The 72089-nt window shown below is 31.2% G+C and overlaps 4 protein-coding genes across 10 annotated transcripts; 3 read left to right on the plus strand and 1 right to left on the minus strand.

Moving 5' to 3' along the window:
- Positions 1-6787: 6787 nt before the first annotated feature.
- LOC137808839 (uncharacterized) lies at positions 6788-8331 on the plus strand. The gene is made up of 3 exons (XM_068610117.2): positions 6788-7252; positions 7310-7678; positions 7813-8331. The coding sequence occupies exons 1-3, from the start codon at positions 6788-6790 to the stop codon at positions 8329-8331; spliced, it is 1353 nt and encodes a 450-aa protein (XP_068466218.1).
- A 3417-nt stretch (positions 8332-11748) lies between these two features.
- Positions 11749-17316, plus strand: LOC137806349 (Squamosa promoter-binding protein-like (SBP domain) transcription factor family protein). 4 transcript variants are annotated; one of them, XM_090300409.1, is made up of 5 exons: positions 11803-11972; positions 12722-13443; positions 14128-14264; positions 15713-15808; positions 16232-17316. In XM_090300409.1, the coding sequence occupies exons 2-5, from the start codon at positions 12770-12772 to the stop codon at positions 16861-16863; spliced, it is 1539 nt and encodes a 512-aa protein (XP_090156535.1). In that variant the 5' UTR covers positions 11803-11972; positions 12722-12769; the 3' UTR covers positions 16864-17316. The 4 variants fall into 4 exon arrangements, with proteins under 4 accessions (XP_068462500.1, XP_068462501.1, XP_068462499.1 ...); XM_068606399.2 differs by lacking the exon at positions 15713-15808 and having other exon boundaries at positions 11749-12111; XM_068606400.2 differs by lacking the exon at positions 15713-15808 and having other exon boundaries at positions 11752-11954.
- A 3968-nt stretch (positions 17317-21284) lies between these two features.
- Positions 21285-31423, plus strand: IYO (RPAP1-like, carboxy-terminal protein). 2 transcript variants are annotated; one of them, XM_068606401.1, is made up of 10 exons: positions 21285-21698; positions 22295-23324; positions 24898-24992; positions 25155-25330; positions 26177-26282; positions 26386-26649; positions 26790-26975; positions 27099-29369; positions 30411-30620; positions 31006-31423. In XM_068606401.1, exons 1-10 carry the CDS (start codon positions 21480-21482, stop codon positions 31195-31197), a joined length of 4749 nt encoding a protein of 1582 aa, XP_068462502.1. In that variant the 5' UTR covers positions 21285-21479; the 3' UTR covers positions 31198-31423. The 2 variants fall into 2 exon arrangements, with proteins under 2 accessions (XP_068462502.1, XP_090156470.1); XM_090300344.1 differs by having other exon boundaries at positions 21406-21698; positions 26417-26649.
- Positions 31424-37790: 6367 nt separating this feature from the next.
- CRC (Plant-specific transcription factor YABBY family protein) lies at positions 37791-40389 on the minus strand. 3 transcript variants are annotated; one of them, XM_068605693.2, is made up of 7 exons: positions 39968-40389; positions 39502-39633; positions 39185-39293; positions 38996-39044; positions 38578-38653; positions 38358-38414; positions 37791-38012 (listed from the first exon to the last, which is right to left on the minus strand). In XM_068605693.2, exons 1-7 carry the CDS (start codon positions 40058-40060, stop codon positions 37992-37994), a joined length of 537 nt encoding a protein of 178 aa, XP_068461794.1. In that variant the 5' UTR covers positions 40061-40389; the 3' UTR covers positions 37791-37991. The 3 variants fall into 3 exon arrangements, with proteins under 3 accessions (XP_068461794.1, XP_068461796.1, XP_068461795.1); XM_068605695.2 differs by having other exon boundaries at positions 37791-38016; positions 39968-40387; XM_068605694.2 differs by having other exon boundaries at positions 39185-39290; positions 39968-40270.
- Between the last annotated feature and the right edge of the window lie 31700 nt (positions 40390-72089).

Below are 72089 nucleotides of genomic sequence, written 5' to 3' on the forward strand. Positions count from 1 at the left end.
CATTCAAATGTCCATGTATGTATGTTAGTGGATTTCTGACATGAGTAGTATTGAATATGAGTTATTTGCAGACACATTTGATTGTTTAGCATAGTGTAATGGATGAAGTGCGATGATTCATATGTTTGTAATTGTATTTCCTGAAATATGAAATTATATTGAAAATATTTTAAAAATCTCTAGCTTACCCGACTTTGTTTAAAAATATGTAATGATTGTGTGTTACATGAAAACATATGATGTTGCAAGTGATAGAACTTCACATTGAGTAAGTGTACTTTATCTTTTTCTTTTGATATTTTATTTTGGTATATGTATATATTTTTAAATCCCTACTAAAAGAGATATCTATTTGTAATATTATTTAATAATAATGTGAATGATATATATATATATATATATATATTTATGTTATCTAAACCATCATATTTTTATCTTATTATATTCTTATCTATTCTATTTTACTTTCTTATCATATCATATTAACTTTAACAATTAAGTTAAATTTATGGTGCTGCAATTTATTTATTTTATAACAAATATTTTTTACTTTGAAGAAGGTGTTCTTTTGAGAATGAATATATTTATATCATATAAACATATAAAATCACAACATTTCTATAATAATATATATTGAAATTTTTCCTTTTTCAAGTATATGTATTTTTTTTTATTCTTAAATATATTTAAAAGTTATAATATTTTAAATGAATAGATAATCTTGTGTATTTAAAGCAACAACAAAACAACATAGGTAGTTATCCACTAAAAATAACTACACCTTTTAATTATTCCACCATATGTTATGTTTTTTCTTTTCTTTTAGGCAAATTTGTAATCTACATTGTTCCTTCAAGGTTACTTTCATTTAAATTATTTAAATTATGAATTACACACATTAAACATTTTGATTAAATATTTTTAATAAAATTTACCATATATAGTAAAAAACATTGATCTCTTTATATTGTCATTGATAAATAATTTTAAAATATTCATAAACTTATAAATACCTATATACTTTTTTCCTCTTTTGTGCATACTATGTTAGAAAAAAAACTAATACCTCTAGTCAAAAGTTTTGTCTACAGAACCTAATAAAACCCATAAATAATTCTAACTTTTATTATTCCAGCCTTTGAAAATCTAGTCCAAATTATAGACACGTGAGGGTGCGAAATTCAAAAAATTAAATACATTATTTCACAATAAGACATTAAAAATGTGCAAGTAGTTAATTTGTTTAATCATTTACACATTGCTAATTGAGATTTTTAAATTTGAAATCATTATTTTCTTTAATTCTTTATATACTTAGATAAAAAAAATGTTTCTCTGAAATCAACTAATCTAAACGCATGCTGAACTTTTATGTAATAAATTTATCAGTCAGAAATATAATCATACTCTTTTTTTTTCACATTGTTGAAATAGAAATATTAATATTTTATTTTTAAAATTAGGATCCCTGTTACACCTCCACTTCAGGGGGAAAAAACCATATTTTATATATTTTTTCATTTTTTTTCTGGAGGAAAAACATGCATTAAAAAACAAGTGATATATTATTTTTATTTAAAATTTACAATCTTTAGAATTCATATCAAAGTGACAGAAATTGAAGAATGTGGATATCATGTAAAATTTTTAATTTTTTAATCTATGTATATACATATAAATATTTAGTAATTTGATTTCCTTAAAAGTTATCCGATCAATTTAAAATTTAATATTTAAAATTACTATTTTTTTCTTTATATATAATATATATATATATATATATATATAAATTAAAGAAAAGGAAAATCAAGTTGCTTTTAAATAATTTTAAAAGATATTCTATTTCAAATCCTTTATTTTCTCTTAATATGATGTTTTTAATAATTAACTCCTTAACTGATAGTAAAAAAAAAAAAGATAAAAATAATGGTAATGTTTAGAGTTATTCTAAAAATAATTTGATTCTTTTATTTATTTATATATATACATATATTTATTTTTTACTTTAATAATGTAATTTTAGCATAATGAGATTGGAACATTTGTGAATAAAAAAAAAGGAGATTTAAAAAAAATAAACATTCCTATCTTTGTGTCCTCTACTAAAGGACTTGTATTATTGGGTATGTGTAAAAGTCTTACATGATTGAATTCAAGAATTTTTATATATACATTCTCTTTTAATTTACTCAAATCCTTTTCGAAAACAAAATTGTGATAGGAAAATAAAACTTCAAAAAAAAAAAAAAAACTTCAAATACAATAACTATCTTCAAAATATTATCTAAAAAATTTAAAATCAAAACACTCTTTAAATATATTGTATAAAATTTATAGTTGGAACTTTGAAGTACCTCACAAAATAGGTAAAAATTAATAAATTTCATATGTATATTATCATTATTATTTTGCTTATTATTTTGCTTGAAGTTAGGATTTAAATCCAAAATCATATATATAGATATAAAAATCTTTTATTTCTTTCATACAAAATAATCTCATCTTATTTCTTTTTTCAGAATAAACCATATCTTATGCATTTGTTATTTTGGTTTTATGAGGGGTTTCTTCTAATTTACCAAGTAAAACCCTAGACATTGAAAGCATATATGTTTATGAATTATTTTTGACATTGCTTTTTGAAAAAGGGGAAAGTGTGTTAATTGTTATGGTAGTGGTGATGGACATGAAATTGAAAATGGAAAAGCATGCTTTCTAACAGTGTAAAGGATGAACTCAGCCACCAAAATACCCACTCCCATGTGCCACCTTGCTCCAACTTTTCATTTATTCTTAATTATACTTATAATATCATTATTCATTATTACTTATTTCTATCTAATTCATTCTAACTACTACTTCAATCTCTCATACAATCCATGTAGGACAACAATTTACATTTAATTAACATTATTAGAGTATTCAAAATGCATTGTTACTTGAATGTTTTAATTTTGTATGATTACAATTAAGAATTTAAGTTTTAATTTTTCTAATTAAGACACAAATTGAAATAATTAAACAAAAAGTAATTTAACTCATTTTTTATTTATTTAGAAAGCATAGTGATGAGCATATATTTATTCACATTCACTAGTCTTATTTATAGATTATTGGACTATAATAATAAATAAATTTGTTGTTTTAATTAATATTCATATAATTGGATTTATTTGGGCATTAACTATTATTTTTTGTAATTTTGTGTTTTTAGGGTAAATGATATGAAGTTGTCTACCTTTGTGAATAAGCCAAATATGCAAAAATCAAAGTTCCTTCTTTGAATCACATAGCCAAACTCCTTTAAAAAAAAAAAACTCAACTCACACACTTCTCATTTAACAAGTAAATAGTATTAAATATTTTTTAATTGATATATATTAGATTCATTTTCTAGTTCTTTAGTCCATTATAAAAAAAATTTACTAAATAAAAATTATTTAAAAAATAATTATTATATTAACTAAATTAAATATTATTTTAGATATTAAAAAATTATTGATGTCTAAAGTAGTTTATACTATTCATAAAAAAATTTATAAACTAGTTTTAAATTAATTTTTAAAATTTAAATTAATTAGTAACTAAAATTTTGATAATTTTATATAATTTAAAAATAAATTTAAAATTTTTATTAATAATGAAAATTATTTTAGATATTACTAATTTTTTAGTCTTTAAATAACTAATTATTTAAAAAAAATAAAATTTATTTAATAATTTTTTTAGTGTTAAACTTTTCTTGGGATTAATTTTATGATTTCTTCGAAATAATTACTTGATTAGTTGGTCCAATTTTTAAATAAAAAATAATATATCACATTGTATTGATAAAATAATTTATATACTAAAAGTTTAAAAACTTATAACACGTGTATGAAAAAACACATGTATCATTAAATGATTCCATAAATTAAGTGGCTCCATATATACTATAAGTTGGTGAAGCATTGCTCATGCAATGACATCAATATTTTTGGCCATATGTGTTGTGTGAATGTTGTTAGGTGGATCGTGTCTATGTTTAAACCACAAACATGTGGTGCCCATTTTAATTAGATATTATGCTCATTTACCATTAAAATATTTTTTTTTCTAAGTTACTTGGAAGCACAAACTTATTCACCAAAACCATTTTTCTACAACATTTTTAATCAAATTTTACCTTCTAAAACTAAATGCCTATTTTCCAAATTCATTTTTCAAAGATATGAAAAATCCCTAAAAGGGTTTAATAGGTGATCTTTAAAAATGTTATTCAAATAAGGCACAATTTTTTAGGTTTTATGAAGGGCCATAAATTATTCTATAACTCATGTTAAATGTTATAATGTTAGAATATTGTCATTCTATAAAATAAGAAATATTTTGTTATAAATGTCAAAATTTAAGAAATAATTAGTATACATAAATTTTGGATGAAAAATGTTGGCAATAAACTTTATGTTGACTAAAATTTATTGAAATTACAATAAATTATATACTAGATCTCATATCTTATTTAATGATTTTTATTTTTTGATTTTGAAATTTTTAGAAAACTTTAACCCATAAAAGAAATGTGTCTAACATAGTATTAAATCATCTCACACTTTTTTCATTTTGAACAAGAACATAGTATTTATCAACTTTTTTTTTTCTTACCAAAGTACCTTTTTGATACAAGTTTATCTAAATTGGGTAAATAACTAGATACGAGAGATAGTTACATATTTTAACCAATTAGATAACCTTGTTATGATTTACTAACTTTTCCTTTGAATATTTAACTCATTTGCCTAAAATTACTTAAGATTTAAATTCAATATTACGGATTAAACTAAAAACAATTTCACTTCATTTGATTCATGTCTTCTTCATGTTAACTTTTATTTATTGTGTTTGATTTTTATTATTTTATATGTATTTTAATTTTTTTTTCTTAATTTATATAGTGTTTGATTTTTAGTATTTTATATGTATTTTAATTTTGTCTTAATTTATATAGAATTTGATTTTTACTAGTTTGTATGTTTGTTTAATTTATCTTATGATATTTTATTTTTATTGTTTTGTGTGTGTAACGACTCTATAAATTAAAAGTATTATCATATGTACAAAAATTAGTTTGTATTGAAAAATAATAACTCACATGTTATATATAACATATATACATTATAAAAGGAATTGTTACTAGTACGAGATTCTATTTCAAAGATATAAAAGCATACATATATGTATAGAGCTACTAATCATCTTCTAGTATCATCCCTATTACCTATTAAAACATTTGCTCACTTAAGAGAAAATGTTCAAACAAGAAATCCTCCAATGGAGGAAACCTCCATTTTTTTATCTCAAAAGCAAGTTTCTCATCCCTAATACATTACCAAATAATCAAACACACTTAGGAATCCAAAGCAATACAAAAATAGTAAGATCTTACTAAAAATAATAATTTACAATCATTACAACAAAGATATATTATACATCTTAGTTATTATCTTTTGAATAACAACTCTCCGAACTTGGATTCTATTGCTTCCTTGTCACAAGCAGAGAACCCAAATCTTAGCTCTTTTTTTTTATATCTTAGAATCTTGAACAATATTACCCCATGAACAAAATCCAATTAGAAAAAACCTCAACAAACATAAACCCTCAAGAAATTCTTAAAAATAAATAGACTTAGACTTTCCCATTGAAAAAGTTGACCGGGTAAAACTCTATTTTTCTTTGTTACATTCCTATTGCTTCTTTAAGATCTACAAAATTGATAGAGTTTCAATATGATTATCTTAGAAAAAACTCAGAGATAATGGTGGTAGAAAGAGAAAAGTTTTGTGAAAATGAAGTACTCAACTATTCTATTTATAGATTTCAAGAAGTAGTTGAATAATAATATAGTTTTCTATCTTATATTATTTTCACAATGTTACAATCTCCCCAACATTAAGAACTTTTGTTCAGAAAATTGACTTACCAACAAATAAGTAAGGATAAAATTTTCTCATTTAATCCTCCAACTCCTATGTGAAGTCACCACTTGTCTCGATCTACATTACCTTCACCATACTAATCGTTATGTCTTAAAGTTGTTTTATCTGATAATCAACTATCTTTACTAGTTTGATTTCCACATACATATCTTCTCTTAATCTACACATCATCTAACTTTATGATTGATCATGCATATATTTCCTTAATTGAGATACATGAAATGCATTGTGTAGATTTGGCAAATGAGGTGGTAAAGTCAACTCATAAGCTATTGTTGAAGATTTTGTTAATGTTAAGTGTAAGTAGTAAGGGCGCATTTCACAATGATAAACAAAATATACCTTTTTTAAGGGTTGGGAATTGAATACGAAATAAAGTCTTTCTCACTTTTAGATAAAACTATAAGGTACGCAGTTCTTGAGACTAGAACTCTGATACACATTTCTGTTTTCTTTGCCCCAGTATTGACTTGAGCGTCGGAGTGCAAACAGCCTCTAGGGCGCCCCTTTATCTTTGCAGGTGCAGAGTGTTTTGATCGAAGGAAAGCACAAACCAAGGCAGAGAGAGAATTGGGCGTGTGATCGTCGTTAGGCGCACGAGGGCAATCAAGTCAACTGGCAGGAACATTTTGCGCTCACCATGGGGCACGATTAAAATTTTTGTCTCATTCACAAGTACAGAGCGAAGATCCATCAATATGAGAAACACGAGGCAAGGATTTGTCGCACCGAACGGAGGCGAAAGCGTCATCATGCAACAGATCATGGAGACGATGCGCGCCCTTTAGGAAACGATGGCGGTATAAAAAATGGATCAAGAACGTATACAGGTTGATTTGGCTGCGTCGCAAGCCAGAAAGGAAGACTTGCGTAGGACTAACGAGGAACTGCACAAGAATTTGCAGCAGGCAGGGAAACGTGTGGTGGATGAACAAGCACCGCCCACACCACCCAAGGCTTTCTCAATGCCGTTTTCGCAGTCAATCCTGGACGTCGTGATACCCGCCACATTCGTAGGTCCTAAGGCCACCTTTATAGGTGTAGCGGACCTAGAGGCTCATCTCAGGGCCTTCCACACACAGATGATTATGACTGGGGGCTCTGATGCAGTGCATTGCAAGCTGTACATGAGCACACTAACAGGCACAACGCTAGATTGGTTCGTCAGCCTCCCTAACGGGCATGTGACGACGTTCGCGCAGTTTTTTACGTTGTTCAGGGAGCAATACATAGCCAATCGGGCTCCTCCGCCAGTCTTTTACGATCTTTTCGACGTAAGGAAGTACTAAGGTGAGTCCTTGAAGGACTACCTCAACCGATTCGAGACACAGGTGGTGAGGCTGCATACCAAGGATGAGGACATGATGATGCACGCATTCAGAAAGGGAATCATGTCGGGACCCTTTAGCGAGTCACTCACCAAGAGCCGCCCCAAGACTTTCAGTGAGATCAGGCGTCGAGCGGTAGCCCATATCATCGCAGAGGTGGAACTCACCGAGAAACGCAACAACATTGTCCCCATTCGTCCGCGAGGGCCAAGTCAACCTCAGCATCTGAGGGTACATAAGGCAACGACGGAGAAGATGGCCTCAGCGAAGCAGAAACCCTATGAGCATAGGAAGGCTCAAACCAGGGGGCGTGCGAGGGAGGATAGGCCCCCAAGACACAACTTCCTGGTGGAATTGAAGAAGCTGATCATTGTCCCAACATAGCGGAGAGACTGAAGATGCTCGCGAACACTGACAAGAGGTTGGGGCCTAACTAGAACGCTTGGTGCGAGTTCCACCAAGCGTATGGTCATCCCATACGTAACTGCTTGGCACTCGAACACCAGTTGAACGAACTGGTGAAGAATGACTTCCTGAAGGACTACTTGCTGGAGTCACAGGGAACCCAGACGTTGGCAGCGCCAAGAGGTAATCAGGGGCACGAGATGCCCGTTCATGGTGAAATTCACACCATTTCGGAAGGTTTGTCAGGCGGAGGATGCACCGCTTCTCAGCGAAACAAGTATGCACGAGCGGTGATGACGGTAGAGGCGGACCAGGCCCTTGACATCGACCTCGTCTTCGTCAAGGTCGACCTCCGAAATTTCGTCCCCCACGACAGTGATCCAGTGGTGATCTCAGTAGTGACTGGAGGGAGGAAGGTGCATCGAGTCCTGGTGGACCAGAGAAGCTCGATAGACGTGATGTACTGGTCGAATTTCAACAAGTTGCAGTTGTCTCTTGACCAATTGAGGCCTTACACCAGCTTTTTGTATGGATTTGTTGGAGACCATGTGGAAGTGCGTGGGCACCTAGAGCTGAGTACCACCTCACAAATGGGGTCGCCTCCCGCACAGAGGTCATAGCACGCACTTGGAATATACATCTTGAATATTGTTCATAAGAGGGCCAAAGTTTAGGCATTGAGCAAATTAGTTTCTGGGCATGAGCTGCCCATCAACGACCCGTTTGGGCACGGCAAAGGGGGAGATGTCCAACTCAGGGTGCACACAGGAAATTTGAGCAAGAGCATCTTCAAACCCTACTCCGTAGGCATTAGAGGCATCCTCGATGAGCTTCGCTTCAGTCTTGCTAAATTGCTCAACCTTTTCGGCAAGTTCGCCTTCTACACGACCAAGCTGGACTTCTTGATGGGTGACCCTTTCTTCCAGCTTGGCCATCTTGGCCTTGATCCCCTCAGCTTCCTCCTCCAGTTCGATGACCCTATTGCGCATAGGCAGAATTTTCGCCTCCGGCTGAAGGTTCTCCTGAACCTTGTCGAAGAGCCACTTCTTGGTAACCTTCTCTGATATGCGAAGACAACTCAACTCTTAGGTCAAGGTAGTTTCACGATCGGCAAAGGTCTGGGCTTGGTGAGCAAGTTCTTCCCTCGTCCTCACCTCCACCTGGCTCACAAAGGCAAGGGAGTTGACGAGGAACTCCCCAAGGCCTTGGCCCATGCGCTCCTTCAACCAGTCCCAACCCAAGGCCTTCACTGCCTCCTTCTCTTGGAAGCTCTTGAGGGCATGTTGGAGAATAGGGGGAAGCTTAGGAGCGGGCGACACTTGGTCACCCCCAGGAGCGCTCTCCCCACCGCCTTCGAGCGCGAGGAGTTCGCGGGAAGAGGAGGCGCTGGGGGGTTGGTCCCTGAATGATGGGGGACAGCCATCGATAGCAAAATGTGAGGTCGTCGCTACGACAACCTATTTCCTTTTGAAGACGATGCCCTCCACAGTGTCCTCGTCATCAGAATCGATCGCCACCATCCCTTTATTCTTGTCAGCGGGAGGGTGGATTGGGCAAGTCTTGGGCAGCAGGAAGAGAAACAGTGGGGGCTGAGCCACCTGCACCATCAAGGGTCGTTTGGCGGCGATCGATCACCTCAGTCAGTCTGTTACTTTTCTCCTCATTGAGCACCATACCTGCACCAAGACAAACATGAGAAATGATCCTACAGAGTGACAGTAGGCACAAGAGTCACAGTATGCAAGGGGTAAACTAGAGAATGCACAAGCATGAAAAGCTTATTCTGGTTGAGAAGTTTATTGGAAGGGGTTGCATTCTATTTTTTTTGAGGACGTAGTACTTATAAAAATATAAGTATTACCGGAAGGGGAATCAAAATCCAGGGGTTTCCCTTTTCCATTAACAAAATTACTCAAATTAAAATATTCACTATTAGGAGTATTTCCTTGAAGCCCTGCTTTAAAATCATGAACAAAAATTTCTTCATAAGGTCTCGTATCATAGCGATACACAAGCTCACGAATATCTTGATTGTCTGGTCTAATTTTTCTATACTTAATTTTGAAATTATTTGCAGTAAGGTTAACTCGTTCTATCTTATCTAATAAAACATTCGCTTCATCCAAATCTATTTTTTCTACAGGTTTTGAAAACTTTGCCACGCACCCTCTACCTTTGTCACTTACGGAAATCAACATTTTTTTAGGAAAAAAGAAGACCACGAACCTAGAAACGGCCAAGTAAGATTGTGGCAGTAATAATAATAGTAATAATAATAAAACATTTTTACAGGGGTAATATTTTATTAAAAAAGATTATGTTTGATTCAAAGTTGGAAGTGTGAATTAATTAATTTAAAAAAAGTGAAAAAGAGAGAAAAATATTTGTTGTTGGATTAGGTAAGATTTGATTTGAGCAGGTGGCTTTGTGTATTCTGGCATTGGCATTGACACTGGCACCGACACCCTGCTGTTGCTCTGATTATTGCAGGCACACTGGTACGATCCTGTGTGGATGTTGAGGCTTGAGTAATGTTGATTCACTTGATACACAATTTGTTGTCGTGCTGGTAATCTTTGAATTCTTTAAAGCTCTTCTTCTCCCATGCGCGTGCTCCGCCGGTCGGCGAGGGTACCTGCGATTGCACTTCGACGCTCAAGTCAGTGCTAGTGATTAGTCTGTTCTCTTAGGATATCAAAAACGTCTAGGGTGAGTAATAATTCAAAACATTATAATTTTATTTATAATAAAAAAATTTATTGCCTTGGTAACACAAGCATTGCCAACATCTTTTACTTGAGCAAAAACTTATTCGCTTGAGCAAAAAACTCTTAACTTCAGCGAAAATATCACTACCTTGGGTCACATAAGCATCAATTTTTGCTTAAGTGAAAACTATTCATTTGGGCAAGAATGATATACATCTTATGGAGGAAATCTCCATTTTTGTCTCAACAAGCAAGTTTCCCTTCCCCAAAACATTACTAGACAATCAAACACTTACTTAGGTATCTACAACAATACACAAAAGCAAGATCTTATCAAACATAACAATTTACAATCATCACAACAAATGTATATAATACATCCTAGTTATTAACTTTAAAACAACTCCCTTAACATAAATTTTATCGATTCCTTTTCTCAAATAAGAATTTCGTGACCCAAACTTTAGTTCTCTTTTATCTTAGAATTGTGTACATTACCCCATGAACATAATCTAGTTAAAAAAAATCCTTAAAAAATACAAATCATTCTAAAAAGCTCTTAAAAATAAATAGTCTTAAACTTCAAGTAAAATTCTTTTTTTTTTTTCATTGACTTCCTATTAGTTATTTTTAATCGAAAAATGTATAATGTGATTATCTTAAAAAGAACTCAAATAGAATGCTGGTAGAAAAAAAATCTTAAAATTTTTGTTGAAATTTCTGACATTTTTCTAACTTTAAGTTATTTAAAATTGATTTTTATCCAAAATCTATTACAAACCATAAAAAGTAGATAAAAATAAGAATATGGGAATTTCATGAATAAAAAATTATTAGTATTAAATTTGCTTATTTGTACAAATTTAAAGAGAACAAAATTACGTATAATTTGTACGAGGAAATGAGAGGAATGATTAAACTCAGTCTTTAATATTTATAACTAAGAACTTAATTGGCTGAAAGGTACCCATTAAAACACCAAACACATCATTTTCATCACCCAAAAACTAACACAAGTGACTTTTAATAAACTTAATAGTTTGAGTTAAGAGAGCCACCAAACTAAATTTGTTAATGGGAAATTTTCTACTTTTGCAAAAAAGTGCCTTGAGAAACGAGATTGTTCCTTTGAGGGTGAAAAAAAAATCATAATCATGATGAACCATGTTGTTTAGAGTTTTACTTCTAACTACTAATTTAACTTTTACTCAAAGTTTTAGTTATCATAAATACAAAACAACAACTAAATTAAAAAACACATTTTTTTGAATATAATAATATTGAACTTCTTCGGTATGTTTATGTAAATAGAACCAAATCAAATGTACTAGAATGGAATTCCCATGCTGTCTCAAAAGCTACAAAAGACCTCAACATGCTTTTGGTTTGGTAGTCGATGAAGAAATCATGTTGACTCATGCTCTATCTGCTTCAACGTTACCACTACTCTAAAAAAAGAACTTCTCTTTCTTTCTCTCTCTCTCTCTCTCTCACTGTTCACTCTGTTGTGTGCCAAAACCAAAACCACTCACAAGGTGCCACTAATCTGTCAGGTTATTTCAAGATACCATTTTTTCTGGCGTTTGGTTCCCAAGAAACTGTTTAGAGTAGAATCAAGGAAGTGTGAGAAGGCCAATTCATTTTCTTCAACCTGTGTCAGCACCACGCTTGTTTTGCATTTTTCTTTTGGCGGTTTGTTTCCCTTTTCCTATCAAGAAAAAAGAGTCCTTTCAGCTTCTTCTTTCATGGGCATATTCTTTTCCACCTTTATTCTGCTCCAGCACTGTTTGAGCTACCAACATTTTTACTCTGTCCATTGGGGGTTTGAGCGTAAAAGGAGTTGGAACTTGGGAGATATCTAATCATGCAATCTGGGTTTGGTTTGATTTGATTTACTCTTTTGAATTTTTGTTTCTGGGTGCTTGGCTTACCTCAGTGTCAATGTCCCTGTCGTAAAAAGTTGAAATTTTTGGATGCTATTTTTGGCTCGTAGCAGGTCACGGATTATGAGTTTACTGTCTAGAAAACAAAGTGGGATCTGATTTTATTTTTCTTTCGCCTTTTCTTCTTTTGGTGAAAAATTTGCTTTCTCAAGTTTGTGGGAATTTGTTATATTTGACACCGATGTCATGCTGTTTGTTTTATTTTGTTTCCCCAGTGTTCATTAGTACATGTACTTTATTTGTCTACAGCTATAGTTATGTCTTGACAGTGTGTATTTATATGTGTATATAGATATGCCTGAATTTGGTAAAAGTTTTGATTTGGCAGGAGAGTAATGTATTTCTTTTTCTTGTGGTAGGCTTCTTCATTATTTCACAGCATCTGTGACTTCAATTTGGTTGTTCTAATGGAATCTTGGAGTTATGTCCCTGAAGAGAAAGGCTATTTGTTTTCTGATGAAATGGATTTTTCACTTGATGCTTTTATGAGAAGTCGAAGAACATTGGTTGAATGGGACAACAAATCCAACTTTGAGAGAGATGGATTTAATTCAGACAGAGAGGTAGTTAAAAGCATGGAGTTTGTGGACTTGGGATTCCCTGACTTGTTGCAGAAGTCTTTTCATGGTAGCCAACCTCTAGAGACATCAAGCTATGAACTAGATAGTAATTCTAGTAAAAGAGGGAATTCCTCCACGCATGTCATTGCTTTGGATTCTACTATGGGGGAAGAAGAGTCTGATTCAAAGCATTTAAGTTCTCTAGTTGAAGCAAAGATTCATGATTCTTCACTGATTGATCTGAAGCTAGGGAGATTAGCAGATTGTAAAGGTGCAAGCAGTGATAAAGTTACAAAAGAAGGGTTTACTTTGACATCTATACATCAAACCACGCTTTCAAAGAGAGCTCGCACTTCCAGCTTATCTGCACAGGCTCCTGTATGTCAAGTTTATGGTTGTAACATGGATCTTAGCTCCTCAAAAGATTACCACAAAAGGCATAAAGTTTGTGATGCTCACTCCAAAACAGCCAAAGTTATTGTAAATGGCCTTGAACAAAGGTTTTGTCAGCAGTGCAGCAGGTATTTTTGGTTTACTTTTGATGGGTAGTTAGTTGTATTGAAGTTTTACTACTTCTGGTACAATCTAGTGGTCAAACTCATGCCATTTGTAAGCTCCTTATATCTGTTTAGCACCCCAATCCTGTCTATTAGAAGCAAATAAAATTTGAGCAAATTATTTGCTAGAAAAAACTCAACTAAAGATATCAGGGTTTGTTTGGTTTTAAATAAATCTTTTGTTTTGGTGATAATTAAAAGTATTATATTGTTTCTTGTTTTAAAATCTTTGCGCACAAAATGTTCTTAGTGAAAACATAAAACAAGGTAAAAGAGTAAGAAACAAAATGAAAAGAAACAAGCTAACATTTTGTAATTATTAGTAAAAGGGAAAATAAAAACAGAAATCTCTTTTATCAAATCTAATAATCTTAGTGCTTCCCTTATTTTTACTTTCATTTGTTTACCCAATTCTATTAATGCAATTATTTAAAAGTTTTCTTTTCCTACAAATGTAGTTCAAATTGATATGACAAATGACAATACATAATTTATTAAACTCCAATCAATCATTTTATATAACCACTGATTGACTGTATTTTATTTCTGGTGGTATATCTACTTTGTTTTAACTTTTGAATGTTTGCAAATTTAAGCTGATTGTTACTTATGGATTGAATTACACCATTTGTTTTTGTTTTAAATTAGGTTCCATGTGCTAGCTGAGTTTGATGATGGCAAGCGCAGTTGTCGCAGGCGCCTAGCAGGACACAATGAACGCCGGAGGAAACCTCAATTTGATTACATGACTGGTAAACAGCACAAGATTCTTCAATCATATCAAGGTATGAAAATGTATCTGTTACTACTTTCTTTGGCATTGGATAAGACTTAATTATCATTTAAATCTTCAACTTTTAAAACTTCTACTTTATTGTCCAAGTGCAATTTTTTATATTGGTAATTTAATGACGAGTTGTGTCATTTAGCACCTTTAGTGGATGCTTTTCGTGTCCAGTTTGTTAAGTACATTTTGTTTGTCAAACTTTTCTGGTTTGAACTTTAGCAGAAATACAGTTTAATGAATTACGAGGCATGCAATAGATTGATGAGGAAGGGATAAAAGATTTCGGATACAAGGTAGTGATAGTTTTGATTAAAGAAGAAGAGATATCATTCAAGAAAGTTGAGACATCATAGAATCATGATGTTTAGACAAACATTGATGCTCTAGTATGAAGAATTAGAGGTTTCATAGAGGCGTGTTAAAAAAATCAATTAGGAAAATTTATAGCACTCGATAAGAAAGATTAGGAAGAAAAATGCATGTTGAAAATCCGTGTTGGTTGGTTCTTATTATGATTTATGTAGCTGATAATTTCTCATGCATGGCTCAATGTAACTTAACTATGCAGAAATGATATTGATAGGAAGCATTCGATACAATAACCTGACAACAAGAATTATACTAAAAGAATTTTGAAGGCTGGTGTAAATTTTTTACTTTGATAAGCTGATGCAGCAATAGGGTCTCTGCATAATAACTGTGTATTGCGGACTTTGAATAAAATATATTGTTTTTAATTAACAACTAAGAATTTTGAAGACTGGTGTAATTTCTTACTTGGATATGCTGATGCAGCAATATATGACATTGATAGGTATACTATTTTCCCCTTATGTTTTTCTCTTTTAATGTATGCTCTATTCTTTGTGATCATATTCCTGAGTTTATGATACACAGGTTGTATGGTAGAAATCTCTTATTCAATTCCCAAGGAACAACATACAAATAAGTTTTGGCATTTTCTATTTGTTTCCTCTACACATAAACTATTGATTTCTTGCATTTTTGGTCACTATTAGTGCAGATATGTCATGAACTTTGTCTGATAGTGTATAACTAAATAATGTTTGTTTGATTCTGTTATAATATATTCTTCAATTGTTCTGTTCTATCAAATATCAATTACGGTAATGTAAGTCATTTAAAGAAGAAAGCCAAATGTGTCTTCTTTTAACAGTAAGATGCCAATACCATATGCTACTTTGGTCAACTCAAGCTAAGTTGGCTATATTAGCTGCACTGAAAGCTTCTTTTATGCTCCCTGTCCAATGACCTTTTGCCAACATCAAAGGGGTTTTCTAAAGATAATGATACAACTCCTTCCATGAACTAAAATTAAAACCATTAAATCTTGAAAAGGCAAGCCTGAATTTTTTAAACATTTCAGACAAAGGAAGCACTTACAGGTTCTTTAAATTATGTTATCTCCATATATCATGGTCCCGTGGAATGATGTGGACCATTTAACTAATGTTGGCATGTATTTGTTAGAATTTTTTATGCACAAAGTTCAAGCAAAGCATACCAGTATTGAAGCATGTTGTTTTCTTTTTCATTGTAGGACTTTTACATTCTGCAATTCCTCAGATATTTAAAAGATTAATTTAATTCATAATTAAAAAAAATAAATCATGGTGGAATGTTCTTACAAGGATGAAGTGTATTCTATAATCACTGAGAAATATAAGATGCATCCGAAGTGTACTCTATGCATACTTAAACAAGACACTAATAATTGTTATTGTTGTATTGATGTTAAACAAGATCCTTCTCTAATTTCATCTCATCTCCACAAGTGCTCAAGAAAAGTTTCCTTGTTTTTTTCCCCTGTTGGGTGATGTGATGCTTGTTATTCCTGTCATAATCTTACTTGTTCCAACACAGCTTTCCAATGGGAAGGGTATATGCGCTTACACTACATGCACCAAGAGTCAAGAACTTCTCTTACATTGATTGTGTTATCAGGTACCAAGTATCTTGGGACCTCATTACAGAACAAACCCCAGTTTCCCTTTCAAAACATATTCCAAAGTGGCATCCTTTTCCCTGGAAAGCATGCTCAGAATTCTCAGAACGGACGCATCAAACTGGAAGAGGATTCCTTGTACAGTTCCCAACTTGCTGCACCCGTCACACTTGGTCAGGAATTATCAAGCTGTGCTCTCTCTCTTCTGTCAGACCAGTCACAGTATCCATCACGCCATGCAGCAGGAAATCCATTAGCCAGTTCCCCAATCCTTCACGGCATTCACATTCAAGACAGAGATGACTTAGTTTCCGAAACATCTTTGAGGATAACAAGTTCTGCAGATAAATATGCCCCAAATGAGTCCTTTTCATGCAACACAGCCTCTAAGGAAGTTATCAAGAATCAATCCGCACCATTCTCTAATGCTGGTCATGCTCTTCAAGACCATCATGGAGATGATATTTGCCAACCATCAGACTTGTTCGACGTCAAACACCGTCTTTCCTCGGAACATGGAGCTACAGTTGATCTGTTCCAGTTGTCCTCACATCTCCAGAGGGTGGAGCAGCAAAGAAATTCTGTTTTGGTGAAGTGGGAAAATGAGGACTACTGTTTCCCAACTGTATGAAAGGCTGTTTATTGTTTAAGCCTGAACTGTCAGTAACTTGTCCTTTTTATTGATACCTATGTTGTGATGCTATAACAGTGGCCTAGTAGTGTGAGACTATTCTTGGTGAATTGATTCATTTGTGTAGTATGAGATAATTGATGAGTAGGGGAGTGAGGAATATCTCAACTAACAATGGTAGTGGAGAGTGTTTATAACGAGGAGAAAAAGGAGAGACAAGATAATCCAACTGTATAGCACAGATACCCCTTGAGCATTTCAAAAAGAGAAAAAAAGAACCAAGCTATTTGGGTTTAGTTGTAGTAACAGTCTTAACTTATTGGCCTTGAACTGTTGTTTTTGTCAGTGACACTCATGTTCATGTTTTTGAACATGTCTTTTGTGTTGTTTAGGTGACATCCAACTCTCTCTATGCACCCACTTCAATTTGTCACACAAACTGTTTTTTATTGTTATTGAAACCTATGTCAACCAATGTGCATGTGCATGTACACGAAGACCTAGCACATGTGGATTGTTCTCACAAGAAGAATAAATCTTGGTTATATAAATTACATAAATGGTTCATATTGGTTTTATCTAATTTTAATCTTAATTATTCATTATGGATGTTATGGTTAATATTATTTTAGTAGATAATATATCAATGATTGTCCAAATTATATAAAATTTTATATGCATGGTGATTATATAAAGTTTTCTAAGTTTTTCATTTAGTACCATATGCCACTAAAGTTAGATTATGTGCAAGGAGAGAGTTCCCAATAGTTATTAATCAATCCTAAAAAAAGGTATTGATTTAGGTTAGGTTCTGACTTGAAGGGTAGATTCAAAGAGAAGATGCAAAATGGAATGAGGACAACAAAAGCAGATATAGTTGAAGTATCTACTTTACAATTTATTAATTGAAGGTTCAGGTAGCTGTCTCTTGGGTGGTCCAAAGAACAAAGATAATAATGTTTGATTAGTTTATGAAGAATATACATCCATGAATGGTGTTAGTATTGTTTGAAGAGTGTATCACCTTTTGCAACTTTTTTACCTTATTTTTTGCCTATAAGGTCTCAAAAGTTTAGGGTGTTCTTGACCAGGCCAAACTTTGTTTTTACAAAAGGAATGGCTATAATTAGAATGATTGTTCCATATTAGGTATTGTTCTAGGTGGTTTGCACCCTTTTGCCCTAGGGAATCCCCTTTACAGCCTCATCACTCCCCATAAGAAATTAGCTTAAGATCAAACTATCAATAATAAACTAATTCAGCAAATTCCCAGAAGCAACACCCATTTTAAATTTGCATGGAATAATGCAACTTGCACTTTGTGTAATGGATTCCATCATTACAAAGCACATATTAGTTGCAAGATAGAATCATCTTCGTAAAATATTCTAAGCATCATAGTTCACGTGTGAAGACTATTCATATATACCTGCAACAGAGTTTGAATTGTTTATATATATGCTGTTCTTCTTCTCTCTGTTATCATATTATATATAATTCATATTGTCTGGTAGGGTTTCAAACTCTACACGCATTATGCAGTAGTCTTCAAGTTAAAACAAAAACAAAACCATATAGACAATCATCAATGTGTTCATTTTTTTATTCTGTTTCTCTTTCTTTAGAATAAACACTTTTTCGTATTATTTGACTTTTAAGAAGCATTTGACAGGATTTTCTTTTTTATATTTGAGAATCTTGGACTTTCATTGTGAATAGTATTGTAGCTACTCTGATTCCTGGAAATAGTTAAAATCTGGTTTGATAATCATAAACATCTTATGCTATTTACAGATATTTTCTAAGAATAAAATATTTTGGTTTATTCCAAAAAAAATTCCAGGGTATATATTTTCCCAGAAATAATACTGTACTTGGGGATTAAATGAGTAGAAATCATCATCTTGTATGTTTGGGGTGGGTTATGGAGATGCTCATTTATTCTAACTATTCACTAGAGTTTTCTTCAAAGTCTTCTAAAAATAATAAAAATCTAATGTATTATTTTGATGCAATTTTCAATCCAAAATTATTCTAAAAACTATTAAAATCTGATATACATTTACTTATTTTATGTAATTTTATTTCTATTTCTCGTAAAATAGTTGGACCTCTAATGTAGTTGATACTTTGTTCAAAATTTGGATGTCCCACTAATTGTAGAGCATTTTAATTTAATATTCTTAGTAAGTGGACTCGACTAACTATAGTAAAGTTGATAAGAGGGTTTGTCGTATCCACAAAAGACTACAAATAATCAAAATTTTAATATTGTTGAAAATGAAGTAATGATATGATAATTTTTGGATGGATATAAGATATGCAAAATATATATATATATATATATAATTTAAATATAGATATTAGTAATAGTGAGATTCAAACTAGATTGAAAAAGGATAGTTTTATATATTCAAAGCAAATGTTGGGACTGAATCACCTTATAAATCTTTTCTGATGTTGTTATTTACAAATGCTTTGTTCTTCAAGTTCATTTTTTCTTATGGTCAAACCAAGTTAATTCTTGAGTCATGGTTATCTAGAAAAAACATTTTTTTAACATTTTATTTTTTTACCATTTTAGAAAATACTCTGCAGAAAATAAAAATAAAAATAGTATTCTCAAAAGTACTTTCCAAAACGTTAAAAAAGTTAAAACATATAAACAAAATTATATATTGAATTCTAAAGAAAACATTATAGAAAGGCTTCATAGACATTATTTTTACATCTCCTAATATACTTTCTGAAATAGATTTTTTTATTTCATAACATTTCAGAGAGCAGACTCTAGCATATGAAAATCAATGATGTTCTTTTAAAAACTTTTCAAAAGTGTAAGAAACACAAAAAAAAAATTGTTTTGGAAAAGTATTTTCTAACTAAACGTTTTCAACCAAAACCTCGTGAGAAAAAAAAAATGATATTAAGATATTGAGAAGTATCTTATTTTTTTAATTTGATAGAAAGAAACAAACTTGATTTTAACTTATCCTTATTGTACCAAAATCATTGCCGCGAGGTTTAGGAAAGAGAAAGGGGAGTCTAAATAACAGAAAAAGAGGTGTAAATAGCATGGGCTTAAATTTGCATAGGATGAAGGAAATTTACCCTCCATATTAGGCTGCTTCTTCCTGCACCTCTATACCTTCTTGTGCCACCCCCATAAATTTTTCGTATTCCAAAAATACCGTTTTCAATATTTTGGATTACATAATCCAGAAGTCTTTTTCTAGATCCAGAATTAGCTTCCGGATTATGTAATCTGGAAGTCTTTTGTGATTAGCTTCCGGATTACATAACCTGAAAGTCTTTTCTATACATAAGATTAGCTTCCGAATTATGTAATCTGAAAGCCTTTTTTTTCATATGTGTTATTAGCTTCCGGATTACATAATCCATAAGTCTTTTCTAAATATGAAATTGACTTTCGGATTATGTAATCTGGATATATTCCGGATTATATAATTCATAGACTTTTCAAATTCAAGGAAGTGAAAAAAAAAAAATAAAATATTTTCACATTTAGTATGGGGTGGCACAAGAAGGTATGGAGGTGTAGGAAGAAAGAGTCTCTATATTATGGTAGATTGTTCCTGCACCTCCATACTTTCTTTTGAAACCCCATATTGTTTCAATTCAGAATGTAAATTTTTATTCCAAATTCTATAATTTGGATCACAAAATTTTATGGGTAAAATTTTGAATATAAAATTTGCATTTCAAATTTTACAGTTTGGAATAAAAAATTGTAAAGTTTAAAAGATATTTTTTATACACTTTAGAATACAATTTTATATTTTAAATTCTAGAATATAGAATGTATTTTTAAATTCAAAAAATGCCTTTCAAATTTTATCATTTAAAATGAATAAATTATACTTTTCACAAAAAAAAGTATGGATGTGCATTTAGAGAAGACTGGGATAGAAAAGTAGGAGTTCCATGAAGAAAATATCGATTCTTCTTACCCTGTTATCTTTCAAAATTTATAAAATTACTCACTATTTCGGATTTCAAAATCCACATTTTAAAAATGTAATTCAAAAGTAAAAATCTCTTTCTAAAAAAGAAGTTCGAAATGCAAAAAATACATTAAAAAAAAAAATTTGAAACACAAAATCTATAAATATATTTCAGAAAAAAATTTCCTAAATTAAAAAATGTGTTCCCAAAAAATCTGGAACACAAAATCTAAAATTGCATTCCAAAATTGAAAAAGGTGTTTCAGAAATTAAAATCTAGAACATAAAAGCTAAAAATATATTCCAGATAAGAATTTCCAGAATTAAAACATGTGTTCTAAAAATTTAAATCCCAAAATATATTTTGTAAAAAATATTTTAGAAGTATTTTTTTTTATATTCTTTTTCATTTAAGGTTATTTTCGTTATTTCATAAGAATATTGAAAAAATTGGGTGGAGGTTTAATTTTCTATCGGCATTGAAAAGTCTCGAGGGTGTTTCTTTTTGCACCCATTACCTCCACCTGTATCTCACATAGCTGAGTAAAATACTAAATTGCCTCTGAACTTATTATTTGTTCTTCACTCTTCTCTCTGAGTCCCTCTCACATTCTGTGTTGTGTTGTGTTGGTGAAGTGTGTGCTAATTGCTATGGAGAATCATCAAAAGGGCAGAGAACAACCTAAGAAAGTGAAGATATTGAACACGAGTTCACTACAAATAAACGAAAAAGATGCCTCTCAATTGGTTGGTTCCATCGTGGAAAAGGGTATCTCTGATTCACACAATAACCCCACAACACCCTTCATCTCTTTTCCTAAACCCACTGTTCTTCCTTTCCCCGTTGCGCGCCACCGTTCACATGGCCCTGTAAGTGCCCCTTATTCTCCTTCAACTCCCCTTTTGGCTACTACCCTTTTGATTGTAAAGCTTTAATATTCGTATATTGTATCGTATCTTGCTTGAATTTAATTGGAATGAAGGTGTGTTGTTATGGGTAAAGTATGAAAAGAAAAAAAAAATAGTCTTTTCTCATTTTTGCTATGCTTATAGTGAGTTTAACCGACGAGGGTATGCTTGAATTAAGATTTCGTGAGTGTTACTGGGAGATATATACGGAGTTCTACTTTGTTTTGGCTTGTGGTGTGGTTCACTGCATTTTTCTTCCTCTGTGTGTTTTTGAGTGAACGCAACAAATGAAATAGAGGGATTTTCTATTTCTTTGTCTCCCGTTAGATATGAGGATAAATTAGTTATCATTACCTGGTTTTGCGTGAAAAAAATCTGTGTAGGAGTAACCCAATGAACGTTTCATCAAGTCTGTTGAGCCTCAAAGGTCTTAGAAAGGCTATGAAAAATGAAAATATGTACTGTTGTGGTGACTCATTTTGGTTTACTATGAATGTAATTTGTGTAAAGTGTAGTAAGCTTTTTGGACTGATAGTTAGGTTCTGGTGGTTTTACAGCATTGGCGACCACTGAGAAGTGGAAAGGATGATGATGGTGAGGCTGAGGATAGTGACAATAATGTTGAGGATGAAGAAGATAAAATTTTCCAGGAGTTTGAAAGAGTTTCAGCCTTTGCTAAGCCGGTACAAAGGAGGAGAAAAACGGGTTTGGATTTTAGAAAATGGAAAGAGATCAGTTCGGATGATGGTTCTTCCTTGGGGAAGGAATCAGTGGAGGGGGTGTCAAGCTTTAGCCAAACTACAGGGAAAAAGAAGTATGAAAATGACAGTAACAGTAGAAACAAGAAAACTTCATCTTCTGATGATAATGTCATTTCTCCAATGAAACTGGATACGAAACCACTGCTAGATGACTCAGATGGTGGGTTTATCAATTCAACCAAGACTATGGATATAGATACATCAAATAAGGTGGATCATCAGGAGCAAAGTGAATTTGCTTCTGGATTAGACCAGATTTGCCCTGAGAGGATGCCTGATTACAATTTTGGATCCCTAGAGGAGCAAAGACCAGGGCAAACTCACTTAAATTCAAGCATGCCGTCTTTTTCTAATTCGAATAGTATTATAAGTGACCAAAAGTCTATGTCACTGGAAAGTGAAATTAATTATGAGAATCAAGTTCGGATTCAGAAAATGTCAGCTCAGGAGATTGCAGAAGCCCAGGCTGAGATAATGGAGAAGATGAGTCCTGCATTACTAGAAGTACTACAGAAGAGGGGGCAGGAGAAATTGAAGAAACGTGATATTTTAAAGTCAGAAGTGGGTATTGGCTCAGAATCTTTGAAGGGATATAGTCACAGTCTTCAGGTTGCCAAGCATCTGCACACAGAGAATGGTGTTTCTCAAACATTGACGACGCCACCATCCAAAGAAAAGCTAGATGATAAAAAAATTAGCTCACAGACTTCAACCACCGCTAGTAGTAGCTTATGGAATTCTTGGAGCAGTAGAGTAGAGGCTGTAAGGGAGCTACGATTTTCTTTGGATGGGGATGTTGTGGATTCTGAACGGTCATCAGTCTACGGTACACCTTTCTATTCTTATGTTTTTTAACTATCTTTTGAGTTATAATGTTAGGATGATGCTTTGTATGATCCCTGCATGTTATAGTATCTCCTTGTACTGTTCTGGATTCTGTATTTAACTGATATATGTTGGCTAAGAATTTTGTTATTGGTCAGTTATTGCTGACAGATTAATTTAGAAACTGGATCTGAAACTAAAAAAAATGAATTTCCAGAAGAAGAAAGTAACTGTGTTTATTTCCAAAAATGTAATGAGAGACGTTTTGTACCTCTGTATCTTTCAGCTTGAGCTATCCATCCTAACGGATCAGTTCCCTCAAACGTGGGCAACTCCACCCTTTTAACCCTAGGGCGAAGTGGTTCTTCCTTATCTTTATTAAATCCATTATTGTCAATGTCTTCCTTTTCTCTTTTCTTGTCCTATTGAATTTTCTCCTCCATCTGACAGTTTCTTTCTTTTCTTGATTTCAACAACAGTTCCTGTATTTCTCTCATATCTGGTATGCTTTCTTTTACTAGAGTCATGTCTGATCTCAAGTTTGAAATATTCTTCCTCTGTTCGCTGGTCCATTTCTCGAAAGCATTCACTCTACTTTCCATTATGCCACTCAATGATCTGGCAGGTCAAACCAAATTTGTTAGGAGCTTTGACAAAGAAGGTAAAATGCAGAAAAGAAATTGTAGGGGTAGTCCCTCCAAACGGTATTACTTCTCAGAAAACATCCAAACCAAGGTTTACAAAGGAAAATAGTTCCTTTCACACAGGGCATTCCCTGTTACAAAACAATCCTCATCCTCATCTACCTCATAAGAAAACAATATATAGGCTTCCTAAAAGAAAGTCTCAGCCCCCTTCCCACAACAGCTGTCAACAGCTAACAGCTAACTAATTTTTAAAATTCCTTCTATAATAAAATTTTCATACTCTCTCATTATTCCCCTTTCTATCAGTTTGAGAATCTAATTTTAGTACAATTGCATGATTTTGCCTCATTTGCCGCATTTTGAATATTCATCAATCCAATATTTGCCTTCAATTTAGCTGGCTTCTATAGAGAGATTTTGTAAAGTTTGTGATTATTTTTCCAAATTTAATCTATATCAACATGTTACCATTTCCATGTGTATGATTTAGGCAATATATTTCTGGTAAATACAAAACAGGAAACATTAAGATCAATGGTGTTGCTAAATTATGGTCTGTCTGAGAGCAGTGGGCTGAGAATATTATAACCCCCCTGCCTACCCCAATTGTACTAGAAATTACAATACTGTTCTTACTGAAGCTTCCTTTGCTTCCAAATGTTTCCAAGTTCATAAATTCTATTAGCTTCCTGTTCTATATTAAGCATATTAGTTGTTAGCATTTGCATAAAACAGAATGGAGGTCTGAATACAGATTATATTCATGGATGTCTGGAAAATTCTATATTTCTGCTAGTAAGTATTGATATCCATAAAGTCTTAGAATTTATGCTATATTCATTGATATCATGTTTATTTTGGAAATAGGCTGGAGGTTAACATATAAATTTTTAAATTTCTACATGACAATTCTTTGTCATGATGCAGGTAATCTCACTGAACGCGACTATCTGCGGACTGAGGGAGACCCTGGTGCTGCTGGTTATACAATTAAAGAAGCAGTGGCACTCACTAGAAGTGTGGTATGTTATTTGTTGTAACATATTTCAGTTGGATATAGCAGTACATTGGATGTCTGAATTTGGAACAGTTTGGATGGCTTCACAAATCACAATTAGATATTGGATAAAGAAAATTTATAATATTTCCCCTTTAGTAATGTAACATTTGCCAAATTTTTTTAGATTCCTGGACAAAGGGCCCTTGCATTGCATCTCCTGTCATCTTTACTTGATAAGGCATTGCACAATATTTGTAAAGACAGAACACGGCATATGACAAAACCCGAGGACAAAGTTGACTGGGAGGCTGTTTGGGCTTTTGCACTGGGTCCAGAACCTGAGCTGGTGTTGTCACTTAGGTAAATTTTACTTTTTGGTCCAAGTTGTCCCTTTCTCTGGAATAATTTGTTTGGTGTTTTCAGTGAATATTGGCCTTGTTCCAAGAATCTTCAGCAGTTCCTGTATGTTAATTTTAGAGGATTTGATTCTAACAGAGAAGTCAAAAGGTCTTGGTGTTCTTGCTTTTTCTTTCGAGATACTTTTTTGGATAGAAATGCTAGCTTCGTCTCTTGTTGAGTCTTCTACGGAGTTGACTTGGGATCAAGTAGTTTTCCTAGCTTCTTTGTGGTGTTCTGGTTATGGTCTTTTTAGGCTTTTTTTTGTTGGATCAATGGAGACATCGGTATGTTTTATATGTCTCTTGATCTTTGTTTTTTACCTTAATTTTTGGTTGTTGTGTCTTTAGTTCTTGAGGCTTCTTATCCTCTTATATTTGTATATTTTTCTTATATATTAACAAATTCTTTGCTTATATAAGCTTTGTTAATTATTATGTTTTGGGTTCGCTGTTGTGTACATGGGATCTTCCTATTTTCGGCCTTTATTGTGGTCTTCTTCCTAGATTGCATTCATGGACCCCACTTGGGTAATTTTATTACATGCATAGCTGTTTCTAAAATTCAATTGGAAGAGTGGGAGTTTAGATTGTGTACTTGACTCGTCATCCTTTTTCCTCATTTAGTTAATACCACAGTGTTGGTGAGACTAGATGGTATTATTATGATGTGTTTGATGCTCTATTTTGAGTAGCTTATGATAGATATTCTGATGAATACTTCAATTCTTTCAAATTGTGTAGTCATTTAATTATTTTGTCCCCTATATGAGCATCACATGATGACAGTTGTGCTCTGATATTTTTGAAGGATATGTCTTGATGATAATCACAATTCTGTAGTTCTGGCCTGTGCAAAAGTTGTTCAATGTGTATTGAGTTGTGATGAAAATGAGAACTACTGTGATATCTCTGAGGTGATTGAATTTCTCATCTTAGAGTTATTATCTTTTAATTCGATACAGTTATTGTGCTTAAAATTATATCCATCTGATTTATTTAGTTTTTTAATTCCTGAAGATAGCAACTTGTGACATGGATATTTGCACAGCTCCAGTTTTTAGGAGCAAACCAGATATTAATGTTGGATTTCTTCAAGGGGGTTTCTGGAAGTACAGTGCCAAACCTTCCAATATTCTCCCTTTTAGTGATGATTCAATGGATAATGATAATGAGACTGAAGGAAAACATACTATTCAAGATGATGTAGTTATTGCTGGGCAAGATTTTACTGTAGGTCTAGTTCGCATGGGAATCCTTCCAAGACTTCGTTATCTTTTGGAGGTAAAACTTAATTAATAATTAATCATGTTGAAACATTAGAAGTCATGAGATTATGTGTACAAAGGTTATGGATATTTCTATTTTACAAATTTGAATATTTGAACTTCCATGTCAATTTCATTAGTCTTTAATGGTTGCAGACAGATCCTATGACAACTTTAGAAGAAAGTATTATTTCTATACTTATTGCCATAGCGAGACATTCACCTACATGTGCTAATGCTGTACTGAAATGCGAAAGACTTGTTCAGACAATTGTGAATAGATTTACTGCTGACAATTTTGAAATTCGATCTTCTATGATAAAATCTGTAAGACTCTTCAAGGTGAGTGGGACTTTTCCATTTTATTTTATAGGTTGATACATTTTCCCTTGTTACTGATGTAAAGTTATTTCTGCATCAGCATCTAGATAATCATTCCTAATGTTTTATTTTATTTTGGAAAAGGTGTTAGCTCGGTTAAACCGGATAATTTGTCTGGAGTTTATAAAGAAAGGGTATTTTCAGGCTATGATTTGGAATTTATATCAAAGTCCTTCCTCTGTTGACCAGTGGCTAAGGTTAGGGAAGGAAAAATGTAAACTCATGTCTGCTCTGATTGTTGAACAACTGCGTTTCTGGAGGGTTTGCATCCAATATGGATATTGTGTGTCTTACTTCTCTGAAATGTTCCCTGCCTTGTGTTTTTGGTTGAATCCACTTTCATTTGAAAAACTTGTTGAAAACAATGTTTTCAATGAATATACTTCCATCTCCAGGGAAGCATACCTTGTTCTGGAGTCTTTGTCTGGAAGACTTCCAAATTTATATTCAAAGCAATGTTTAAACAATCAACTTCCAGAATCTGCTGGTGACACAGAGGTATGGTCTTGGAGTTATGTTGGTCCAATGGTTGACTTAGCCATAAGGTGGATAGCAACTAGAAGTGATCCAGAAGTATTTAAATTCTTTGAGGGTCAGCAAGAAGGGAGATGCGACTATAGTTTCCGAGGTTTTTCATCAACTCCTTTGTTGTGGTTGTATACTGCAGTGACTAACATGCTTTTCAGAGTGCTTGAAAGGATGACATGGGGGGGTACTATGAGCCCACACGAAACTGAAGGCCATGTGCCATGGCTTCCAGAATTTGTACCTAAGATTGGACTTGAGTTGATCAAACATTGGCTTTTGGGCTTTTCTGCATCTGTTGGGACAAAATGTGGTGGAGATTCTGAAGGTGAATCTTTTATAAAGGAACTAATTTATTTAAGGCAGAAGGATGATATTGAAATGTCTTTAGCTTCCACCTGTTGTCTAAATGGGATTTTGAAGATTATTACTACTATTGATAATCTGATACAGTCTGCCAAGATTGGCATCCCAAGCCAAGAAGAACAAAGTCTCGAGAAAGAAGGAAAAGTACTCAAGAGTGGCATCGTGAATGGGTTTATGGTTGACTTGAGGTATATGCTTGATGTTTTCATGTTTTCAGTTTCTTCTGGGTGGCACCACGTACAATCCATTGAGTCATTTGGCAGAGGAGGACCTGTACCAGGAGCAGGAATTGGATGGGGTGCCCCAGGTGGAGGATTTTGGTCAATGACAGTTTTATTGGCGCAAACAGATGCAAGATTTCTTGTCTGTTTGCTGGAAATATTTGAAAAAGCATCTAAAGATGTCGTGACTGAAGAAACAGCCTTCGCTGTGCAAAGGGTTAATGCCAGCTTGGGATTGTGTTTAACTGCAGGGCCTAGAGATAAGGTTGTTGTAGAGAAGACATTGGATCTCCTGCTCCAGGTCTCTTTATTGAAGCACCTTGATCTCTGTATACAGAATTATCTCTCTAATAAGACGGGTAAAACCTTTAGCTGGCAACATGAAGAAGCGGATTACATACACTTCAGCAATATGTTATCCTCTCATTTTAGGAGCAGATGGCTGTCTGAAAAGGTGAAGTCTAAAGCTGTTGATGGCAGTAGTTCTTCTGGCATTAAGACTTCTCCAAAGGTTGGTTCTCATTTGGAAACCATTTATGAGGATTTGGACATGTCTTCCATGACAAGTCCATGCTGTAATACTTTAACATTAGAATGGGCTCACCAGAAACTACCACTTCCAGCTCACTTTTACCTCAGTCCAATCTCAACAATTTTCCATAGCAAGCGAGCTGGTAGTCACAAAGTTGATGATGTACTACACAATCCCTCTAATTTGCTTGAAGTTGCTAGATGTGGACTTTTCTTTGTTTTAGGTGTTGAAGCAATGTCCAATTATCAAGGGCACATTCCTTCTCCTGTTCATCATGTATCATTAACATGGAAGTTACATTCCTTGTCTGTCAATTTTGTTGTTGGAATGGAAATACTTGAACATGATCGGAGCAGGGATAATTTTGAAGCTTTGCAGGATCTTTATGGTGAGCTTCTTGATAGGGCAAGGTTTAACCAAAGTAAAGACATTATTTCAGAAGATAAAAAGAATCAGGAGTTTCTGCGGTTCCAATCTGAGATTCATGAAAGTTACCCAACTTTCATCGAAGAGCTTATAGAGCAGTTTTCTGCTGTGTCTTATGGTGATGTGATTTTTGGCCGGCAAGTTTCACTTTATCTACATCGTTGTGTTGAAACTTCCATTCGCCTTGCTGCCTGGAATACACTATCCAATGCTCGTGTTCTTGAGCTTTTGCCACCTTTAGAAAAGTGTTTGTCAAGTGCTGAAGGATACCTTGAACCTACCGAGGTAAGGAAACATATTCCATAATATTGAAACTATTTTGCTATGAATCATTAGCTTGCTCTTATACTGTTTGAGTACTTGTTATTTTAATGTTTTGTTGGAGATTCACAATCACATCAACTAGAATTATAGTATATAACTAGGCATAAATCTCACCTTACAAATTCATTTTGTGAGGTTGAATTAGATTTAAAGTTTGTTTTTTAAGACTTTTCTTTCTATATTAAAGATATTTGGTTGAATATAATATATAAGTTTATTTGTATTTTATTATACTTTTGTAAATTTTAGAAGGGTAGTTGCTTAAATTTTTTATTTAAATCATAAAAGCACATGCCACAAAGTACAAGATTTTCTTGCATCAACTAAAATTGTTTAAAATATTGATTTTTTTAAATGTTTAAAAGGATGCATTATTCATCTTTGATGGCATTTACTTTGTGTGTTAGGGGTTAAGAGATGCGGCGTATTTTTGTAGATTACCTGTTAGGACTTCTAATCCCAAAAACGACATGTTAAATACAATCACAGAAAATGTTAAAGGATGCATAACAGTATTATCTGATTTTTTTTTCTCTAGATATTTGCCTAGCCCTACTATTAGTATTTGCAGTGGACTAACCAATATAGGTTAAAATAAAAAAATGTAACAGAAGGAAGGTATAGATAATAATATTGCTCCTTGCGATGGTTATGTGAAAGCAGAGGTGTAGTGTTTGACTAGAGAAAATATTTATTTTCATTGAACATGAAGAAGAATTTTAAGAGGAGAAAAATGAAGATGGTGATTACAGACAAGCTCTTATTGATCTTATCAAACACTCACTTTATGGATAATGTTTGGTCATGTTAATCTATTGCTGTATTGGCCATGTTGCAGAATTTGTGTTAAATAATTTTCTATGTTTGACATTTATTTGTTGTACTGTAGCATTATGCACTTCAAGGAAGCTTTTGTGAGAACAGGAAGTACCTAACTAGTGGTTGCTCCAGCAATACAATGTATCTAAATTACCTTTAATGGTGTACTGTATCTCTCTGCAGGATAATGAAGCAATTTTGGAGGCTTATGCAAAGTCGTGGGTTTCAGATGCCCTTGACAGAGCTGCAATTCGAGGATCAGTTGCATATACTCTTGTTGTTCATCATCTTTGCTCTTTTATATTTCATGCCTGTCCCACGGATAAGCTATTGCTGCGAAACAGACTTGTTAGATCTCTCTTGCGAGATTATGCTGGGAAATCGCAACATGAGGTAACCAAAGTTTTAACCCTGATGGGGATGGACAAATTGTAGTTGAGGCAAATCTCCATTCAGAACTTGTGCTTCCATTAATTATTCCAATCTGAATCTGATTAAGGAAATCAAATGGTATATGTGAATATGTGTGTGCTTGTTCTGTCATCATATTTGTTTGGATGTATCAACTAGCATTTGTGCCTACCAAATAAAATCTCAAGATTGTGCAGTGAGACATCACTGCTTAGATAAATCCTAGTTGCAGTATCTTCTATAGCCATGGATGAAGTATAACTTAAGATTTTTTTCCCTATCTCTATACATTGTTGCATCTGTATTTACAATTTCACATGCATTATAGTGGTGTAACCAAACATTACTAATGGAACTTCTATTACAGAGAATGTTATTGAACCTCATTCACCATAACAAGTCATCAACATCTGTCATGGACGAGCAGCTGAATGGTGTGCTTCCTGAAAAGAGTTGGTTAGAGTCCAGATTCAAAATATTGGTTGAGGCTTGTGAGGGAAATTCCTCTCTTTTGACAGTAGTAGATAAGTTGAAGGGCGTTCTTGAAGAGAAGAGTTAACCAATCTATAGAATGATATAAGAAAGAACAACAAAGGCTTGTATATAGGATTTTCCAATGGGGTTTCTGATGTACTATTGGAGCATACATGATATTGGTATTTATTTTTGTTAGAGTGGAGTCTTTTTTTTCATTATGGTAACCATTTCATAAGGTATGCAATGTACATAATGAAAGGATTAAAGAATTTTTGTTATTATAAACATTTATTCAACTTTCTCTTTCATCACACTTTTACTCTTTTTACTTTATCAAGTTCCTTTCTATAATCTCACTTTACATCTACAATTTTTTCTCATTTTTTTCTTCCTATCTCTTTTCTTACCACTCAAATGTAGTCCAAAATGAGTTTGAGTTTGGTGTTGAGTATTATCCATTGTTTGACAAAATCAATAATTAATAATAAAAATAAATAACAGACATCATAATAATAATATTCTGTAAAAACTAAATAGTGTCAAAATGCTTAATTTTAATTTATATATTTTCCAACTTTTTCAATCGAATAACTTCAACTTTTCATTTATTTTTCTTCTTTTTCACTCATTTATTTGTCAATTTTTTTTCTTTTGTATTAAACACTTTGAAGTGATACAATGGAAAGAAAGAAACATTATTCTTTTTCCTTTTATTTTAATTCATTCCGTATATATAAGGTTTTCACATGTAATTTATGTTTACGATTAGACGAAGCTTCAAAATCAACTTAAATAAAAAAAATTTGGCAATTTTTTTCCTGTACCATATCAATTTTAACTTACACCCTATCATTTTTTCAAATTTTCAAAATTATCCTTATTCTGGATTTGAAAATCCAGAATAGTAAATATAATTCAAAAATAAAAAATACATTCTGGACAAAAAAGTTTGGAAGACAAAATTAAAAATGCATTCCATTCCGGATAAAATTTTCAAAATTAAAAAGTGTGTTTTGGAAATTGAAATCCAAAATATTTCTGAACAAAAGGTTACGGAAGTAATTTTTATTTACACTCTCTTTTTATGTAAGGTTATTTTTGTCATTTAAGAGGGGCATTTTTGTCATTCTCAATAGAATATTAGGTATTGGAATTGATATGGTGCAGAGAGAAATTGCTAAATAATTTTCTTTAGCTTGATCCTATGTAGTATGAGTAAGGGGCAAATTCTTCCTACACCCAACATTTTTGACCTGCACCCAATACAATTTTAAAATTTCGAAAATTCCCTTTATTCCATAAATCAAAATCCAGAATAGATAATAATACATTCTGCAAAAATAAATACTAAAGAGTTGTGGCAATTTCTCCCTCCATCATATGAATTTCAGCATGCACCTAATCAGTTCTAGAAGATGACAAAAATACCCCTCCTAAATGATGAAAATAACCTTATACAAAAATGGGAAAAATTATTTTTGAAAGTTTTATCTGAAATATTTTGGATTTCAATTTTCGGAACATATTTTTGAATTCTGAATTTTTTTTATCCAGTTTAGTTGTGTTCAGAATTTTTTTTCCAGCATGTATTTTTTTATTTCTCAATTATAATTATTATTTTGGATTTTTTAATTTGGAATAAGGGTAGTTTTGGAAATTTAAAAAATTGATATGGTGGTGGAGGTTAAAATTGATATGGTGCAGGAGGGTAGTTTTGGAAATTTATAAAATTGATATGGTGGAGGTTAAAACTGATATGGTGCAGGAAGAATTTGCCTGAGTAAGGCCATGTTAGCCCACATATTAATGGGTTAGTTTATTTATTTTTTATGTTAATTTTTTTTTGTTTTTAATTCTTATATTGTCATATGAAATAAATAAATTATTGCATGTCTTTTCTTCTCTTCATCTCTTCCTTTCTCGTGTGTGCCTTCATCTCCTTTGTTGCACCTCATCTCTTGTGTCACCTTCATCGTTTTTGGGTGCATGTTTTTCCACATGTTATTGTTTTCTTCAATTTTAAAAAAATAAAATAATGTCATTTTTATATTTATTAATTTGAGTATGAAATAAAAAATAATAATTCAAAATTGATATCATTCGTGTAATTTGTGAATGAGCTTAGGAGCATTCTATATGAATTAATGGAGCTTAAATTCTCAACAATAATCTACGACTTATCATGTGTATTGAGCCTTCTTGTACAACCAAAACTTGGAAGCATTGTTTTACAAGGAACAACCACTTCGGTTTTTGTTTTTCATTTGAAACGTGAATACGCTATTTTCACTTTTAGACAACTATTGTGTTTGAAACGTCAATAATGTGTTTGAATTTTCTCTGAGCGAGAGAAGAAAATAGGGTTTCGATTTTGTAAAAGGGTTGGGATACCCCTCTTGTATCCCCTTAATTTAAATTAATTCTTTGCTGATAAAAAAAAATATGTTTGAATTTATTTCATGATTAAAAATAATCAATTGACAAAATATCAACTTTAATTTTTCTATGATATCACCGTAATTTTATATGCATTTTCCAAATATACTAATATATATAAGCAAACTTTTCTATAAGCACTTATATGAAACAAAAATAAGAATGAAACAAATTAATTGAGTTTCTCTAAAAACCAACTTACACAAGTTCAAATAAAATAAAATAAATGAGTTAATTGATTTTATCAATTAATTTCTAAATTAGTATCTAGTTAGTTACCAAAGTTTTATATACCAATTTTAGAATCTAAGTTAATTGGTAGCTAAAACCTTATTAGCTAAAAACTTGGTAGCTAATTAGATATCAATTTATAAACTAGTTTAAATTTTTTATTAATAATAGTAACTATTTTAGATACTAATAATTTTTTTAGTCTCTAAAATAATATATAATTTAATTAATATAGTGACAAATAATATTTGGTCTCTAAATTGGTTTCTATTTAATGATTTTCTTGTAGTGATATAATGTTTTAAAAAGTGTGATGTTTGCAAACATCTTTCCAATGACCATGTATAAAGCTCAATTTGGCATAACTCAAGAAATTATTGTGGATGTATCTGAATTGATTGCTCAAAGTGGGATATCTCAAGTTAGTGTTAGAGGTATTGCAAAGCCTCTAGGTTCTCCCAATTTAATCTCTAAGTTGTGCAAGGAATTTGGAGTACAAGTCCCGAGCTATCCAATGTGTATGATCAGGCCTTCCCATTAACAAATCATACATCTTGACTCACTGCACCAATTCAGATGACAATCATTATGCCAAGAAGAAGGACAATCACACCAGAATATATTCAACCTCAGTTAAGATTAGAAGCTACCCTATATCACATTCAACAACAACTGGCTGCCAGGCACGAAGCCTACAGTGTCACTAGCCTTCCCACTCAGGCATTGGTTGATGTTACAATCTATGAACTATTCGGTTTTGTTGCATCTCATGTCGAATAGCATGGATCTCCTCACGAAGTTGTTGTCAAAGGTTCTGCATCTCGGTTTGATGTTGAGTTTGTAATCTCCATGTCTTGATGTACTCCAATGATGACATTTTGAACCGTAGTTTTGTTCTTTTGCATTACAGAATTGATGACATTTTTCACTGTGTTTTCACTCTTTTGCATGGCTTAGTCAATGTGAGCTTTCTGCGCTTCTAGGATCGAAGAATGCCTTATAGACTGAGATATACTGGTTGCTTGTCTTCTGGTTGGAACTATACGATTTATGGTCCTAGGAAATTTTTACCAGGGCCCCACAAGCGTCAAATGTTCTTTCTGGATTTGGCGTTGAGTCGTTCGAGGTGGCAAATTCGAGTTTTCAGTGATGATAGTATTACGAAAGAGTGGACTTTAAGCCTAACTCAACCCCATAAAACCGGCTCAATAAGGTGAGGTTTGCACTCATTTATATATTATGAAATGTCCTTATCTCTAGTCGATGTGGGATCTCCAACACACCCTCCTCACGCCGAGAGTGATAGATAGAAGCTCGTGCGTGGGACTAATATATTTTGGGTGGTCCGATAGCGGCCCGATAGCGGGTGGCACGATAGGCCCAACAAATTAGGATAGGCTCAAAATAGCTCTGATACCATATTACGAAGTGGACTTTAAGCCTAACTCAACCCCATAAAACCGGCTCATAGGGTTGAGGTTTGCACCCACTTATATACAACGAAAGGCTCTAATCTCTAGTCGATGTGGGATCTCCAACACACCCCCCTCACGTCGAGAGTGATAGATAGAAGCTCGTGCGTGGGACTATATATTTTGGATGGTCCGATAGCGGCCCGATAGCGGGTGGCACGATAGGCCCAACAAATACTCACTAGGATAGGCTCGAAATGGCTCTGATACCATATTAAGAAAGAGTGGACTTTAAGCCTAACTCAACCCCATAAAACTGGCTCAATGGAGTGAGGTTTGCACCCATTTATATATTATGAAATGTCCTTATCTCTAGTCGATGTGGGATCTCCAACACACCCTCCTCACGCCGAGAGTGATAGATAGAAGCTCGTGCGTGGGACTAATATATTTTGGGTGGTCCGATAGCGGCCCGATAGCGGGTGGCACGATAGGCCCAACAAATTAGGATAGGCTCAAAATAGCTCTGATACCATATTACGAAGTGGACTTTAAGCCTAACTCAACCCCATAAAACCGGCTCATAGGGTTGAGGTTTGCACCCACTTATATACAACGAAAGGCTCTAATCTCTAGTCGATGTGGGATCTCCAACACACCCCCCTCACGCCGAGAGTGATAGATAGAAGCTCGTGCGTGGGACTATATATTTTGGGTGGTCCGATAGCGGCCCGATAGCGAGTGACACGATAGACCCAACAAATACTCGCTAGGAGATAGATCTTTGTCTTGAAGGATTGTCGAACTTTACTAATAAAGTAAAGTAGAAGTTTACCTACAGAAGACTCTCTGACACTCAATTTAATAAGAGTATAATAATATCTTAGTATTAATTGAGTATCAAATATGAGTGAGTGAGAAATACTTCCTGTGATTCTATTTATAGACTTGAGAGAGATATGTCGTGTACTAGTAATCACTTTTGTTATAAATATTATTGTCGAACTTCGCGACCATGATGTGGTGGTTATAACCATTTAGAGAAGTTACCAGCAAAAAATATGATTATCCACAGGTGATTAATATTCATAATGTTAATATATATTAATTGTTTCGCCTATCTACACTACTAGAAAATCATTAAATACAAAATAATTTTAGAGACAAAAAGTAATTAGTTGTTATATTGACTAAATTAAATATTATTTTAGAGACTAAAAAAATATTGGTATCTAAATTAGTTTCTAAATTGATATCTAATTAGTTACTAAGGTATTAGATACCAACTTTAGAATCTAAATATCTGGTGGCTAAAACCTAAGCAACTAATTAGATAGCAATTTCGAAACTATTTATCAATAATAGAAACTAATTTAGATATCAATAATTTTTTTAGACTCTAAAATAATATTTATTTTAATCAATATACCAACTAATTAATTTTTATTTAATAATTTTTTAGTAGTGTGGTACAATTTTGTTATCACAAACTATAGAAAAATAATTTATTTATAATGATATGAGTTGAGAACCGTAATAATAATTAAACTTATAATGATAATAATAATAGTAATAATAATAATAGTAATAATAATAATATATGGACCGAACAGAAGTAGAGAATTGGCGAGAAATCAGTAGTTAAGAGTTATCTCATACATGTATGGCCATGGTTATGTATACATGCCATTGCATTAAATATAAAATTCAATGTTAACTTGGACACATCCAATTATGATAATCTTATACTAACGACTATATAATTGGGGTTTAGGACTTTATAAAGTAAACATGTAGATATTAATTTATTTTAAAAGTAATACTACGACTGTTATCTTTTTTTTATTGTTTAAAATTTAATGCTTGAGATTAATTATTCCTTACAATCATTAGATTTTAAGAAAATAAATGGTAAAAATATGAATATTTTTAAAAAATAGAGAGAAAACGGATCAAGGCCTTTTTCACATGGAACAAATTAAATTGATATTTCAATTTTCCCTATTTTTTAGTGACAGGTGGGGCAAGGCCCCAAGAAAATACAACCTATATTTAAGTAATAGGTGGTTATTATATTTTAAGAATATTATTTAATATAATAAAAGAAGAAGATCCAACTCCAATATATAAAAAAAGTACATTTCTCATGCAAATTATATATATAAAAGTTTATGATTTCAAAACACTGATAACAAACTATACTGGAAATCTTATGACCATAATAAACTTATTTGAAGTTACTTTAGATTTATTGTGTTTTGTTGTTTTGATTTGGTTGAGTGTAATTATAATATTTAAGGACATAACAATTGTTTTTTAAAGATGAGGCCGAAGTAAATGACTAAAAATCAACCAATAATAAGGTTTTAATATAATAAAGTTGAAACATTCTTAAAATATGTTTTATTTATTTCATTCTTTCTTTGTTGATAAAATAAACATTTATTCAAGTAAAAATTCGCTATTGAATGAAAATGCAACATTACTTTCAAACTCTTCCTATTTATCCTATAAATATTTCACAATGTGTTAGCAGAATGAAAAATTATGGGAACATAACACTTACTTTAGCATAACCATTTTAGATCGACAAAGATTTAATTAGTACTAATTAAGTACATATAGGCACAGAAGTTCTGCCTCCTTTAATTAAACACATTTTAGATCTACATGGACACACAAAGTTCATCTCGAAACAGAAGGAAATTAAAAGATATAGATGTAGAAAATGATCAACAGCTAGTTAAATATAACTAAGTGACACCTAATTAAGTTAACTTGCTCCAATTCTCTCCCATCATGTCATTGCTCCATCAATCTGTCTGCATAAACCAGTTAATGAAAATTAACACATAATTAATAATCTTGGTGAAGTAAGAAACTAATGATAGCTTAAATTATTCATTTAGTTAAACAAATGTTATCTTTTAAAATTTATATTTCAAAAACATTCTCATTAGTTTTTATGTTTTGCTAATATTACATGAATTTAGAGAACAGGGACTAAAAACAAATTAAAAATGGTATTTATAGAGACTAAAAGCAACTAAAATGATACCTGTAAAAACAAAAATATAAGAATCAAAAGATAAAGCTAATAGAATTGTAAAAGACTGAATAAATTATTAAACTTTAGTAATATATAAGGATAAGGAATTCTCACATTAACTTTACTTGCAGAAACTGAGCTGGTTGGTGAATTTGGAATGAACCTTGCCCACTGTTAATTATGCAGCACAAGAAATTAGGAATATATATATATATATATATATATATATATATATATATATATATGTGAGTTTCAAGAAACATTAAGCTAGTTATAAGCATGCGCAGTGCTAACCCTAAAGCCTAAACTGAGCGTTGGAAGAAAAAATAATTACATTTTTGGCTGCAGCGCTGAAAGCTTCTCGATGTGGGATCTCAGGGTTCGCTGCTTTGATGCGCTGTATCTCCTCTCTGACATGCACAGAAAAACCAACCAACTTGTAAATGTTATACAACGAGTCTGAGTATTCATTTGGAAACACTAGTTTAAGTTGATATGAAAATGACTTATGATGACCTTTTTAAATATATATTTCTAATAAGCCTTTTCAGAAATGATTATGTGCTTCATAACAGTCAAACTTATGAATAAAGTTAGATTTCATGATAACCAATAGAAGGGAAAAAAAAAACTCAGTTAAACTGTTTAGGGTATAAGAGAGAATGCAAAAGTGCAGCGTGTGGTGATGGTGTGGGTGGGTTGTGTTTGTGATAGCAAAAGACAAAAAAAGTACACTTCTCTTTTGCACTTACTTCATGAAACGATTGTAAGCAGATGGGAGACGGTGCTTTTTCTCAGGTGCTGCCAAAGAAAAAAAAAAACAAGAACACATAACATGGTTGGAATTGAGAAAAACACATCATATGATTATGTAAGTGTCATGTTATATTTGTTTGGAGAGGGTTCTGAAAAGGGTTGTTCGATCTATGGTAACTACGTACGTTTCACAACAAAAGATGCTGCTTTTGGGGACACTGACTCGTTGGATGTGGTTGGTGAGGAAGATGAAGACGATGCTTGTCCCTTTTTGGCATTACTGTAAAACCCCTGCTGGAAACAAAACAGATGGTGCTTACATACTCTCACTTTTTCTTTAACCAAACAATCACTCTACTATTGATCTCAAAGAAAAACCTATACACACGCACAAATATAGCATAACAAGAAGAACAAAACTGAAACAGAAGTATTAAATAGTGTAGAATGTACATGGTTGTTCATGAATTGATATTAATATTTAATTCTGAGGGTACACAACCTGGAGACTGAGGGTGTGATCAATGCTTTGGTTTTGAGAATTAGGGGGTCTGGTGCTCAGAAAGGAGAGGTTGCTGCAGTGGCCACACTTCACTGTTACAGTGTCTAACAGCCTCTTGCATGGAATACCAACCTACACAAACATCAACATGACCCTACATGTAAATATTTCTAGTCCCCTCTTTCAATTTTAGGAAACATTGTTTTTCTTAATGTACTTCTGAGTACTGCTTGTACTCCTTCTTTTAACAAATTAGTTTTCCTCATAAAATGTTTCACAATCATTTTCCAATAGGTATATACAAATGGTCTCACAGACCTTGATGTTGAAACGAAATCATATTTGCTGACCCTTTTCAAAACCTTGGATATGTATTTGTATCATACATAGAAGTTGTATATAAAATAAATAAGAGCATGAGTGATGGTTGATGTGTTATTTTTGCAGTGTTTAAAGATGAAGTTACCGCGAGGACAGTGTTGCAGAAGTTGCAACGAACGTAGCAGAGGTGTTCAGATGGTGGAACCAGGTCCATGGTGAGTTTGTCGTCGTGGTTCATATTTCGAAGGAACAAAGGGTTAGGAGGAGAAGCGTGAAAGAGAGTAAGTAGGTTTAGCAGAGGGAGGAAAATGTTGCAGTTGTAGGGTTTAAGATAGCAACTTGAAAGGGTCAGTGGGTGATATATAGGAATAGGAATTGGAAGATATATAGATAGATGAAGTTGTGTTGTGCTGTGCTGTGTTGTGTTGTGTTGTGTTGTGGGGTAGCGTCAAAAAGAAGAGTAGTTTTACCACTTGGTCTTGTAGTAGTACAATTTGCTGCAGCATTATATTGCACGCTTTGTTTGCAGACATGACCTGCACCGAGCACTGACACTAATTAACCATCTACAATCGCCAAAATATCGTTACTTTATCTCACACACATATATATATACATGTATATATATATATATATCTACACTCAGTAACATGAGCTACACAAAATCCTATTTCAAATACAACTTATCTGATTCTGTTAATCATCAATGTACCTTGATGTGGATAATCAAGTTTTGTTCTTTATGTGGCTTTTCCATTAATGAAAACAAAAACAGTAACTTTTAGCTAAATTTTAACAAGTTTATTGAGTCTCTTAATCATCAATGCCTTTATTGTTAGTTTAAGTTTATAGGGGCATTCAGTCTTTAGGTTTTGCTATCTATGAATCTGCATAGATTTAAGAAATTTACTATTTCATTAGCATGAGTCATTTTGTATGCATGTATAGTTTTTGTAGAAAGAAAACTTGAGTATCTGTGTTATTATCTTACAATCACATTGGAAATTTTAGAGAGAAAATGGTGGTTTGTTTTGCTTCACATCTAATGCAAATGATGTAATGTGTTCAGTTCGAATGTTTGCAACAAGTGGCATATGGCTTCAGTTTATAATCAATGAAAAATGAAATTATGTTTATGTTAAAATATAGAGACTAATTAAAAATGTAATTAATTTTTTATAGGAATTAAAATTGAATTTGATGAGATCTTTTGAAGAACAAAAAGCATGTTTTATCCTAATCTTTAAATAACATATTCATAAACTATATGTGTATTTAAGTGATTATTTGCAAATTTAATTTTTAATAGATTTGGTTTCATAAAATTAAATTAAATTAAATTATATTTGATTTATAAATGAAGTGATTTATGCTTAAAATTTTTAATTATATTTTTTTTACTGAAAATTGAGATGGATTTGATTTTTATTTTCTAAAATTTATAAACATATTTTTTTTAGTATTTTCAATAATTTTTAAGAAATAAAATTATGTTTTTAAATTTGAGACATCAAAATATTTTTTCAAAGGATTTACTTTAATTTGAGAAACTAAAATCATAACTATTTTTTTTTTTAAAAAGTGATAAAATCTAGGATTACTTTAATCCAATAAAGAAAAAGAAATCAATAAACAAAGGAAAAAAATTGTTTTTTATTAGTTGACCATAATCTCATTATGGCACTTGGTGGTAACATTTCGCTAAAAGTTATCCTCCGTTTCTTTGTATCTCTCATTTCTTTTCATTTTAAAATAATATATATAATTTTTTTAGTTATACCCTTCATTTAATTAATAGGAAGAAAGAAAAATTAGTTACGATATTGAAATAAAAAAACTGAAAGAAGTATATATATATAAGGAGTAACTCATTTAAAAATAAAAATAAAAAATTAAATATTTTTTCTAATTGTTTTGTGAAAACACTACTATCACTAGAAGAAAATAGATGAGCATAACTAAAAGCATCTCATTTTAATAGTATCGGATTTGCATCGCAGTAATCTAATATTATAAATATTAATTCACTAGGGTCGATTGTTAAAGACTGATTAGCGTCAGCTGATTTACTATAAATTTTTAAATTAATTTTTAATTAAAATAAGTTAATATCAGCAAAGTCGACATTAATATATTTTTTATTTTAAAATTTATTTAATTTAGTATTGACTAAATCAATACTAAATAAAATTTATTTTTAATCTGTACCAGTTTATCAACTCAGCCATTTTAAATTGAAAAAGTTTCTCATATAAGAACGTCTTTATTTTCAACAAAATTAAATACAAACAAAAAATTAGAAAAAAATTATAGGATGAAGAATATCATTGTGGATTAGGAGATAAATATAAACGAAGGAACTGAGTGTAAATGAAGAAGATCAAAATATGAGTATAAAGAAGATGCACGTGGATGAAGAAAATGAGTGTGCAAAGATTATATAAAAGTGAGAGAAAAAACTATGAATGGAAAGATTTCTCATATCTTTAAAGTTGAATTTTTAGATTAAAAAATAATATATGATTCTTGTTCATTATCTAAAGAGATTTCTAACACATAAATTACCTTTGACCAACTTAAATAAATATTAAAAAATATATTATATTAGCATCAACATAGTCAACAATAACTTAAAGGGATAATAAGATAAACAAAACTATAATCAGCTTAACCGAAACTAAATTAAATAAATTTAAGTACTAAAAATAAATAAAATTAACATCAACTAAATCAAAACTATCCTTATTTATTTTAATATTTATAAGCTAAGTCAATTGATTCAATTAAAGGAACAACTATAACTATGTATTAATTTAAATCTCTAATATGTTAAACCCTAAACCATAACAAATAACAACATCTTTAAAACAAAGAGATTTAAACATGTTAAATAACAAATTTTTAACCGATTAAACATCTCTACATAACTTTTTGAGGTTTTAAGTAACTTCAACATATTAAAAGACAATTTCAATCCATTGAAATTTTCTTTATCCCAACACAAAGTTATGAATAGTTAAAAAAACATTTCAAAATATTATTTTTTAATATTCATAAATTATTTACCTTCACAAACAAATAAATAGACACAATGACACATATAAGGACATCTTTTTCAAAAGATTGATCTTTCTTTTTCAAGTGGGTTGCATACATTAAATACAAGTTTCAACTCCACTTATCTCCAACATTTTCCACTAAACCTAAACCTTAATGTCCACATTATAATATCATCCCCAAAAATTGAATTTTGAGATCTTTTGGAGAGTAAAAAGCGCATTTCATCCCAATTTTTAACATACTGATAAAATATATGCGTATTTGAGTGATTATTTGCAAATTTAAATTTCAATGGATTTGATTTCATAAAATTAAATTAAATCAAATTGAAGTTGATTTAGAAGTGAAGTGATTTATGCTTATCATCACCAAAAATTTCATCTCCACTCTTTCTACGAAAATTATACATGTACTAGTAGTTAGTTAGATCTCTTATTAAAATGGAATGTAACTTATCTAAAGTTTGTTATAGGGTCTATTAATCATTAATAAAAAGATTCAATAAAATTACCCAAAATATTAGCCAAAATAAATGGATATTTACTTATGGTACTTGAAATCAATTGAGAAAGATACAAACTTTAAAGCTTAGATAATATTTGTTAAGATTCAGATGATAATAAACAACTAACTACAACTTATAAAATACATCTCTCACTATGAACAATGAGACTCAATTTGAATGTTTTGAGTTTAATTCATTTAGACTTTGAACCAAAACAATAATGTTTATCACGGGGTCAGATAAAAGTGACTATGCTCAGCCTCGACCCCATTTTGACTAGATTATTTAATTTATTAACTAAGCTTAGTTCAGCCTTGACCCCGTCCATACTGGATTGATAAAATTGTTGAGTATGCTCAACCTCAACCCCGACTCAGATGGATTGATAAAGTTATTGACTACGATCAACCTTGACCTTAACTCAAATGAATTATTAAAATTGTTGATTATGTTCAACCTCGACTCTATCTCGACTAGATTGATAAAATTGTTGATTGTGCTCAACCTCAACCCTAGCTTGATTGATAAAATTGATGACTATGCTTAGCCTCGACCCCAACTCAACTAGATTGTTAAAATTGTTGATTATGATTAGCCTCGATCTTAGCTTGGTTGGATTGTTAAAATTGTGAACTATGCTAAGCCTCGACCCCAACTCTCGACTGGATTGATAAAATTGCTGACTTTGATCAGCTCGACCGTAGCTCATCTGGATTATTAAAACGATTGACTTTGATTAGCCTCGACCCCAACTAGGCTGATTGATAAAATTTATTACTGTGATCAACCTCTACCCCCAACTCAACTGGATTGTTAAAATTGTTGAGTGTGATCAACCTTTACCCCAATTCAGTTGGATTGTCAAAATTGCTCACTGTGATCACCATCGACCCCAACTCGACTAGACTGTTAAAATTGTTGACTGTGATCAATCTCATATCCAGCTCGACTGGATTATTAAAATGTTAACTATGACCAACTTCCAGCTCGGGTGAAACATTAAAAAACTTACCTTATTAGATGATATATACCAAAAATCAACCTTATTAGGTGATATCTACCAAAATCTGATCTTATTAGACAATATCTACAAAAACGAACCTTATGAGGTGGTCAACGTTTTCAGACAAGATCTATAAAGACTTGCCTTACCAGGTAGTACCAACCTAACTCTGTTGACATTTGTTTAAAGCCTAACACTATAAGTAAGCTCTTTTTCCTTAACTTAGACAATTATCGAGCCTTAACTTGTATGGTAATTTGAAATATGAGCAATCAATAAAACATTTAGAGCAAACGACCACAAACTGATTAAGTAACTTAGGTCATATTAGCGATCTAATGTTTTCATGCTTAGGCATAAATTGATTAGACACAACTTACATCGTAATTTTTTTTTCATGAATAAACCTCTTCGCCTACTCTGCTAGAACTTGGAAACCGTGTACCTGGAGATCGTGTATACTGGTAGTTAGTTTTATCTCTTATTAGGAGAGAATGCAACTTATCTAAAGTCGGTTTTAGAACCTATTAATCAATAACCGGTAGATTCAATAAAACTACACAAAATCATAGTAAAGAATAGAGGGATTGTGATACTTGAAATCATTTGAGAAATATACAAACTTTAAATATTAGACAATATTAGTTAGAATTTAGAGGATAACAAAAAACTAACTATACCTTGTAAAATATATCTCTCATTATGAAAGGAGACTCAATTTGAATGCTATCCTTCGAAATTATTTAAACTTTGAATCAGAATAATATATTTACAATTTTTTATTTTTTCAATCATGAAATTTTTTTTTTCTGCATTGTGTATAATTCTGTTTTTAAAATTCTATCACTAGTAGAAAATCATTAAATATAAACTAATTTTATAGACAAAAAAAATTAGTTATTATATTGACTAAATCAGATACTATTTTAGAGACTAAACAAATCATTAGTATCTAAAGTAGTTTTTATTATTAATAAATAGTTTATAATTTAATAATTAATTACTACCAAGGTTTTAGCTACTAACTATAGTACTGAAAAGTACTGAAAAATTAATGGTAACTGAAATCTAGGTAGCTAATTAAATACAAATTTAAAAATTATTTTAATAATAAAAACTACTTAAAATACAAATAATTTTTTATCTCTATAATCTAATTTAAATAATATAGTAACTTTTTATTTATTTATTTTCGGTAACTCATTATTTTTATAGTTTTTAAAATTGATTTTAATTGAATGATGTTCATAGTGTATAAATGTAGCATATTTAACTTTTAACAGGCCCTTCAAATTTTGAACTTTGGTGGTATTAATTGATATATATTATAAGAAATATTTTAGATGTCTCCGTTATAGAATTTTATTTTGAATAGTTTCACTCACATATTTTTTTTTTTTTACAAAAGTTCTTATAATTCATGTATGTAATGTAACGGGAGAGAAATGACTTGTAAAAAATAGTGTATAACTTTTTATACGTTTTAGTTTTTTTTTTCTTCAATGCCCTTTCAATTTCTCTACTATTGTTAAAATTCCTTTTATCTTTTCTTTTTTTTCTTTTTTTGCGTGAATTTGGATTTAACTATTTTAATTGTATAATTTTGAACAGTCTATTTACTTGACATGTAATGTAAATATAAATATTGACATGACACTCACTTTTGTTTCCACGTTAATTAATTAGCACGTTGATGAGATGTCACATTATCTTACAGGGTCACGTGACCAATAATATTTGTGTTAAACACGTGTTCAATTTATCTAAAATAAAGATGAAGTTAAATCATTTCATTAAAAAATAATCGTGTAACTAATATTTACAATAGATAATTTTGAAACTAAATATATATTAACCCTATTAAACCAAAAAAAAATCATTCTTTAAGTGTAATTAAGATTTATCTTAGGAAAAATCTATTTCAACAACTCATATTTTCTGAAAATAACCATTTAACAACTTTAAATAATACTAATAAAAAAAATTAAACTAATTTATTTTAAAAAAATTATCAATAAAACATAAAATGAATTAAAGTGAAGTATTTTAGATAAAGTTATTCATATTATTTTAGATGAAGTGAAGGACAATTAGGTTTAGGGTTACTCATATTTTTCGTGAGGGAAATGCATGTGCTGATAAGTTGGCTAATTTAGGGTTCATTCATAGACAATCATTTCATTGGTATAATAGACTTCCATCTAGTCTGTTCTTAGAATTCTTTATGAATAGGTATAGTCTACCTATGTATCGTTTTTGTTAACATGTGAGTTTTGGTCTAGTCCCCCCATATTTTTGTATTTTCTTTCTTTTTCCTTTTTTTTAATAATACTTTTTTCATGTGATGGCAGATGATTGTTGTTACTTGAGGTGTCAGCCTAGCTGAGATGTCAAGTTGCATAGTGATGCCTAACATGAAAACTTTCATTAAAAAAAAAAAGTATTTTAGAATGCTCCAACCTTATAAAAAAAATCAAAATAAAAAACCTTACAAATTATGTGATGCCAGAGAGATTAAATAAACTAATTTATTTAATTAAAATATAAATTAAGTTATTGCATAAAAAATTAATAAAACGAACACTAAGAAAATCATAAAATATAAATCAATTTTAAAGATAAAATAATTAGTTGTTATTGTGACTAAGAGACCATTTTAGAAATTAAAAAAAAAAGTTTCTAAATTAGTTTCTATTATTGTTAAATAGTTTCTAAATTGGTATCTAATTAGTTACCAATGTTTTAACTACCAATTATTTAGATTATAAATTTGGTAACAAAAATTTTGGTTGCTAAACCGTACTAATTTAGAAACCATTTAACAATAATAGAAACTAATTTAGAAATCAAAAATATTTTTAATCTCTAAAATGACCTCTAATTTAGCCATTATAACAATTAATTATTTTTTGTTTCTAAAATTAGTTTCTATTTCATAATTTTCTTATAATGTAATTGTGAGATGATAGTATAAAATTTGATGGGTGTATATTCCTTTTATGCATGGTTCTTGCTCACACATATATATTGACTTTGAAAATGAATCCTATTTGACAATGGTATTAAATGTGAGGAGTTTTTTCAACAAAAATTCCAATCTCAGTTTATCACATTATAGGAAAATCACCCTTTTCCACCAAACCTAACCCTTATAATGTGTAGGTGTGATTCATACCATTCATAGAGTGTATTAGATTGCATATAACATAAAAAAAATAAAATGCAATTAAAGTAGAGGAGGCAAATAAGTCACAGAAGTGAATAGCAGTACACAATGAGCATGTAGTAAGAGAGGTTTCTTGTTTGGTTACACCTAAATCTTCTCACATCATAAAGTGCAGTTGAACATTTCATGACTTTAGAAGCTAACCCTAAACTTCCATTGCATGAATAAACATGCTGGCCCCTCTTTTTCACCACTACACACACTCACACACACACTTCTTAAGTAACCCTAGTATTCAACCGTTCCAAAATAACTTTCTCTGCAAGTTATTCACTATTTTTCCCTCAAATTGCAACCCATAATGCTTCCACATCTCAAATAAGGAAAATAAAGTATAGGAACTGTCCCATTATTATAAATGCATTGCATTTCAGATGCAGTGATTGCACCAGCTCTCAGCGACTGAAGTGAATGGTAATGAACCTCATTGGAATTAGAAGCCCACCCTGTAAATATGGTAACCTCAATTAAATCCACACTTCCTAACAGAAGATGAAAAGTGTTTCAGACAACAACTTCCAAATTAATATCGCAATAAACTACCAATTATGTATGTGTAAAGAAGTCAACTTCACACCAAAAAAAAAAACACTGGGAATCAGAGCCAGAATTCAGTGAAGATAAAATTTCATTACAAAACAGTTTATTTTCTCTAACTTTTTCTACCCATCTTGATTAATTAATAGCAGAAATTACGAGTATATATCTTAGGTTATATTATTCCTGTCTCTCACTATATACGTGCATGTGTGATATACCATACATACTAGGCTCTTGAAACATAATATATAGTTTCTACTATTTGATATTATAAACAAGTACAAGTGTTTAAAAAAGAATCTTAAGGTATTTTAGCTTAGAAAACCAGAAAAATGAAAAAGTCTGTGATAAAATTTACAGCCTAGAACTCTTAATCAAGCTTTCTAACCTACAAAATTGATCCTAAAACCCTCCTAATGAAAAGTGGTTGCTATGTGACTTGAAAACATATATGTAAGAGGTTGATTAAAAGGTGGAGATTGGTGAAAAACAGGAAAGAGATATTTAGTGATTAATGAAAAGTGAGGAGAAGTGAAAGGTAATGAAGTAAAGAATGAGAGGAAAAGTGGAGGGATGAAGGAGGACTATATACACTTAAGTGGTTTCCTATGTTTGAGGGCATTGGTTGGGTAGAAGCAATTAAGAGGAAGATTGGATTGGATAGATGTAAAAGGAGGGAAAGGGCAAAGGAAAGGAGTTGAAGGATGAGAGAAGAGGGTGAAATTAGAGAGGAAAGGGGAAGGGAGAAAAGATAGTGAAGGGAAGGGGCCCTGTGAGCAAAGGCCTCTTTTTGTGGGTGCAGCACTTGAAGAGGAAACATGAAAGTGACAGGTGGGAGAGTGACATGTGAATTGGTGATGGCAGGAGATGGGATGGGATGGCTTTTGTGGTGTCCTTTTGTGATGGGACGATTCCACAATTTCCCAAACAAGGAAACAAATCTATCTCCTCACTTCAGGCCCCTACCTTTCTATCCTTGTATAAACAAATGCACACCACTTTCCCTACCTAGTCCGATGAATGACCCTCTCTCTTTTCTTCTCTTCTCTTCTCTTCTCTCTTCTCTTCTGCATGCCACATAAATTCATTTTCAACCATTCTTCTTTAATCAAACCCTGCTTTTCCCAAACTAACTCCTTTAAATACCTTTCTCATCTTTCATTCTCCTCATATTAAACAGATCAAACCCCTTTTGGTTACAGATTCCTTTGTCTTTTTCGAAATCCTAACCCTACACCACACCGCCACCCTTTCGCACCATCTTCCTACGTTTAGTTCTGTTCATTAACTTATTTGGACACAATCATTTGATCTATTGTTACCCAAACTTGTTATCCATATCGGGAAATTTCGACAACACACCTTCTCCTCTTCTCCCTCTGTCACAAACGTGAATTCCTTCAACCTTGTCTCTTACTTTCATTACCCACATAAACTCACCAAGGGTCAATGAGACAACGACACTCATCCACAAACACATGCCCCAATCCAAGGGCTACCTACCTATCATCATATCATGTCACTGCATATATATATTTTGTGTCTAAACGTGCATAATCTGCTGTCAAGGGATTTTAAAGGTGGGTTTGAATGAAGTGATTTAAGTGAAGGTTTTTTTTTATGAACTCAGAAAAATAACTTTCAAATGTGAACCTTTCTATAAAAATATGTCTAGGGTTTTTAAAATAGTGTTGTAACATTAAATCATGGAAATGGTTTAGTCAGTATAGGCAACTGGTTTTTCCACTGCAAAATAACCACAATCGTGCTTCTATTGCTCCTCAACTTTTTGGTCGAATTTATTGAATATGTATTGTCTCAATAATCATAGCCCGGTCAAATAGATTCAATTAGGATTAATTAAACTATTTAGTCCGGAGTTAGTCTCTACATTAATGATACAAGAAATGAATTTGATAGAAAAATTTAGAGAAATGAATTTGATAGAAAAATCTAGAGATATGAATTTGTCAGTTATCATAAGTTATGATAGGATGGAAGTAAATAGAATTTAGATTGTTAGTGACCTACAAAAAGAGAATCTAAGTGACTCAAGTAAGGGATAAATTCATTCATAAGGAAAATGTGTTGCTAGGACAAAAGAAGGGAGGGGAGAAAGATTTAACATAGATAAGAAATTAATCTTAAGATTTAATGATAGAGTTTATGTTCCTTATAATATAGAAGTTAAGAGGATACATTTGGAGGAGGCACATAAGAGTAGACTAATCATTTATCTAGGATTAACAAAGAAGTATTAGGACCTTAGGAAAATGCTCTGGTGGCCTAAGATGAAGAGATAAGTATCTCAATATATAACATCTTGTTTAGTTTGTCAAAAGCCAAATTGGAACACCAAAAACCAATAGGGATTTTACAATTATAGCAAGCCTTAGAAACAAACTTCGTATATGTTTGGCCCACCAGACGGATGGACAATCTGGAAGGACCATCCAATATCTAAAAGATTTGTTGAGATTGTGTGTGATAAAAAATATGCAGATAATTGGGACTAATACTTATCATTAATAGAGTTCACTTATAATAAAAATTCCGTTCTAGTATAAGTATGAAAACTTATGAAGCATTATATGGCTCAAAGTGCATAACACTTTTGGGTTCTTACATGGTTCAACAAACCAGAGATAAATTAAAAATTATTTACGAAAAAATGAAAACAACTCTGAGTAGATAGAAAAGTTATGCTAGAGAATACCCCTTGAGTTCTAAGAAGGTGATAATGTATTCTTGAAAGTCACCCCAACTACTAGTATTGATAGAGTCAACAGTCAAATAAACTGATTGTTGGAGTTCTCCTTGGTTCCCTCTTAAGTTCTTCAATTTGGAATGATTTTGATGGAAGGAGAAGACATGATAGTGGAATATATGATCAAAATGGGTAATAAATGGAATAGGTTTTGGAGTGTTGTATGAGAATGGTGTTAGGAAGGAGGTTAGACCAACTTTCTAGCTATCTCTAAGACTTCTACACTAAAGAGTGAGAGCAAGAGTGATACAAACCGACAGGTAACTAAGGACACAACAAACACTTCCAAAAAGGTTAGTCATCTCAAGATACAAAGTCAGGCCCCACCAAGCCTCGAGAAAGAATAAGCAAAAGAAGAAGCTATAAACCAAAATATCAAAAGTTCTTCCTGCTGGTCTTTTTAAATGAGTACAAATATGTTGTAAATAATTGGGCTCACTTTGGGGGTCCAAATAGAAAATATAAGCTAGAATAAGGTTCCTTTAGCATAATAGGGGATGTGGATAACATTTTAGCTTGTTCCTAGCCCATTTGAATACATTTTGACATAGTTTCTAGAAGGACAAGCTTAGGATGCGGGATTGACTTAGTCAAACCTTAAGGCTGCCCATTTTTTCCCTTTTCCCATCCTACCCCTTTAGCTTGTTTTCCAAGGCTCCTTCACCTATAAATAGGAGGCCTACCTAGTGTATTTTACAGGTTGAATGAAATAGAGAAAAGTTACTTTGCACATTTTGTGTGAGATGCTAGTGAGGCTTTTCCTCTTAGTCTTTTAGTCTCATCTTGTAAGAATTTGAGAGCTCTCAAGTGGCGGCTTCCAACACTTATCTTGGAGTCATTTCATCATCCAAGTGGCGTGCTCATCATCTCAAACTCTATTTCTCATAAGCTTCCTTTTCCTTCATTTTTTCCTTCCATTGTCATTCCATTCAATTCATAAATATGTTCTTGTTTTGCTTCCTTGTTTCTATTATGTCATTTCCTTTTGTTATTGCTTTCATTGTTTAATTCCTCACCATATCTTGTCATCATCTTCACATTATAATTGTGTTTTTCTTTTGCCTTTCTTCACATCTACTCACTATTAATTGTCTAACAATCTCAATCATAAATCTAAAGTGTCACCTAAATGAACAGTCCTAAAATCAACTCACATCAAAGAGAAAATAGAAACTTGAGAAAATTATGAAACTAAACAGGAAGAAATTCATTACACCATTCCAGTATGAAAATGTTACTAGACAAGCTCCCTTTTTATAGAGCCATAAGTCTCCTAAAGATGACTATTGGATCTTTTAGAAACTCTCCATTCATGGAGTGCCATGTGTCATCAAGAAATCCTCTCCATTGGTGGATTGCCATATGGCAATCCATGTCTTGAAGGAGGTCTATATTCATATGAAGCCAAGTGGTACAAGTTTGTTGAAGAGGCATGGAAGGAGGTGCCTAACTAAGAAGCATGTGACATGGAAGAACTTGAATTATCGCCCTTGGAGAAAGGAAGGAGTAGGTGCCTACTTGGTTGCTTGGTTGGCACCATGTAGGATGCCATGTAGATGTCTAATCTTGTAGTGATCGTTTCAGTAAGATGACTCACTTTATTCCTTGTTGCAAGGTAGATTATGCTAGCTACATATCAAGATTATTCTTCAAAGAAGTTATCAGGTTGCATGGTCTACCTAAAACTATTGTGTGCGATATGGATGTGAAGCTCCTAGGCCATTTTTGGAAAACTTTATGGGTTAGGCTTGGAAATACACTTTTGTTTTCTACCACATGTCACCGTCAAACTAATGGATCGACTGAGGTAGTAAACAAATCTTTATTCAAGTACTTTTAAAAGGCAATAAAAGGTTTTAGTATGAATATCTTTCTCAAGTAGAGTCTGCTTAAAATTGCTTGGTCAACAGAACTACTAACATTTCTCCTAAGGTTGTATATGGATTTAATCATCTCACACCTCTTGATTTACTACCACTTCCAGAAACTACTTCCTTACTTCATAAAAAGGAGTTTCTAAAGTGGAGTTTGTCAAGAAGTTCCATGAGAAATTTAAAAACCATATTGAAAAAAAAAACTCAAAATTATGTTGAATACAACAATAAAGTAAGAAAGAAAATAACATTTGAGAAAGAGGACTTGGTTTGACTACATTTAAGAAAAGAAAGATTTTGAAACCAAAGAAAGTAAAAACTTAGTCCCATGGGAGATGGTCCATTCCAAGTAGTTCAGCGAATAAATGATAATACATATAGGTTAGACCTTCCAGATGATTATGGAGTCACAACCACTTTTAATGTTTGTTATTTGCTTCCTTTTGTGGATGGTGATGACTATATTGACGAAGTAGATCTAAGGACAAATCCTCTTCAAGAGAGGTGATATGATGAAGGATCATTTGAGAATAAACATATTGAATCTTTGACAAGGGCTATGGCTAAAAGACTAGAGGAGGAGGAAGGGCTTCAGAAGTCTCTCCTTTTATGGAGAGTAATATACTAACTTTCTTACTCAATTGTTTTAGCCTTGTAAACAATTGTACATACTATTTTAGGAATTATATTGGGCCTTTTTATTTTGGCCAAGTAGCATAGAATTTCATTTTGGGCCTTGTATTTGGACCAAACTTAAAATAGGTCAAATAACCTAATCTTGTGTAGGATGTAATGTCATTTAAGGTATAAACCCTAACTTGGGCACCAAGTTAGTTCAAAGTAAACCCTAACTTAGGCACCAATTTAGGTTAAAAGCCTTAGCTTGCTATGCAAACTACATGAAACTTCTCTTGCGAGCTTTATCATAGACGTTAGGGTTAGGGTTTGAAGCTTCTCTTGCAAGCTTCATCTCCTACAAAGAAGAGTGTCTTGTACATGAAATTTAACTTTTGAATGAGTAAAGAAATTCTGCCAAATTTACAATTGAACTTAGTGACTAGCCTAGAGATTTCTAAAAGTTGTACAAACATTCATCCAGCTCCATTCAAAGGAAACATCCAAGTCAACAAGGAGCAAAATTGGATTGCGTTCATATGGTGCATACACACATATAGATTGTGTTGTGTGTTTGATTTTTATAAACTTCTTGCATCTTGTGATGTTATGGGATTTTTTGTTCATTATTCATTTTTCAATATATATCCTTTATTGCCTTGAGTTTTTCCTAATATACTTGTTTTAAATAAATATTAGACTTACTAAAATTGACTTGTTTGTTATCATCAAAACATGGATTTCTTGGGCACATCTTTCATATTAAGATTTGTGTCTTATTATAACTAAACCCGTTTGTGCCTTAACGCACTTCATCAAATTTATGAACGCTTAAGCATCTTTTCTTAAGAGTAACTTAATGGTCACTTTAAGAAAGTTAACTAAAAATGGAATTAGGGACACTTACATTGTTAACTCAACACTACAAGAAAATAATTAAATATCAACTAATTTAGAGAAAAAATAATTAATCATTATACTGACTAAGTTAGATGCTATTTTTATAAACTAAAATATTATTGATATTTAAAGTAGTTTTTATTATTAATAAAAATTTATAAAGTAGTTTCTAATTTGATATCTAACATTATCTACCAAGGTTTTAGTTACTAATTACTTCAGCTTCTAAATTAATTACTAATTTAATTAAATACTAATTTAGAATCTAAAATAATTAGTAGTTAAAACCTTGGTAGCTAATGCTAAATTTAAATTTAAAAACTACTTTATAATTTTTTATTAATAATAGAAATTATTTTAGTTATTTACTTTATAAAGATATTTTTAATATATATATATATATATATATATATATTTGTTTTGACGAAAAATGTCATTAATCATTTAGTTATCATTTTGTGATTGAGTTTGTTCCATTACAAGTTTGTGTCACCAACACTTAAAATTCATTCTATAACTATTTTGTAATGAGATTCTTTATGACAATTTTTTCGACAGAGTTTTTTTTATTAACTTGTTTTAAAAAAAAATATTTGAAGTCGTATTCTTTAAAACACTAATTTATAAAAAAAATATATGTATTATAACATTTATGAAATAAATGTTTTATGCTTTTAAAACAAAGTAGAAACACACACATATGATAGAAGTATTATTTTTATGTTATTTTTACTTTAAAATTTATCAAAATATTTTAAGACAGGGTATATGATTAATAACACAATAATATAATAATTAAAATTAAAAGTACAATTAAAATCATTAATTTATAAATAAAACTTACAAGAGTTTAAATTAATTGAAAACAAGTTATAAATATCTTAAACATATAGTATGGGTTGGTTTAAATGTTGATTGTGCAAATTAAGTTTTTTAGTTTTGATTATAGTCATATTTTTGCTTTAACACAAATTTTTCTTAGTCTTGAGACTAAAATTTCTCTTATCGATAATGCGATTTTGGATGAGTTTTTCACCAGTAATAGAATACAGCTTATTCATTACATGAATTACACTCATAACATTTGAAACTAATCATCAACACATAAATGGAAACTATTACACTATTTTATGCTTATATACAAATTTCTTTTATAAGAAAATATATGATGTATGAGACCATGTTTATTTTTTCAGTTAGTTTTCATAATTTTTTTTATAAAGTTAAGATTGATAATTAATCATATTGTTTTCTGAGAATATAAATGAACATGATATTGTAATATCCAATGCCAAAATACTTTATAAATATAAGCACTTTCTAGACCAAAATCCAACTACTAATTGGTGGGTTTCTGGAGTAAAGTAGAATAATTGGACACCCTTAAAAGCCCATTAAGTTATTGGACGTTTTGATTATCCATTACTGTTTACTGGTAGGCAAATTCTTCTTACACCTGATTTTTTCGTATCTGCACCTTATGTATTTTTTAATTTCCAAAAAGTATATTCCAAAAAAATAAAATTTTGGAATATATTATTGTGTTCTCGAAATTAAATATAAAATAGAATCTAAAATCAAAATTCTGGAAAAAACAATTTCATAATAAAAAATATGTTTTGGAATTGTTTTTTCAGAAAAAAATCTGAAAACATATTATAGAGTTCAGAAAAATGTTTTGAAAATTCAAATTCGGACTGCTCCCCATTTTATTTAAGGGTATTTTTATCATTTCAAATAAAAATTGGATCCAACTTCAAATATGATTAGATGCAGGAAGAATTTGCGAGAAGCAATTACTTCATACATCTATATAGATTTTATTTTTCAATCCCACAAATATAAAAATTCTCATTTTTTGTCCTTTTTAATTATATAATTCTAAATTCATTTTTTTTATTTTTTTTTATAAATTACAGGATTTGAAAGTCATTTTTTACTTCTAGATTACACAGTTGAGAAATCATATTTTTTTTTTATAAAAACAAGATTTTTGAATTATATAATTTAAAAATTATTTTTAGCTTAAGTTGTACCACTATAAATTATGTAATTCAAAAGCAAAAACAACTCATATTATACAATTTTAAAGTTTTAAAAAAAAACTTTAAAATTGTACAATCTAAATATTTTTTTAAAAAAATATTTCTATATTATATAATTCAAAAGTTAAAAAAAAAAACACTTTTTGGATTGTACACTTTAAAAATAATTTTTAACGTACAAATTATATAATCCAAAAAAGCAAAATAATGTTTTTTTACAATCTAAAAAATTTTAGAAAAAAATATTTCTATATTATATAATTCAAAACTTAAAAAAAAAAACTTTTTGGATTGTACACTTTAAAAATAATTTTTAAAGTATAAATTATATAATCCAAAAAAGCAAAATAATTGTTGTTTATGTTTATAGGATTCAGAAAAAATATATGGAGGTAGAGAAAGAAATTACCTACTAACTCAATCTCCTTCCCCTTAAAAAATAACCTAGTTGTGGTTCAGAATTGGATAACTATATACTATGAAATATCCTATTCTATAGTTGATGTGGAATCTCCAACACATCCTCACGTTGATGCTACAAACTTGTGTGTGTGACTATATAGGGTTTTTGACTATGATGGGGTTATTTTTTTTGTTTTTACCAAAATGGGGTCCGTTTAAAAAAAATTACAAATTTAGGCAAGTTGTGCCAATTTGGCACGACTTCATATGCATAAATAGTTCCAATTTGATACGACTCTATCATGTCATACTAAAGTCGTGTCAACTTGGCACAACTTCTGTCACGTCATACTGAAGTCGTGCCAACTTGGCACGACTTCAACCACGTCATAATTTTTTTAAATTATTGTTTATATATTGGGTAGTAAGTTATGTAATGTTAAAAATTAATTTGATACATAATTTTCTAAAAGTGTTAGTTTTAAGAAATAAAAAATTGAATATATAATTATTTTTAAATTATTTAATTATTTCAAAATAATTACAAATTATTTATATTATTTGACTTAATTAAAATTTATATAATTATTTTTAAATTATTTAATTATTTCAAAATAATTATAGTACTTATACCTTTTTATATTTTAATATAAATGACATTAAAAAAAATAAACAGGTTTAAAAATGTATTATTTGAATTGTGATAAAAAAAATTAAAACTTCAGAAAAAAAAATGAATAATTATGATACACGATTATCCAATTTTTTTGTTCCTTAAAACTAACACTCTTAGAAAATTATGTATCAAATTAATTTTTAACATTACATAACTTACTACCCAATATATAAACAATAAAATTTAAAAAAAATTAAAATTATGACGTTGCAGAAGTCGTGTCAAGTTGGCACGACTTCAGTATGACAGGACAGAAGTCGTGCCAAGTTGGCACGACTTCAGTATGACATGGCAAAGTCGTGTCAAATTGGGACGATTTGTACATATGAAGTCGTGCCAAATTGGCACGACTTGCCTAAATTTGTAATTTTTTTTAAACATACCCCATTTTGGTAAAAACTAAAAAAAATAACCTCATCATGGTCAAAAACTCGACTATATATTGTGGGTGGTCTGGTAAGAGCCCGGTAGGGAGTGACTTGATAAGCCCAACAAACAATCGCTAAAATATACTTGAAATGACTCTGATACCATGTTAAGAAATGGATTTTAAGTTTATCTCAACTTCACAAAACTGACTTATGAGGTGAGGTTTGCACCCACTTATATACAATGAAATGTCTTAATCTCTAGTCGATGTGAGATCTCCAACACACCCCTCACCGACCGAGAGTGACAACTTGTACGTGGGATAACATATTATGAGTGGTCTGATAACGGCCTGATAGCGGATTGTTTGATAAACCCAACAAACTCTCGCTAGGATAAACTCTGGCTGTGATACCCTATTTTGAAGTGGACTTTAAGCCTAACTCAACTTCATAAATCAGTTTTATGAGATTGAGTTACACTTAAAGTCTACTTCATAATAATAATAATAATAATAAATATAAAATTTTATTTTAATAAAAAAACAAATATATGGACATGGAAAGTAACCCCACCGCAATTGTTACTCTTCCTAAACTATAGACGTACGAAAGAAGAATGTTGCACATTACATTTATACTTCAAATACTTTTAGGCATTCATTATATATATAACGTTGTACTAATATTGATTTTAATACAATAAATTTTAAAATACGAAATCCCTCATTCAACGATTAGTTAAGTTTGACTTAAGATTAAGTTAAATGTTAATTCATAATCTAAAAGTATTTGAATAGGAGTTTATATTATATTAAATCAAATTTATCTTTAGTTAATTTTATCTTAAAATTAGTCAAAACAATAAATCGTTACTTTCACTCTTTATATTATTTTTAATAAAACTTTAGGTATCACAAACAATTCTAATCATTATCCACCTATCTACTTATCCTAAACCTCAAATCCTAAAATGTACTCCAATATTTAAGTTGGAGTTTGGTATGAGATAGGTGAAAGTAATAAATAGATTAGGATAAATTATCATGTTAACCTCAAAATTAAGATATCATTTCGTACTTAACTACGTACGTTAATCATGTTGTGTGAGAGATACTTATTTGATCTTTTAGAATTATGTCGACCACGTTACTCAAGAGGCTTCGATCAATTATTATGAATGAGGAGGTCTTGAGTGTCGAATGGTTAAACTTTCATCTTTTTACATAAATGTGAAAATAAGGTTTTAAATACAAATTAAACTATTTTTTAAAATTCAGAAGCCACTTATATAAAAATGGCTGAATTAACTCAACGGTTGTTATACAATTTGGTTTGAATGAGTTATAATTATTTTTAAAAAAAATCTAAACGTGTGTAAACCCTATTGGGTTATGGTTAGAAATTAAGTTCCATTAGCAATAGAGAGCCCCTACCACCAATTTATGCTCCAACAAGACCATAGGGGCCATCACTCTCACAAGCTTACCCACTTGTGATTTTTGTGCTCCAACCAATGCACTACACGACAAAAATATCTAATGCATGTTGCACTATTATCTTTTTCCACCTTTTTATCCTTTCTTTCCTGGTCCACTATTATCTTTTATGGACAGTACTTTCCATATATAGCTTCAAAAGTTTTATACCTCACACTCTTTTCATTTACTCACTTCTTCCTTTTTTCTAGGGTTAAATTTACTTTATCAAGTCTTGGATTAAGTTTTGCGTTTTGCAGCCCTTGTTAGAGGATGAAATCAGCACAAAATTATGTGATTTTAGTTTTTCTAAATTACTATATATATTCCTATCATATATATATAGAGAGAGAGAGTGCAGAAGAATTGTAAATATGTAATATTTATGCACATGAAAGAAGGAAGAGTAAGAATGAAAATTGATTATGATGTGAATTGATTTTAATTTGACTTAAAATTCTCAATTTACTCATTTTGATTTTAGAATTTCTTGTTTTTCAATTGATATTTTGTTATTAAACTATCACACACCAATGTTTGTTTTTTATTTATGTAGTTTTATGTACAAATATTTCTTATAAAAATTTGTTTAGTATTTTTTTTATCTTTCTCTACCATTGGGACATGTAATAAATGATAAATTAGAAATAGATAAATATTATGAAATATTATTATTATTAAAAGTCATTTATTGTGAATTTCTGAAAAATTATAGAATTTGTTTTTGTAACATATAGATATTCCAAGTAGTGTATTCTACACATAATTTTTATTTATTTAATTTTATGTAACTTCCTTTGATCTGTCTCAATTAATTTTCACTTTGTTATCTTTAGAAAATACTTTAAGATGATGGTTATAATGAATTAAATGGTTGTTGGGTGTTGTTTTCATTGCCTACTTTAAGCTACATCCTTCTTTTTTCCTTTCTGTTCATACTTCACACTAGTTGTCTCAGCATGTTTGAAATTAATGCTGTGTATGCTTAGGACATCAATTCCAACATTATGTGTCTTTCATAAGATAAGAATTTTATTACATTTCCTTTTGCAATTTAGGTAATGGGCATGCATGGTGGGTCTATCCTGTGCACTATAAAGAGAGTGTCTGCCATTGAATAATGCTTGGAATGGATGTTTTATGTCCTAACAAATCAAGCACATTAATTCATTCCTAAGCCATTTCCACATTTTTTAAATCATGTTCTAACCATAAAAATCGAGTCCCTCCATTTTTAATATTTTAAAATAAAATATTATTTTAAATATTATAATATTTTTTCATACATATTTAATATGATTTTTTATTACGAAGTGTACTTTAAGTCTAACTCAACCCCTTAAAATCGGTTCATGAGATGAGGTTTGCACCCACTTATATACAATGAATTGTCCTCAATTTTCTAGTCGATGTGGATCTCCAACACACCCCTCACGCTGAGAGTGACAGCTCGTGCGTGGGATAACATATTATAGGTGGTTCGATTACGGCCTGATAGTGGATGATCTGATAAGTCCAACAGACACTTGTTAGGATATGCTCGAAATGTCTTTGATACCATATTATAAAGTGGACTTTAAGCTTAACCCAACCCCATAAAACCGGCTCTTGAAGTGAGGTTTGCACCCACTTATATAAAATGAAAATCTCTACTTGATATGAGATCTCTAACATTTTTTAAATAATTTCAAACTATTGATAATTATCAATAGTAGAAATTTATAATAACTCTTAAAAACTTAGAGACTTTCAATATATTTAGAAACTATATATGAAACTTTAGTTTGCAAAAATGGTTGTAAACTCTTACCAAACTTGTAGTGGAGAAGGACATAACCGAAGTCTTACTTGTTCAATTACAATAAATTCAACATAACAAGATTAGTTGGATTAAAAGTTTAATCATAGGTATTAATTGAACAGAATGTCCTGTCACATTGAAATGTAAAGGTGTTTTGTACAGCACATGGGAGATTCCTTCATTCGCAAACATATTCAATTGATCATCTTAAAATAAGACCAGTCAATTTCTTAAGGAAACATCTCACTTTCATGAATAATGACATATTATGGGAGAATGATGAGCAATGCTAATAATTGTTGACATGCAGCTTTCGTTTTATCATAAAGTCTTAAAGAAAATCTATTTCTCATGGAATCTTTTAATTTTACATGTGAAAATATGTGTAAGTGCACGCATGTACATATTATACATTTCTCTATATATGTTTTGCATGAATGTTCTAAACTGTTACCACTTCTTTTCTCAACAACTATTTGATGGGGTTTTGCCAAACTTGTTCACAAGAATATGGGCTGTAGATATTTCAGCTAGTGCATGCATCAATCAACACTATATAATTATATTTCAACTTCAAAGTCACGAAGATAACATCACATGAAAATATTTGCTTTTGAAGTTCGAAGTTTTATCACGATTTTGTCTTTAAAATACATACCAGAAACTAGAAGAGTAAAGAAGAAAAATATATTTAAAATGTCAATGACTTCAACTCTTAAATGATATTTAACTATTAGACATATCGAAACAAATTTTTCAATAAAATTTTAAAAATGAACATTTATCTTTGAACTCTATACCGAAAGATCATGTAGTTCAATTGAAATATCCATATTATTAATGTAAAATATTTATAATTTCGTAGGTACAATATATTCTTCATTCTATTGGAATAGTTCTCCAAATCCTTTTCAGTATCTTATGCCCTTTAATTATGATTTATTACTTTGCTATTCCTTTGATTTTGCAAGCATGCAAAACTAGAAATGAGAAAAGTTCACTTCCTTTCATTCGGTCCAACTTATAAAAGAACCTCAATTATGATGTTTGTAACATGCATAAAGGTTAAAAAAGTGTACCGAAGTAAATGTAACATGGTCCATTATAAATTTAAAACTAAACCGAAAATCCAAAGAAACAATGCCATAATATTGTATAATCAAAAGTTTGTGTTTAAACTTTTCAACACTCTAATATTGAGACTTAACATTTCAAAGTAAATTTTTTACAAGCTATTCTTACTTTACATCATAATTAAAAAAAAAATCATTTAATAACAACTAACTTTAGAGATTTAATAAAAACTAATTTAGAGATAAAATATAATTAATCATCATACAACTAAATTATATACTATTTTATAAAGAAAAATATTATTAGTATATAAATTAATTTTTATCATTAATAAAAATTTATAAAATAGTTTCTAAATTGGTAACATTAACTATTAAAATTTTAGTTTTAACTGCTAAATACTTTAGTTTCTAAATTATTTTTTAATTTAAAAATAAAAATTAATTTAGAATTTAAAGTAACTAATAGTTAAAATATTTGGTAATTAATGTTTGATATTAATTTAAAAATTAATTTATAAATTTTTATTAATAATATAAATGATTTTAGATACCAATAATTTTTTAATTTATAAAATAATTTTTAATTTATTTATTATATTTATTAATTATTTTTTGTCTCTAAACTAATTATTATTAAATAATTTTTTTAGTGTATATTTATCTATACCACTACAAGAAAATCATCCAATAGAAACTAAAATAATTAGTTACAATAGTAACTAAATTAAAGACCATTTTAGAAACTAAAAAAAAATGGTTTCTAAATTAGTTTTTATTATTGTTAAATAGTTTCTAAGTTAGTATCTAATTAGCTACCAAGGTTTTAACTACCAATTATTTAGATTCTAAATTTGGTAGCAAAAACTTTGGTTGCTAATTAAATATCAATTTAGAAACCATTTAACAATAATAGAAACTAATTTAGAAACAAAAAATTTATTCAGTCCCTAAAATGGTCTCTAATTTAGTCACCATAATAACTAATTACTTTTTTTATTTAAAATTGATTTTTATTTCATGATTTTCTTGTAGTGTACATTCCATAATCTTAACCTAATTTAATTAAAGAGCGAAAATAATACTTGTAACTTTTTTTTTTACTACTTGTGACATCTAATCTCACCTTGTAACTACTTTAGATTTTTTTTTATATTTTGTTCACCCCAATTAATTGAAGTGAATTATAAATAAATATTATATATTACATTTTTAGAGATTTCATGGATGAGATATCTATATATTGGAAACGATCATGTCAGAGTGGTAGAATTATCATAAGGGACAAAATTCTTATTCTAAATGTTTAACGTTATTGCATGTATATAGACTTTCAACTAAAAATAAATAAAAATAATATTGTATAAGTTGATTGATTGTGTGATACATTACAATTCATAATCGAATGAGAATATTAAAAATGATATATTGTGATTAAGTTTTGTTTGGCATATTCTCCCCTTTTGTGCTTTAGACACTGTACGGTGTACCTCAGATAAAACGCATCAACGCGCTTTCTTACCTTTTCTGGGAAATCAGACAGACCAAATGTATTTCAACTCACCCTCAAAAGCTATTTATGCTCTCTACTACTTCATCAAAGTTCTTTATATCAATTTATCTTTTACTTTCAATTTTTTTTATTAATAAAAAATTAATAAGTCATTAATAAGTCATTTTTTCTAAATAATATTGAATTTATAGTCTTTAAACAAGGTTTCCAATTATTTTTTTATAGTATATTTTTCATTCTATGAAATTCTTTTTGTCTAAACTTTAGATTTTTTTATAGTAAAAAAATTATTAAAATAATTTTTTATTATTTTTTTAAGTAACAAACAAATTTTCAACTTAGATTATATTATAATATTATAATATTATAATATTATAATATTCATGTTGGTTAGAAATAAACATAAATTATTTTAGTATCTTAATCCATGTTTGTTATGAAAAAAAACTGACAAAAAAATTATTTTAATAGTTATTTTACTATAAATATCTAAAAGATCTAAAGTTTAAACCGAAGAGAAACATTAATATAATAATACAAGAAAATCATGAAATAGAAATTAATTTTTAGAGACAAAAAATAATTAGTTATTATAGTGACTAAATTTAAAACTCTTTTTAGAGACTAAAAAAAATTTGGTTTCTAAATTAGTTTCTATTATTGTTAAATGATTTTTAAATTGGTGTTTAATTAGAAACCAAAGTTTTTGCTACCAAATTTAGAATCTAAATAATTGGTAGCAAAAACTTTGGTTGCTAATTAGACACCAATTTAGAAACCATTTAACAATAATAGAAACTAATTTAGAAATAAAAAAAAATTTAATCTCTAAAATGATCTCTAATTTAGTCACTATAACAACTAATTATTTTTTGTTTATAAAAATTAGTTTCTATTTTATGATTTTCTTGTAATGTAATATGAAAGTATATGGACGAAAAAGATATATTTAACTCTTAATAATATAATTATAAAAAAATTTACAGATGAATATAAATAAGAAGAATTATATTATTATTATTATTTAAAAATTTATAATATTAATTTTTTATCACACATATCTCTACCTCTTTTTACTTTCTAATTGTATAAAATATTATAAGAGTTTATTATACAAAATATATATTTTATTTTATTTTGTAACTCAAACTTTAACTTTTTCTTATATATGAGAAATAGACAAACTTTAGTCTAATCAAATCTGAGCATAAGCTTCCAAACAATCGTATATGTATTCCCATTCCTATTCGCGATGTGTCCTTAAAATTAATTTTGTCTTCACTTTACCTGCTAGTTTCTAGGTTGAATCACATAAGTGATTATTGAAACATGAATATGAACCAACCACATTACACAATCCACCCTTAAAAATGACCTAAATAAAAATAATTAAATAAATAAGATGTATTTATTATTAATTTAATATAAATATATTTTAATTTTAAATTGTTATGTGTTTGAGTAATTATACTCTTAATAATATGTGTTTTAGTGATATTATTTTTTGAAGAAATAAAAAATTAAATAAGATATATATTAAAATTACAATCTTAGTATAACTTAAGATAATATGATATTCTATATACAAGAAAAAAAAAACGATCGGTCTTTATCTTTTCATCAACGATTTTATTTATAAAAAGGATTGAATTTCACATGAGAACAAAATAAAATGGTTATTTTCACGTAATTTTATTTAAAGTTGAATCGTATCTCTTCGAGCATCAAATATATATCTCACATATAAAAGAGAATATATTATGAAACAACTTCTATATGTTTTATATTTTTTCTTTCATGGATAACAAATACAGTCAAATCAAGATTAACAAAAATTAACTTTAAGAAAAGATCAAAACTATTTAGAGTAATTTCAGGGAATTGTATACGAATATTACAATATATATTTTTTTTATAAGCATGAAAGAATAAACAAATTAATAAGAATCACTTTAGAGCTGATCCAACTTTTATACAAAATAAAAACAAACAACCCTAAGCCTCCTCCTAACAAAATCAAACACCTCCTACCAACAAAAAAACACAACTCCGGTAAAATACCCACAAAATGAAAAAAGAAACAGCCCAACATTGTCAAAATAAAACTGTCAACAAATTGACCTCATACAAACCAAAGGATCAAGACACCAGTCAAAATAAGTGAAAAAAGATGAGGAAGCCTTGGAGGTGACCCACGACCAAACCTTTAACTGAACAAGAGCAGACATTTCTGAAAATCAATCACATCACCTTTAAAAATAATATTTGTTCTCGCTGGTTGACTCGATTGTCAGTTGACTCAAACGACGGTCTCTAGCTCGCCTGTCTCCACCTGAGAATCGAACTTTCTTGGGTTAAAGAACTTCTCACCTGCAAAGACAAAATGACGCCTTGACGGCCGCTTGCACTTCGACGCTCAAGTCAGTACTGGGGCAAAGAAACAGTAAGTGAATAAAGTAGTTTCAGTCTTAGAAGCGTTGTACCTTGCTAGGATTCTTACCACCCTTTATATAGGTTGTAACTAGGGTTACTTCTGTTCTGTTACCCATATCTAGGGTTCCTGAGAGAACGTCTTTGTGCCGCTATTACACAATCTTAGCGTAATCTGGAACATAAGACTTCCCTTTACTGGAGTGCAACGACTAACAGTATGGCCGCCAAGGTCACTCATGCACCAATGTTGCGGGGCCATCTGTTCTATGGGTGCCCTAAGTATTCACGTGCCATGCATGCAGTCTTCTCTTGGAAACCCTAACCCTAATGGGCCTTAGGGCCTCCAAGGAACACTTGCTTGTGTCGTACTAGAATGTACCATACATACCTCATGCATGATCCTCTCGTGACTTAGGTTTTTTCTTATATATGGGTGTTTAATTGGTATCTGATATGATTTCTAGGGCCCACCTTACGTGGCCCACCATTACTATTAGACACCGATGTCCGATGTCTGTTGTCTTTCTCTGGCGCCGATGTTTGAGGTCTTTCTCTAGTGTCGATGACCGAGGACTAATCGGTACAATATTGTTCATATGCTTTCAAATCTCACTTACTACAAAGATCTATATCACACCCAGACGTCATTAACAGAATCAAATGCTCTACCCAACTTAAACTATAAAAATTGATAACAAGAGTAATTGTGGTCCACTGACGCCACTCCAAGCCAAGCATAACACTGACTCCAAATGAGCCAGACTATTCTACACTCAAAGAGCAAATGACGACACAACTCCTCTTTCACCCCGCACAAACAACACAAAAGACTTTCAACCACGACTCCACACCTTTCCAAATTGGTCTTGGTTGCAATCTTATTCGTTAGCACTCTCCAAGCCGTAACTTGAGCTGAGGGCAAAGCTTTACATCTCCAAAACTTGTCGTACAAAAACTTATTTTCCCCCTCTAGGTCCCTCCTTAAAACAGCATATGCAGATTTTACGGAGTGCCTTAAACACCCCAAATCCTTTCACACCCAGGTATCCTCAATTTCCATGTCAGACTTCATCCCTTGAAGTTCCTGTAATAAATGACTCTTTAAAGGTTTTTCCCATTCAAAAAGCCTCATTCTCCAAGGTACATGCCACACCCAACCAACACTAACCCAATCCTCAAATTCAACCGTCTTGGAATTACGGGAAATGCTCAAGGAATACAACCTCGGAAAAACGCTCTTCAAAGCACCACAACCCACCCAATTATCTTCCCAAAAAAATGATATCCTTCCCATTACCAATCTTCCAAAAGAAAGCATCCTCAAAATTTTGTCCCCACCCCTCCAAATCCCAAACCTCCTTCAAATCATTCCACCAAAGAGAATCCTTCCTATTTTCCCCCTCTCTCGGACTTCTCTAACCACCATATTTAGATTCAAGAATCTCTTTCCACAAACTGCCCTTGTCTGTTCCTAGGCGCCAAATTCATTTACCTAATAAAGCCACATTGAAGATCCTTAGATTAAGGATTCCAAGACTGTCAGCCTCGCGAGGCTCGCAAACCTTTTTACAAGATGCCCAGATAATCTTTCTCCCTTCAGACCCCCCCACCCCCATAAGAAATTCCTCTGAATTTTCACAATCTCATTAAAAACTACAGAAGGCATTTTGAACAAGGACAAATAAAATAACGGAATGGATGAAAGGACAAACTTAATCAGGCAAATCCTCCCGGCCATTGATAAAAACATACCTTTCCACTTGCTCAGTCTCGTCTTCAGTCTTTCAACCACACCACCCCATAAATCCCCTCTCTTATGACACCCCCAACCAAGATACCCAAGTACATCACATCACAATTAAGAATGCTAAGGCAATCTTTCTCCCTTCAGACCCCCACCCCCATAAGAAATTCCTCTAAATTTTCACAATCTCATTAACCACTGCAGAAGGAATTTTGAACAAGGACAGATAAAGTAACATAATGGATGAAAGGACGGACTTAATCAGGCAAATCCTCTCGACCATTGATAAAAACCTACCTTTCCACTTGCTCAGTCTCGTCTCAGTATAAAATTTACTGCACCTTATTCTTTAGGCTTTTTGACCTGAAATTTTTACCACACCTTACTTGATGTGTTTTGGAGTTGGGATAAGAGTTTGGGATTCAAATTCATTATAATATTTTCCCAGTAAAGTTTTGAATCATCTCTACCAGTGCTAAAAAATACTTTCAATTTCTGAATACTGGTGCTACAGTGTTTGATTTATTTCTCTCATAATTCATATTCGTTTGACTTAAAATTTGTTTCGTTTGATCAAATTTTTTGTTTAGATTCTCACATAAAAATTAATACACAAAATGTTTCTGGATGAAGTTTTACAAATTTTGGAAGTTTCAGTGTTTGTCTCATTCTAGATTTTTTTTTTTTTTTGAAATCTATTTTAGTGCTATTCTTAGGGTTCCTATTTGAGTGCTCACTGTTTTTGTCATCTTTAATTGTTGATTTGTGTCTTAAAATACTCCTTGCAGTTGTCAAATTAAATTCATTTGAGTTTAGAAATTTTAATTGAGCTTTTCTTGATTTTTTTTTTTTACTTTTTGGCCTCATAAGGTGAAATTCATATTGAGTGGAAGTTTGATTTTGAAGTTGTGAAGCTAATTTCTACTTGATGATTCATAGCTAAAGGCTAAAATCAATGATTATTTGGAGAGGGCAGCAATTGAAGATAAAAATCAAGTTCATATAAAAAGAAGGAAGATTTGACAACTTGAAGAAAAGAAATTCATAAAAAAATGTTTTATCCTAGGTTGAGTTACTCTTATATATATAGGATTCTCTCTCGTTTGTAAAATACATCTTGGAATTAAATAAAAGTATCCTTTATGAGCTTTTGTGAGACCGAGTTCTTCTCTTCTCTTGTTTTGGTTCTTATCTTGAGAAGTTTTCTTAAGTGGTGAATCCTTTTGCACTTATCCTTTGATTCTTGGATTAAATGTGGTGTGTTTTTAATAATTTTCTTGTTTTCTTTGAATACTAATGCAAAACTGATTTAGTTCTCTTCATGAATGCTTATACTTGTGCATATAGGTTTGCATTTTTATGGAGTTTTCCTTCTTCAACACCTTCACATCAACATGTCTAACAAAGTAGACTTACGTTCCTGCTAGCATTGAAAGTTTTGACCATGTTAAGAAATGGTTTCACAAATATGGTTTTTGTTGCAACAACACCATTTGGATTTTCTGATGGAGAGTTGGTGCCAATATCCTTGTCAGTCGTAAGTCCTTAAGATTATAGTAAATTTTGGCTGAGAGCGCGCATAAAATGATTTCCCAAGGTCTAGATGAGCATTGCCCTTATGGACTTATCCACAGTGTATTGTGCAAGCCCCCAACATACTACAAGAAGTTTCAGGCTGTTACCGAGGAGAGTTGAAGGTAGGAGAGTTGAAGATAGGAGAGTAAGTGAATGTATGGTTTAGGGGAAATGAGAGGCACCTATTTACAAGAAGTGGAGACTTGACCTACACAACCATTTTCTTCCAAGGTCACCTAGGTTACAGAAGTATAGGCAAACAAAACGATAAATTATTGTACTACCAGGATACCGGATGCCCACATAACCGATAGTTCTACTAGCATCTCGACAAACTTTGTACAAAACCATGAGAAAAGCTTAATCACAATTATTAGTCAATAATAAGCCAAACAAAGATGTATAGGCAAACAAAACGATAAGTTATTGTACTACCAGGATATCGGATGCCCACATAACCGATAGTTCTACTGGCATCTTGACAATCTTTGTACAAAACCATGAGAAAAGCTTAATCACAATTATTAGTCAATAATAAGCCAAACAAACCACAAAGCACGATTAAGATACAATTGGACACCTTTTCTGGGTCTGGTTTGTCCGTTCGTACCATCGAAGGCCTTAAGAAAATTGTATAAATAGGAATGCATCCCAATTTCATAGAGGTATGCAAAAAAAATCTAACTTGGTGCTTACAATTTGATACAATCCAAGTAACCAAGAAGATGTCAAGGACTCAAGAGACAATTCACACTATGAGCAGTCATCTCAGCAATCAAGTCAAGACTCCACCAAAGATCAAATGGACCTCGTCAGAAGAAGAACTGGGCATAGACTAGAATACCAATTGTTCTTTCTTCTAGTCCTTTTAAAAGACAAAAACATGTTTGTAAATAAATTGGGCTCACTTTAGGGGTCCAAATAGCAAAATAGGTTAAAGTAGGTTCACATAGCATAAAAGAGAGCATACTTAGCGAAATGAGTTTCTATTCAAGCTCACTTTTTCAAGAAAAAGACACCTAGAATTAGGGTTTTTAACCTACCTTCTAGAAGATGTACCTAAAGGTGCGATTTTGACCATGGTCAACACCCTAGGTAGCCCCTCTCCCTTTGTCCATTTTACCCTTTCCCATCTTGCCCACTAAGGCACTCATTTCTATAAATAGGTTGTCTTGTCTCATGTATTCACAACTTGATTTTGAATAGTAAAGAAATTATGCAGGAGTGATTTTGTGAGACTTTTGAGCTCTCGTGTTGGGTCTTATCTTGAGTGGGTAATATCTCAAGTGACGGCTCTTGGATCACTAATCTAAGAGTCCCTCTGCTCCAAGTGGCGTGACTTCCTTTCTTCCCATAAGATCTCTTCATCCCTTCCTCTTTTATCTTTTATTTACGCCTCCTTCCATTCCATACATGTCTTATTCTAATCTTTAGTTTTTTTTTTCTTTACTTTGTCCTTCTTCTTTAATTGTTCCTTGTCTCTAATTTCGCTACTTGAAAAAAACTTAAGATCCCAAAATTAAATTTGACTTGAACTATTCTTTCAACTCAAACTATCAAGCTCATGAATACTTGGATTCAACTTATTAACTCAATTCAATATTTTGAAGATTTTATATTTTTTCATTGATATTTTAAGTTCATGTAAAATAAAATTATTTATATATTGATCAAGATGAACACTTTCACTAAATGAGCTCAATTTTCAACTAAAGATGAATCCATTTAGTTTAAAAATCAATATTCAAGCAATGAGATTCTCAAATTGGCTTTAAATTGGTTAGGTTGAGTTTGAACTCTAGTTGCATTTATGGTACTAGTTACCTTTACACTTTAAAGATGATCCAAGTTCAATGCTAACGTAAACACCAAAGCCCTTGGTCCTTAAAAGAATAGCATGAGGGAAGGTTTGTGAATGTATCAAGTGTATGGCATGTTGACTTTGTGTAGGGAACACATTGGGGGCACACAATGCACATGCCCCCCATTGTATGGCATGTTGACTTTGTGTAGGGAATACATTAAGTGGACATGCCCCCCATTATTCACCCAAGTTTCAAGTCCCCACTCACCCCATTTGTCAACACTCACTCCATCTTCAACATTATTATACCTTCCAATCTTCTACTACAAAAGTATCAATGAATCCATGACCTAATATTTTAAACATTAATTAATCACCTTTTTTTCTACTTCATCCAAGTCAAAATATAAAATATGTTCTAAGGAACGGATTGAAAAACTCCATACTTAAATTTTATCTTTTTTTTCACAAACATATATGAATAATAAGTGAAGGAAAGTCAAGAGAGCACTTGTCAAATAACTGTGGGTCCTAACAACCTTCCTAGTAGTGGGATACTACGGACTCTAATTCCCCATACTTAGTGCACGAGTACATATACTTAGTGCATGAGTGTATATATATATATATATATATATATATATATATATATATATATATATATATATATATATATATATATATATATATATAATATTTTTAATTATTATTAAAAATAAATTGTGAAAGTGAAATGTTTAATTACTATATTAAAAGAAAATGACCTAAATTTGGTAAGTAAGTGACTTAGTCAGACAACAATGTGTTTGGTGACCCTGTGACTCGACTAATAAAAAATATTATATAATAATTAATTAAATATCAA

Source organism: Phaseolus vulgaris, chromosome 3 (genome assembly GCF_051622355.1).
Source record: "Phaseolus vulgaris cultivar YP4 chromosome 3, ASM5162235v1, whole genome shotgun sequence".
Lineage (NCBI taxonomy): Eukaryota > Viridiplantae > Streptophyta > Magnoliopsida > Fabales > Fabaceae > Phaseolus > Phaseolus vulgaris.

Coding starts and splice junctions, on each gene's coding strand:
- LOC137806349 (XM_090300409.1), top strand. CDS start 12,770: ATGGAATCTTGGAGTTATGTCCCTGAAGAGAAAGGCTATTTGTTTTCT. Junction 13,444..14,127: donor TTTTGTCAGCAGTGCAGCAG/GTATTTTTGGTT, acceptor GTTTTAAATTAG/GTTCCATGTGCTAGCTGAGT. Junction 15,809..16,231: donor TACCAGTATTGAAGCATGTT/GTTTTCTTTTTC, acceptor TTGTGTTATCAG/GTACCAAGTATCTTGGGACC.
- CRC (XM_068605693.2), bottom strand. CDS start 40,060: ATGAACCACGACGACAAACTCACCATGGACCTGGTTCCACCATCTGAA. Junction 38,654..38,995: donor GCTTACAATCGTTTCATGAA/GTAAGTGCAAAA, acceptor TGTGCATGTCAG/AGAGGAGATACAGCGCATCA. Junction 38,415..38,577: donor TCAGCGCTGCAGCCAAAAAT/GTAATTATTTTT, acceptor CATAATTAACAG/TGGGCAAGGTTCATTCCAAA.
- IYO (XM_068606401.1), top strand. CDS start 21,480: ATGGAGAATCATCAAAAGGGCAGAGAACAACCTAAGAAAGTGAAGATA. Junction 21,699..22,294: donor GCCACCGTTCACATGGCCCT/GTAAGTGCCCCT, acceptor GTGGTTTTACAG/CATTGGCGACCACTGAGAAG. Junction 23,325..24,897: donor TGAACGGTCATCAGTCTACG/GTACACCTTTCT, acceptor GTCATGATGCAG/GTAATCTCACTGAACGCGAC.
- LOC137808839 (XM_068610117.2), top strand. CDS start 6,788: ATGGATCAAGAACGTATACAGGTTGATTTGGCTGCGTCGCAAGCCAGA. Junction 7,253..7,309: donor TCTTTTACGATCTTTTCGAC/GTAAGGAAGTAC, acceptor TTCGAGACACAG/GTGGTGAGGCTGCATACCAA. Junction 7,679..7,812: donor AATTGAAGAAGCTGATCATT/GTCCCAACATAG, acceptor CTCGAACACCAG/TTGAACGAACTGGTGAAGAA.